The 71,776-nt window shown below is 47.1% G+C and overlaps 2 protein-coding genes across 3 annotated transcripts; both read left to right on the plus strand.

The window, feature by feature from the left end:
- The first annotated feature begins 7,948 nt into the window (after window positions 1-7,948).
- LOC141091752 (RNA-binding protein 45-like) lies at window positions 7,949-37,726 on the plus strand. 2 transcript variants are annotated; one of them, XM_073577446.1, is made up of 10 exons: window positions 7,949-8,319; window positions 9,059-9,181; window positions 9,580-9,706; window positions 11,803-11,946; window positions 14,412-14,591; window positions 22,366-22,495; window positions 25,867-25,963; window positions 28,776-28,942; window positions 31,157-31,364; window positions 37,594-37,726. In XM_073577446.1, exons 1-9 carry the CDS (start codon window positions 8,041-8,043, stop codon window positions 31,347-31,349), a joined length of 1,440 nt encoding a protein of 479 aa, XP_073433547.1. In that variant the 5' UTR covers window positions 7,949-8,040; the 3' UTR covers window positions 31,350-31,364; window positions 37,594-37,726. The 2 variants fall into 2 exon arrangements, with proteins under 2 accessions (XP_073433547.1, XP_073433546.1); XM_073577445.1 differs by lacking the exon at window positions 37,594-37,726 and adding an exon at window positions 37,371-37,505.
- LOC141091754 (microtubule-associated serine/threonine-protein kinase 1-like) lies at window positions 37,600-39,800 on the plus strand. The gene is made up of 7 exons (XM_073577447.1): window positions 37,600-37,726; window positions 37,918-38,083; window positions 38,200-38,298; window positions 38,532-38,654; window positions 38,794-38,903; window positions 38,997-39,153; window positions 39,374-39,800. Exons 1-7 carry the CDS (start codon window positions 37,658-37,660, stop codon window positions 39,469-39,471), a joined length of 822 nt encoding a protein of 273 aa, XP_073433548.1. The 5' UTR covers window positions 37,600-37,657; the 3' UTR covers window positions 39,472-39,800.
- Window positions 39,801-71,776: the final 31,976 nt, after the last annotated feature.

Raw genomic sequence — 71,776 nt, forward strand, 5'->3', positions numbered from 1 at the left:
AAAAAAACATGTTTTCCTTTGCTTTCATTGCGATTTTTGTACGTTTTTTGCTGCGGTTTCGGCATGCTAGATTTGCTCTGTGGCTGCTGTCAACTCAGGTTGAGCTCACTGATTGGCTGCAGCGCAGAGACTCAGCGCTGGACCGGAGGAGGGTGACTAAATAACAGGGTTTTTTTTTAACAAACACTTAAGGAAGAGGTTTTCTGAAATTGGAAAACCCCTTTAAGGTCATTAGTGTACAGAGTTTATTTTTGCAGGCGGATTCTGCCCGTTATCCGCATGATAAAAGAGCATTGTGAAATAGTAATAATAATCTTTATTTTTATATAGCGCTAACATATTCCGCAGCCCTTTACAGTTTGCACACATTGTCATCGCTGTCATCACAATCTAAATTCCCTATCAGTATGTCTTTGGAGTGTGGGAGGAAACCGGAGTATCCGGAGGAAACCCACGCAAACACGGGGAGGACTTACAAACTCCTTGCAGTTGTTGCCCTTGGTGGGATTTGAACCCAGGACTCCAGCGCTGAAATACTATCCACTGAGCCACCATGCTGCCCGTAACAACTTTAACAATAATACAGGGATTAAAGCAAAATAAGACAGTCCTGCTCGTGAGAGCTTACAATCTACAATGAGGTGGGGTGTTATGATGAGTCACCGAAGGAGGAAAAAACAAAATACCAGCTAAGTCCAGAAAAAACAGAGACGTTGGCAGCTATCAGATTGCAGACCCCTGAGCCTATCCACAACAACTAGCAGTAGCCGTGGGGGGTTCCTACGGTGCCCTAGACCCCTCGATCACAGCCGGAGAACTACATAGCCTAAAGACAGAAAGGAGAAAAACTAAACTGCCCCAGAGCAGACCCCAAAGCAATAGGCAGCCCCCAACATATAATGACGGTGAAGCAAGATGAAAACACTAACACAGATAGAAAGATAGGTTGAGCAAATGATGGGGCCCAAGCTAACTACATAGGACAGGATAGGAAAGCTGCTGTCTGCCATCCGCAAAAACCCTATCAAAATGAGCCAACCGACTGAAAGGAAAAACAGGCCCTGAAGTCGCTAGGCTTCAAAAGACTATATCAGCACTCAGGTATATTCTGAAGACAGAGCAAAAGATCAACAGATCAGAGACAAAAATGGAATTCAGCTCACCCCCGGTCGGGGATGGCAGAACTCCCAAAAAACAAGGCAAAACAAAAACAAAACTGAAGAGTACAAAGCAGAGCAGAAAAACTTAGCTTTGAGACGCAGGAATCAGACTGGTCTCCAAGAATCCAGCAGGAAAATCACCAGCCAGGAAGAAGGGCATCGGCAGCCTTATATCCAGTCCTCAATTCCAGCCACCCAGTCATCATCTAGCTGACCAGGTGTTTGGTAATCAGTCTCACTACCTTCCTTCACTAGAGGAGGGAGTTCATCAGACCTCAATGGTGAAGGGAAAAATGAACTCACAACAGTGGGGGAGATACAAAGTACAAGTGTGTATTTACAATGATGTATTTACAGTGATGGTCCAGCCATGTTGAGAGACTGGAGGATAGATCGAGATAGTGAATGGGCTACATACGCACACTTACACATAAAATGACTTTGATTAGGGTACGTGATAGGCCGCTCTGAACAAATGTGTTTTGAGGGAGCGCTGTTATGAATGAGTCACCGGAGGAAAAAACAAAAATGCAAGCTAAGTCCAGAAAACCGGAGAGGTTGGTAGCTAGCGGATTGCAGACCCCTGATCCTATTCACAATAACTAACAGTAGCCGTGGAGCGTGCCTACGGTGGTCCTAGACGCCTCGTCATGGCCGGAGAACTAAATAAGTCAAAAGAAAGAAAGGGGAAATCGAAACTGCCTCAGAGCAGACCCCAAAGCAATATACAGCCCCAACATGTATTGTCGGTGAAAACAGATGAAAACACAAACACAGACAGAAAGACAGGCTAAGCAAACGATGGGGCCCAACTAACTAGATAGGAAAGGACAGAAAAGATGCTGGCTGCACTCCGCAAAAACCCTACCAAAAATGTCCCAACACGTTTGATAGGAAAAACGGCCCTGAAGTCACTAGACATCAAAATCCCTATATCAGCACTCCAATATATTCTGAAGACAGAGCAAAAGAGATTTAACTGATCAGGGACAAAAATGGAAATTCAGCAAAGCCCCAGCCGGGGCTGGCTGAACACAAAACTAAGCAAATCAGACAAAATCTCATGGAACAATAACAGAGCAAAACTTAGCTTTAGAAGACAGGAACTGAACTGGAGGCCAAAGCTCAGAGCAGAGAAATCACCAGCAACCCTACAGGGCGTTGGCTGCCTTATATCCACTCAGAGATTCCGGATGTCCAATTGCAATCCACCTGTTCAAGGTGACAGGTCTCTCCCATCCAAATCAGTTTCACGACCTCCCTTCACCAGCAGAGGGAGTTCATCGGACATCAAAGGTGAACGAGAAAATGAGCTCACAACAGATCGCCTAAAAGTGTGCAAGTTGTGGCTGGTCCTAATTTCTTGAGGTAGAGCATTCCAGAGGATTGGTGCAGCGCGGGAGAAGTTTTGGAGTCGGGAGTGGAGGTACGGATTAGTGCAGAGGTTAGTCGAAAGTCGTTTGCAGAGTGCAGTGGTCAGTTAGGCTGATAGACAGAAATGAGGGAGGAGATGTAGGGAGTGTCGCACTGTGGAGAGCTTTCTGGGTGAGAACAAGTACTTTGAGTTGGATCCTATAATGAATGGGCAGCCAGTGTAACGACTGGCGAAGAGCGGACAAATCCCCCCCCAGCCGCACCCCCTCCGGTCAGCTCCTCCTCTGATCGCATAACACTGCAAGCGATCACCATACCCTATATTTAGCTTTGGGTACGCTGGTCGTGCGCTGGCACACTTTTGCCGGTGCATCCGCCCTTTTGGCGCTGCGCCGAGCGCACAAAAATGCAACACAGTGCGTTTGGCGCACGTCAGCGCAGCGCCACAAAGGCGGATGCGCAGGCAAAAGTGTACCAGCGCACGACCAGCGTACCCAACACTAAATATAGAGTATGCTGATCGCATGCAGCGTTATGCGATCAGAGGAGGAGCTACCCGGAGGGGGCGTGGCCGGGGCGGAGCTTAGCGGCAGTCGTGCGCTGCACCCTGTAACACTAGTGTGAAACTAGCCTTACACAGACAAAACATACACCACTTTTTATCTTTATGTAGATCTGATATCTGCACTGTGACTTAGCGCATTATAAGATCGCATTGTCTCATGGTGACATTGTAAGTAATAGTCAATCTGATCTTTGTGATCCGTATCCCAACAGTCATCAGAAATAAAAAAAAAACTACTTTAGGCTGTGTGCAGACGGACTTTTTGGCCCTGCGGATTTTTCCGCGCAGAATGGAAGAAATCCGCAGGTCAAATGACCTGCATTTTTCCTGCGGATTTCTTCCATTTTTCATGCGGTTTTTGTGCGGTTTTCCATCGCGGTTTTTCCCCTGCGGATTTGGTGACAGGGGAGATGGAAAACTGCACAAAAGAAGTAACATGCTGCGGATTTTGTACCGAGGGAAAACCGCGCGGAAAAATCTGCAGCGTCTGCACAGCGTTTTTTTTTACATTGATTTTAAGGCTACTGTACATCACAATGCGGATATGCAACGTTTCTGCGCGGTAAAATCCGCTGCGGAACCGCTGCAAATCTGCATGGTGTGCACATGGCCTTATTTCTGCATTTTCTATTATTACTTGCAGTTTTTGGACCTTGTGACTATATGTGGCACAACCACAAGTAGCCATGTGATCCTGGGATTAATGTCGGAGATAACCAAAAATATTTGCAGGACACAGGGCCAGCAGCCACCTTGGTAGTCCATGGCTTCCAGACCAGAGACAAGCGAAACTCTTCCTACCTGCAGGTATAAAGAGCGCCTTTCCTGATTAGTAGGCCCTGCACGGCATCATCATCGCAGCGTGATGCACACATGACATCTGCCAAACCTCTCCTTGAATGTTAGGGTTCGCTCACATGATTGTATGTTCTGTCACGCAAGTGAATCGGGCCGATTATGATAATGACACTCGGCTCAAACTGTGATGAGAAATTGAGCCGAGCGTCATCTTACTGTGATCAGATCCTCCCGCATTAGAGAATCAGAGAACCGGTGCAGAGAAGACAGAAAAATTAATTTCTCCATCTCCTCCATTGTCTGAGTCTGCGGATGTCGGACTGCACTTGGATGAAATCCGAGTGCAGTCCGATGTTTCACACGCCCATAGACTTGTATGGGTGAGCGTGATCTGAATTCAGTTTGTATTGCCCTACAGTACAACCCTGGTCTGAGTGCTATCCGATAACACATCAGAGTGCACTTGGCCGTGTTTTATGCTCATGTAAGCAAGTCCTTATAGAAATGATGGATCCCAGCTCCATTCATTGTCTAAGGGACTGCTAAAAATCCTCTAAATGATGTCCCATAGTCAATGAATGGAGCAGAGGCCAAGCATGTGCACTTCTACTCCATTCAAAGCAGTGCTCTGCAGGGTCGCACCGTTAGTGAGATTGCTGGTGTCCCAGTGGTCAAAGCCTCAGTGATTATTGAATTATCCCTTATCCAAATAGATTATTCAATGTCATTAACCCATATGGCATAAATACAAGGAAGACGAATATATATTTTTTTAGTTATAAACATTTAAACCAATGGTACTTATGAGAAAAGCAGTTGGGGAATGTTCATACATAGCAGATTGTCCTTCTGCATTTGCAACTGGATCATCTGCCATGTATTACCGCAGCTACAATGTGAATAAGGCTTTACCAACCCTCAATCACACCCCCAAATATATCAGGGTGGAAATTAAAGTATTTTACATCAGCATTTGATAGCCAGAACCCGGAGTGGGTGAGAAATACAGAAGTGGTGACGTGTCTCTATTAGACTTTTCCTCTGATTGTTCCTCTCCTGGTTTTGGCTTATAAATACTGATGTAAAATACTGAGCGAATACTGAACGTGTGAACGTGGCCTAAGCCTAGTTTCACATTTGCGTACCCTGGAGCTGCGGAGGGTTGCGGACGTCCTCCGTGAAGTTCAACCCACGGCTGCACCTCCTCCGGTCAGCTCCTCCTCCATCGGCATGCGGCTGCCTGCTTACCCCATCTTTAGCATTCGGTGCGCAGGCCTGCCGCAGTATGCGGATGCCGCCGCATGCGTCGTTTTGACGGGGCGGCGTCCGCACCAGAATGCAACACGTTGCGTTCAGCGCAGGTCGGCCTGATAACCAGAGTTCTCCTTGAGACCTCTGTGGTTCATAGAATCATAGAATCATAGAATCATAGAATCGTAGAGTTGGAAGGGACCTCCTGGGCCATCTGGTCCAACCCCCTGCTCAAAGCAGGATTCGCTAAATCATCCCAGTCAGATGTCTGTCCAGCCTCTGTTTGAAGACTTCCATTGAAGGAGAACTCACCACTTCTCGTGGCAGCCTGTTCCACTCATTGATCACTCTAACTGTCAAAAAGTTTTTTCTAATATCTAATCTGTGTCTCCTCCCATTCAGTTTCATCCCATTGCTTCTAGTCTTTCCTTGTGCAAATGAGAATAAAGTTGATCCTTCTACAATGTGACAGCCCTTTAGATATTTGTAGACAGCTATTAAGTCTCCTCTCAGTCTTCTCTTTTGCAAACTAAACATTCCCAAATCCTGCAACCTTTCCTCATAAGACAGGGTTTGCAGACCGGTCACCATTCTGGTCGCTCTTTTCTGAACTTGCTCCAGTTTGTTGATGTCTTTTTTAAAATGTGGTGCCCAAAACTGGACACAATATTCCAGATGAGGTCTGACCAAAGAGGAGTAGAGGGAAATAATGACTTCACGTGATCTAGACTGTATGCTTCTGTTAATACATCCTAGAATTGCATTTGCCTTTTTTGCTGCTGCATCACACTGTTGACTCATATTCAGTCTGTGATCTATTAGTATACCCAAGTCTTTTTCACATGTGCTGTCACTTAGCCCTATTCCTCCCATTCTATATATGCTTTTTCCATTTTTATTGCCCAGATGTAGTACTTTGCATTTCTCCCTGTTAAAAACCATTCTGTTAGTTGCTGCCCACTTCTCCAGTTTATTTAAATCTTTTTGAATCCTCTCTCTCTCTTCTCTAGTATTAGCTATCCCTCCTAGCTTTGTGTCATCAGCAAATTTAATCAGTTTACCCTCAATTCCTTCATCTAAATCGTTGATAAAGATGTTGAACAATACAGGGCCCAGGACAGAGCCCTGTGGTACCCCACTTGAGACATTCTTCCAACTGGATGTGCAGCCATTTACGACCACTCTTTGGGTCCGATCACTAAGCCAGTTATGAATCCACCTAACAGTTGCCTTGTCCATTCCATACTTAATCATTTTTTCAATAAGGATTGTTGTTGATGCCGGATTGCTGTGCATGCCACCCAGTGGTCGGCGCTCATAGCGATGCTGTAAATCTGCTACATAGAGGCGATCTCATCTCTATGTAGCAGAGGCGATTGAGTTGTGGCAGCTTCTAGTCTCCCATAGAGGCTATTGAAGCATGGCAAAAGTAAAAAAAAAGTTTTTAAAAACATGAAAAAAATAAAAAACATAAAAGTTCAAATCACCCCCCCCCCTTCGCCCCATTCTAAATAAAATAAAAATAAAATCCCACATACACATATTAGGTATCGCCGTGTTCAGAATCGCCCCATCTATCAATAAAAAAAGGATTAACCCAATCGCTAAACGGCGTAGCGAGAAAAAAAATCAAAACGCCAGAATTACGTTTCTTTGGTCGCGACATTGCATTATATTGCAATAAAGGGCAATCAAAAGAACTTATCTGCACCAAAATGGTATCTTTAAAACGTCAGCTCGGTGAGCAAAAAATAAGCCTTCACCCTACCCCAGATCACGAAAAATGGGGACGCTACGGGTCTGGGAAAATGGTGCAATTTATTTTTTAACAAAGTTTGGAATTTTTTCTCACCTTTTAGATAAAAAGGAACCTAGACATGTTTGGTGTCTATGAGCTTGTAATGACCTGGAGAATCATAATGGCAGGGCAGTTTTAGCATTTAGTGAACCTAGTAAAAAAAAAAAAAAAAAAAAAAAAAAAAGTGTGGGATTGCATTTTTTTTTTTTGCAATATCAGCGCACTTGGAATTTGTTTCCCGTTTTCTAGTACACGACACGGTTAAACCAATGGTGTCGTTCAAAAAGTACAACTCGCCCCACAAAAAACAAACAAGCCCTCACACGGCCATATTGACGGAAAAATAAAAAAGGTATGGCTCTGGGAAGGAGGGGAGCGACAAACGAAAACGCAAAACCGAAAAAAGCTCCGGGGGTTAAAGGGTAAAGGATTAATCCCATCTTCACAGACGGAAATTATCAGATAGTTCATGAGCACTTTGGAAATTTACTGCTTATTAAAATTTGCAGCCGCGCTTGCGATATTAACCCTTTTTTTCAGCTTGTTGCCTAGGAGACCGACCACCGCTGCCGCGCTCATCAGCAATTCTTTTGTTGGTTCTTCCGTCTGGCAGCGGCGGTCGGTTTCCAAGGCAATGAGATGTAATAAAACAATTGTTAATTAAAATTTTCAGCCGTTCTTGAGATATTAATAAAACAGCACTGACCGTCGATTTCTGCATAGATGTTTTTTTTTCCTGAGTGGGGAAAAGACTTAAAAGGGTTAGTCCACGCATGGTTGCAATTTTCTGTTAATTTCATGTGGCGTTTAACCATTGAGTTTGCCCCGTGTGGGGGCAGCCAGGTCCATCCCTGTGATGAGGGAGACCCTCACTCTGGGTGACACTAAACATCAGGCTGATGGTGCGGATGAGCTCTGAGGGTGCCGTGCAGCCTCCGGCCACTAGATGTCGCTGCTGTAGGAAAGCGAGGCCGGGTTTACCACAGACGTGTCCGTACGTCACCGGAAGGGGCGGGGCTCGCATTGTGTCCCAGTAACTGCCGCGGAGCGCTCCGCTGTTTCTCGTGTCGCCGCGCCGCTCACACACTGAAGACATGGAGGAAAGCGGCGGGTTTCGCCCATCGGCCGGAAATCTGGACGATCCTCCTAACAGCCGAGTGTTCTTGGTGGTCAGCAAGACGCTGACGGAGGACATGATCCGGGAGAGGTTCGCGGAGTTCGGGGACATCCAGGATATCTGGGTGGTGAAGGACCGACACACCAAGGAGTCCAAAGGCATCGCCTTCGTGAAGTACGCCAGGTCCTCTCAGGCGTGCCGGGCGATGGAGGAGATGCACGGCCGCTGCCTCAACGACAACAGCAAGCCCATCAAGGTGCGCCAATCACAGCGCCGCTCTCATCCTTCTGTCTCAGAAAAAAAATATATGCCGCGTTGCGATTGGCTGCCTTTGGTTAAAGTTACTCAGCATCCAATCAGATTCTAGCAAACCTTTCCATTCAGTTTTTTTTTATTGTGGTTTTTTTTTGTTTGTTTTAATCAGCTTTGTGATTGACTGGTAAAATACCAGGAGCCGATCTATAATAACATTTGCTAATACATGAGCATCCAGGACTTTTTTTCTTATAGTCTTTGCTTTTACTACCACTTGCGCTGGGGCGTTCCAAGAGCTGGCTGCTCTAACTGTAAAGAATCCTTCCCTGCATACTTTCTACTGTAATGTCATTGCTTCAGGGTGTGATCCAGGCAGGCTTTGAGGCCAGGTCATCACTTGGAGATCTGAGGTCTGGGTAGAGCTTGTACATTTTTTTACACCATTTTTTAACCCCTTCCTGGCCCTGTAAAGAATCCAGCAGACTGTGGTTACCATTTGTGCCAATCAGATTCTGTCGAGTCCAAATTTTTCAGTAAATTCCAAACTGGAATGATTTATTCCCGATCGGTACAGTCGTCTGTAGCAAGCACCAGTAGCTGTGAGCTCTAGGGGACTGAAAGGCAGCTGTAGAGGTCCGGATATTTTATGCATGTCGGTGCCAGCTCAGACTAACCAATCAATTCCTTTATAACATGGCAGAAGTTTCCCCCTCCCATTTAGTAACTCCCATCTATTTCAGGTCTTTATTGCTCAGTCCCGAGGATCCACAAGCCACAGAGAAGTAGAGGATGAGGAGCTGACGAGGATCTTCGTCATGATCCCGAAAACGTATTCAGAAGATGACATAAAAGCCAGGTTTAAGGTACGAATGCTGGAGATTTCTTGTGTATCGCATCTCATAAATATCTGTGAGGGATGGAGGAAATGACATTAACCATAAATGTGGCTTGGAGCTAAGAACTGGGGGGGTAGGCTTCTCTGCGTAATTATCCTGTGAGCACCACCCCCTTGGCAAAGACCATTAACGAATAGCACTAAATAAACAGTCCCATATTTCTGGAGCCCACTTTGTCAGAGTCAGGTGAAAATGGCGCCATAGGTTGCAAAATGTTAGGGCAGCCTTGTGTTGTGCCTAAATTTTGCAACCACTCAAAGCTCTTTATCCCAGGCCTTAAGGCTTTAGGAACAGAGACTTATCTTGTGCATTTTTTCCAAGTATGTGTAGTGTTTGACACTCAGATATGTTTCTTCTTTCACCAGGAATACGGACCAGTGGAATACTGTTCAATTATCAAGAATAAAACCACGGGCGAGAGTAAAGGATTGGCCTATGTGCGGTTCCTGAAGCCTTCCCATGCGGCTTTGGCAATCGAAAATTGTGACAGAAGTGAGTGCCGTATTCGGAGTTCTACATTTAATGGCCGCAGTCACCTGTAGAGTCTCATGTATCACACAGTGTACCTCGTTGGTTGTCTTTGTGGATATAATTGTACGGAGGGAGTAGCAGTCAACTGCATGTTTCAATGGAGTCAGAAGACTGGTGCCCGTACAGGTGATTCGTCAGATAAATGCAGATGTATGGATGAATAAGTATAAGAAGCGTGCACTGCTGCCTGTCATTGGCCTCCAATCCTTGACTAATGTGGTTAGTGACTGTTGTACATGGCACCGACAAGTGCAGGGCAGCTGCAGGCGAGCGCATGAGAAATCGTCCGTTTCATCCAGAAAACTTGAAAGTGTTTTTTTTTTCTTTTTTTTTTTTTTTTTTTAATGTTCAACCGTGTGTCCTTTTCTGATGTCCGTATGAGATCAGTATTTATCCATCTACACTAAGACATGTACATGGTCGAATCCAGTTTCCTTGGTTTATAATAGAAATGTATCTGTTAAAAATGAAATGCTCTATATGGGACACTCTTAATGTATGTATTGCAATCCGTGACTTTTTTTTCTTTCTCACGGACAGTCGGGTCGAGAGAATCGTTCATCTAAACAACCCTATTGAATGACGTTAGTCCGTGTGTTGTCCATGTGCTATCAAAGAATCGGGCAGCACACGTGCGATTTATACACTCCTCTGCATAAGCCATTTGACAGCGAATTTATTTTCATGTTTTAAGATCAATTAAAAGATGAGTAAAAAGAGCAAGTGGCCAAGCTTAGGATGGCATATGTAGGATTGCACGGAGCTGCACCGTGCATATTGGGCTTACTGCTCCTCCCAGGGGATCACCTGCTTGAGGGGTCTCTGTTCTCACTGTGACACTCTGGCTGAAGGTTTTTGTACTCTAAGGCCGTGTGCACACATTGCGTGTTTACTCCATTTTTGCTGCGTTTTTTCCAGTGCAGATCTATCACAAAACCTGAAGTGTTTCCTGAAACCAGCTAAGTGAATGAGAATCCTGAAGTCTCATGCACACGCTGCTTATTTGCAGAATTAAATCTGCAGCAGGTCAATACTAGCAGCGCTGTTACTGCAGAGTTCACCCGTACTAATGAGTGGGGGATACATCTGCACAAAAAACCGCATGTTCTACCTGCCAAGAGTTGCAGATTTTTGCACCAAATACTTAACGTGTGCACATACCCTAATGCTGATGTCATGAAACCAGGTCTGCTATAGTTAAAGGGGTCGTCCACCTTTGTGTACATTTTTTTTTTTTTCTTAAATATATGCAGTTGGGGCTAAGCTTTCCTCCTATAGCTGCTCAATTACACAGTCTATTGCAGGCTGCAAGATGAGCTTAGGGACATGATTTTGTGGCACTATTATGTAGGTAGGACAGGTTCTCCTCCTGCTCTTGTTAGTGCAGCTCTCCTCACAGACAGCACAGCTCTGCAGTCCGTACAATGGCTGCTGGTTGAGGAGCATTGACCAGATCTGTCTGTGTACCGACCAAGCCAAACCTCCAACTCCGACCCCCACAGCCCTGGTCACTACTGATCATTCACATAAAGTGCAGCACAGATTCATCTCAACTAAAAAGCGAGATCCTTCGATCAGGGGCAGAACAGACTTTTATAGGACACTTAATAACTTTCCCAAATTCTTATGAAAATATTTACAGCATATCCTGCATTGTACTTCTGTACCCAATTTATTGTATATTTTAGGAGTCTGAGTCCATTTTATTCTGACTCCGCAGCCCTGGTGCCTGCCCCGTTAACTTGTTCTGCAGTCAGCAATAGACTGTGTAATACAAAATTTTTTAATGAATCCCAATTGCATAAATTATTTTTAGCCCCAAGTGCATTCATTTAAGTAAGAAAAATAAATTGTCACTGAAGATGTATCTGCAAAGATCCTGTCCCCTGTGGGCCCTGTTAGCGTTGGCTGGACAGTATTATTGAAACTACACGTATAATCAGTGGCGTCACGTCTTCGTTATTCGTGCAGCCACACCAGCTGAAACCTAGTTCTAGTATAACCTTAGTTACCCCAGATTGTTCACTGCAGATTTAAATTAATAATTTCATTCTCAGGTTACAAAGCCATCCTGGCAGAACCCCGAAGCAAGGGGGGCGCAACATCAGAAGCCGCAGATTACCACGGCCCCTCTCGCCAGCAGCAGCAAGAGCCTCTGCCGCACGACTCTGCAGGACCCCTGTATTCTTACGGGCAGTCTGGTAGGTATTGCTGCTATAACGTCTAAAATGATAATTTTCTAAGGGTTATTCTCATCTATTATGGCAGAGGCAGAAGCAATTGTCCTTGCTGCACCGTTTCGATAACATATTTATTTTTCTGGGAATTATGGAAACGACGTACCTCAGCGGCAACTTGATTTATTCCTGTTTGGGGACAATTTTTTTTTTATTTATTTTTTTTTTTAAAGGTAATTTTTCAGCAGGATTTCACCCCACAAACTATATAAGCATGTAGGTCTTTCAAAGACCAGTCGAGCAATACCTTTTATATGGTCAGTCCGTTCCCCTGTTAGGCTGTGTTCCCACAATGCGATTTTTAAGCAGCATGATCATTCTTTTGTGCGGAATCGCAAAGAATTGCCGCGATTCCTCACCCATAGGAATGCATGAGAATCGCTTACTTCCCGCATGTGGCTATGCCCACTATGCGGGAAGTTAAGCGTCTCATGTGCGGTTGGTACCCACGGTGTGGAGGAGAGGAGACTGTGCACCAGGCCCTGGGTACCATACCCCTGTAAAAAAAAGAATAAATATAAAATCGGGGTATATTTACCTTCCGACGTCCCGCGCTGCATTCCCGGGCCTCATCGTTCCCAGTAATGCCTTGCGGCAAGGTCCTGTGATGACGTAGTCTCGCGTGACTCTAGCGGTCTCGCGAGATCGCTATAGTAACGCGAAACCAATGTCATCACAGGTCTCGCAAGGCATCGCTGGGAACGCTGAGGCCCGGGATGGCAGCGCGGGACGTCGGAAGGTAAATATACCCCGATTTTTTTTTTTTTTTATCATTTGTAACATTTTATCTTTTACTATTGATGCCGCATAGGCGGCCTCAATAGTAAAAAGCTGGTCACACTTGTCAAACTATGTTTGACGAGTGTGACCAACCTGTCAATCACTTTCCAAGCGATGCTTCAATTCGCTTGGAAAGTGCTTGAGAAAATCGTGGTAAAATCGCGAACAGAATCGCTGTGAAATCACGCGGAAAAAACCACACGATTTCTGGGAAGGAGTCCGGTTTTCAATGTGCGTTTTAAAATGCTACGTGGGCCCATAGCCTTACTGAGAAATCAGTATTTGAACTGATGTGCAAATGAGGCTGTAGATCTGAAGCTTTGGTCACTCCAGCTCTATTCCTCCCGCTGCTTGATTGACTGCCTCTGTGCTGTGACTTTAGGCAAAGGTGTAGTCAGTCGAGGAGGAGGTGCTGAGCAGGGAATAGAGCTGGAGTGACAGAGGCATCAGATCTACCATAGTGCTTCAGCCTCCTTTGTCAATTAAAACGCAGATTTCTCAGTAATGTAGGAACGGACTGGCCATGTAAAGGTATTGCTGGTCTTTGAAAGAGCTACATGCATGTATAAATAGTTTGGTGGGTGAAATTCTGCTGATACCCTTTAATGCACTCTGTAAGGCTATGTGCACATGTAGATTTTTGGGTGTGGGGATTTTGGAGAGAAAACCGCAGGTAAATCCGCAGGACAAAAGTCCTGCGGTTTATCTGCGGATTTGCCTGCAGTTTTGCCCTGCAGTTTTACACCTCATAATGGATGTAAAACTGCAGCGTTTCTGCACCAAACAATTGACATGCTGCGGATTATACACTGCAGCAAAACCGCGCGGAAAGTGCACTGCGTTTTTTTTTTTTCCATTGAAAATAAAGGTACTGTACAACGCAGCAGAATCTGCTGCGTTTCTGCAGAGCCAAAACCGCTGCGGAAACGCAGCAGATTTCACTACGTGTGCACATACCCTTAAGTTATATATAGTGGTTTGTGCAGTTAAATATGATTGATTATTACAGCCAGTTCTTTAATGTGGATGATTTGATCGATCATGTACCGCTTGTCAGATCTCATATACAGAATTTCTAGAGAACTGTTTTCTCTCCCTGAATGTAGACACCTTCATATCAGCTTAGAAATGAATTAGTAAAATGAAGTTACTTAATTGCCGTATTCCCTAGTCACTTTTCTAGGACGTCTAATAAAAGACCAGCATAAATGGCACAGAATAAGGTTTCCTTCCCACTGCTCTGAGGGTTGAATTGGCAGTTTCGCCACTTATGTTGGATATCACAATGTCTTGCATTTCTTGTTGTAACATAACCCCAATGTCGGGCCCTTCTGGAGCAGTTGTCAGCAAATATGGACCTGATCTGTCAGCTGACGTGTCTGCTCTAGTAAGTCCTTATATTCGGCATGTAGCAATATTTGAGGCATCTCTTCTCTTACCTCTTACGTTTTGTGTTCCTTCTGATCTTTTTTTTTTTTTTATAAATTAACTTCTGGGTGTTAATATTCCCTTCGTAAAATTTGCCCAGTTTTGATGTTTGCATTCAGTCATGTGCTAAATTCTTACAGTTTTAGGACCAAGGAGCAAGAGTATCTATCTTAAATAATGTTTACAGGACACTGACCACTTTCTGTATTTCTCCTTTTCAGATCAATACGACTATTCCCATTATGACAAAGCGGGAGATGGCCGAGGCCAGGAAAGTGTGTCCAAGCGTCTGACGGTTGTGTCCCGAGTGCCCTTGGTCCAGGATCAGATCTACAGTTTATTCGATCTTATTCCAGGACTCGAGTTCTGCGAGGTCCAGCGCGACATGTTCTCATCATTTGGTAAGGTTTCTTCTTTTGGGAAAACTGCACTGGTTTTACCCTTTTGACTTTGCCCCACTTGTTAAAATCCTCCTGAGGACCCAATATTCCATTTAATGGGCAATTCGACAAACCCCCGTGACTTTTCGCTCTGCAATTTTACCTTCATCAGACTGATTGCCGCTGTCAGATGAAGACTCGAGCAGATAGAAGACCAGCGCTGTGAGGAAAGGCAACATTCTTGGTGCCGACCATTGTCGCCTATTCTATTTGCTTGAGTCTTCGTTTGATGGTGAAACAACCCAAAGGCTCACGTGTATTAGTCTAATTGCTTTTTAATAGTTTCCCTCACATTACAGGAGTGCCAGGGTGCTCATTAGAAAGGTGTCTTACCCATTCACGCTATACGTTAAAGTCCTAGCTGTTAAAGCTGTACAGCACAGCTCAGTTCAGTATGTTTCGCCCGCTGTTGGGTACTACAAATCAGATCCTGGTTGAAGGGAACCTGACACATGAAAAAAGACTATTGATCTCCAGATTAATAGTGTTCTGACCCTGTCTGGCACCCGCACTTTGATCCACATTGCCAGTAGGAAATTAACTTTATTTCTCCCCGTAACATTCAGGTTTCAGTCATGGGGGTGGTGCTGGCATGAAGTCAGACACTACCTAAACAAGATAGATCACCGATACTGTGAATGAGACCTCCAGCAAACAAAAATCCCCCCTGAGAAGTAGGGATTTTTGTGTACTCACCGTAAAATCCTTTTCTCTGAGCCATTCATTGGGGGACACAGAGACAGTGGGTGTTATGCTGCTTGCCACTAGGAGGACACTAAGTAAACCAGAAAAAAAAGTTAACTCCTCCCCTGCAGTATACACCCTCTCGCTGGATTGAGATTTCCTCAGTTCTTGCTTAGTGTCTATAGGAGGCACTTGGGCCTAGTTTCAGACCCCACCGTTTTTATTTGATTTTTGGTTTTTCTGTAAATTTTTATTTTTTAATTAACGGAGTGAAGTGGGCGACGGTTCCTTTCTACGGCCCGCTCTCCCCCGAACCAACAACAGGCAAGCACACGGAGTATACCTCCCCGTACACTTTCCTGCGACGATTGGGGCTGATTCCTCTGGCGATGACGGCGATGATCTTTACGGTCCTGGTAATCCACGGATACGAGGGCAAGCGCATGGATTGCAATGGAGAAGACTGGAACAGCGCTTCCAAAGAATGCCCTGAATCAGCCCCATAGCTCTCCATCCCCCTGCCATAGGGAGGATCGATTGAGCATACCCCTTTAAGAACTCCTCCAGCTCTGCTACATCAGCCCAGGAGGATAAGAATACCTGCAGGGATGGCCCCGGACAGTGCGGCCTGCCTGAGCACTGGAATAGAGGTATGGGGTCGGGTCCTGGTCCCCGGGAGAAGCGCTGACTTGGCGTCAGCGGCAGTGCACCGGCGCCCCATCACGGCCCCCCCGCTCTCGGCGCTTACCGCGGGTCGGCCAAAAATTTAGTCCCCCGGCTTTTCCGGCCTACTAGGCCGCAATTTGAATAGCGCAGCTCGCGCTAACCTCGCCGCCCCCTCCTCTTCGCACCTCTCATTCCTTACGAGACGTGCAATTCTAATCTCAGGGGCCATGTCTTTTACCTCAGGCTGCTCTGGACACGAGCTGTGAGGCATGCACTCTGCCAGATACCGGGTGACACCACAGGGCCACCGTTTTCCTCCCGGGGGACCCAGCACAGGACCGGGGTAAGCTACATCTGCCCTCAGATTAAAGCTTAACCCCTTCCTGGAATATTCCCTGCAGCTGCAGACAGACTCTGACATTAACCCTTTCAGGAGCGCTATGTCTCAATCTAAGGAGGCTGATCGGGCTGCTAAGAAGCACACTGCGTTTCTTACCGTGTGTACCACTTGCAAGTCTGCCTTACCCAGTGCACAGACTAATCCATTATGCACGGACTGCGACCTGGCCTGCGCTCAAACACCCCTCGCCGCCACTGCTGACGGCCTTCCTGCGTTTAGTACCCCTGAGTGGGCTGCGTCCCTTTCACGGTCGGTGGAGTGTCTGACCCAGGCTATATTCTCCCTCCGGGAGGACGCATTAAATCAGAAAGCGTCCTTTCCTCCCCAGGAGGGCTATGGCGTCGGCCGGGAACCGTCCACCAGCAGGGGCCGTACTCGTTCAAGGGATGGTCAGGCTAGAAAGCGGACCCATGACGCATCCCCTAGTCCCGTTCGCGCATAGGATCGGCGACTCCCATCTCTCGCTCTCCCTGTCCTGAGGTTCATAGCGAGCACGACCCTGAATTCGAATCTGACATGTCAGCCCCTCAGAATCCCCCAACTGATCAAGAGTCGCTTGATTCTCTTATAGAATCAGTCAACAGGATTCTGAAGTTGGATGAGGAAAATATTCCCGCTCCAGCACACCCTAACTCATTTAAGAAAACCAAGCGTGTGCGCAGGTTATTTACCAGCCATCCAGAGTTTAAGGAAATTGTCCAGAAACATAGGGATCGTCCACATAAGCGGTTCACAGGGCAAAGGTCTACTCAGGCTAAATACCCTTTTGATCCAGACCTAATGAAGGATTGGTTACTGTCCCCTTCGGTGGACCCTCCTGTATCGCGTCTTGCTTCTAAAACGCTCCTATCCGTTTCTAAGGGCTCCTCAGTCAGAAACCCCTCCGATCGTCAAATTGACTACCTTGCCCGCTCAGTTTTTGAACCATCAGGAGCGGCGCTTTTTCCATCTTTCGCGGCAATTTGGGTCACTAAGGCAATGGCCGCTTGGGCAGAAGTCTTGATTACTTCCTTCCAGGGCACCAATCTTCCTCCGGAGGCAACCACTGTCGCCAGGCAGATAATTCACGCAGCGGACTTAGTAGTAGACGCTTCTTTTGATGCCACAAATTTTGCTGCTCAAACTGCCGCTAATGCGATCTCCATTAGAAGAGCCCTATGGCTCCGCGACTGGCAGGTGGATGCCACATCTAAAAGATCGTTGACTTCTCTCCCCTTTCAAACGGGTCGTCTTTTTGGAGAGAAATTGGACCAGCTCATTTCTGATACTACCGGAGGGGGAGGGAAAGTAAACTCCTTCCTCAACAAAAGGCTGTTTGGCCGTTTCGCAACCAACAGCCAACGCGTTTCGATCTTTTCGCAACAATTCCGGTTGGTCCTCCTCTACCTTCTCTTCCGGATCAGGTCGGTTCCCGCGCGGAGACAGAGGCTCCCAGGTCTCATACAGACCTAACCACTCTTGAAAACCCAGGCCTAGGGCTTCTGGATCCAGGGGAGCCAGATCTCATAGATCTACCCAGTGATTTGTTGCGGTATCCGGCGGACACCGACAAAGTAGGCGGTCGCCTACTTTCCTTCAGCCACACCTAGCTCGCGGTCGTCCACGACAAGTAGGTCAGGGAGCTGGTGTCCTCCGAATACAAGATAGAATTTTCTTCTCCCCCACCAACTCGGTTTTTCCTTTCCTCTCTCCCCCAAGAAAAAGACAAGAGCCTTCCTTCGGGCTGTTCAGGCTGTGCTAAGGGAAGGAGTCATCATTCCGGTCCCTCATCACGAAAGGTTCAGGGGATTTTATTCAAACCTTTTTGTGGTTCCAAAAAAGGACGGGACGATGCAACCCATTCTGGATCTCAAACTGTTAAATCAGTTTGTCAAGTTACGGCGATTCCGAATGGAATCTCTCCGATCAGTTGTCGCTTCCATGGAAAAAGAGTTCCTAACATCCATCGACATCAAGGACGCTTACCTTCACATTCCGATCTGCCCGTCCCACCAGCACTTCCTGCGTTTTGCAATTCACAAGGAACACTTCCAGTTCGTTGCCTTGTCCTTCGGACTCGCCACCGCCCCCAGGGTCTTTACCAAGGTCATGGTGGCTGTCATGGCCATTCTCCACTCTCGGGGAGTAGTGGTGTTACCGTATCTGGACGACCTGCTCATCAAGGGTCCGTCCCTTCCAGCCTGTGAGGAATCCGTGGATATAACAGTAAATACACTTTCTCGCCTGGGGTGGAAGATAAACTTCGAAAAGTCTCTCCCAAAACCGGCTCAGCAGATTTCCTTTTTAGGAATGATCTTGGACACTTCCCGCGGGTTGGTCATTCTCCCTCCAGAAAAGACCCAAGCCTTACATCAGGCAGCGTGGACTCTTTCCCTACCAGTTTCTCACTCCATTAGTTTCAGCATGAGAGTTCTTGGAAAGATGGTGGCTGCAATGGAAGCAGTTCCATTTGCACAGTTCCATCTCCGTCCCTTACAACATGCATTGCTGTTAGCTTGGGACAAGAACCCGTTCTCCCTGGACCGTCGGATTCTTCTGTCCCTGCGAGTCAGGCAAGCCCTCAGGTGGTGGACACTGAGGTCCTCCCTGAATCAAGGGAGGTCTTTTCTCCCAGTAAGATGTTTGGTAGTAGCCACTGATGCAAGTCTTCTCTGCTGCGGTGCAGTCTTTCGTCACCACACGGCACAGGGTCTTTGGTCAACACGATAGTCACGTCTCCCCATCAACATTTTGGAGATACGGGCGATCAGATTAGCTCTATGGAGTTTCCACCATCTCCTCGCAGGTCACCCCATCAGGATCCAATCCGACAACGCCACGGCTGTAGCGTATATCAACCGCCAGGGAGGTACCCAGAGTAGGATGGTCATGCACGAAGTGAGTCACATCCTCCATTGGGCTGAGACCAACCATTCGCCCATCTCAGCAATCCACATCCCGGGCGTAGAAAATTGGGCGGCAGATTTTCTCAATCGCCAAGGCATTGCCTCGGGAGAGTGGTCTCTTCATCCGGAAGTCTTTCAGCAGATTTGTCATCGTTGGGGAGACTTCGGATGTGGATCTCATGGCCTCCAGACTAAACAACAAGGTTCCTCGGTTCAATGCGCGATCCATGCGCCATCAGAGCGGACGCCCTAGTTCTGCCATGGCACCCCCTCTTCCCTTGCTTCCGAGGGTCATCAAGAAGATCAGAACGGAGGGAGTACCAGTGATCCTAGTCGCGTCAGCTTGGCTGCGCCGAGCATGATATGCAGAACTAATACAACTAGTCGCCGACGTCCCCTGGCGACTTCCAGATCGCATGGATCTACTCTCACAGGGCCCGATTTGACTCCGGGGCCCTGTCTTTGACGGCGTGGCCGTTGAATCCTGGATTTTAGCACAGGCTGGGTTCTCTCACGACGTGAATTCCACCATGATTAGTGCTAGGAAGCCTGTGTCCATGCGCATCTATCACCGCACCTGGAAAACCTTCTTTTCGTCGTGCAAGGATCATGGTCGATCACCTCTGGTGTTTTCCATTCCGGCCATATTGGAATTCCTTCAATCCGGATTAAAATCAGGCCTCGCGCTTAGCTCGCTCAAGGGCCAAATTTCAGCCTTGTCAGTGCTTTTCCAACCGACCTTAACCTGGTTCTCGGGGCCTTACAGGAGGCTCCTTTCGAACCGCTGCAGGACGTGTCACTGACCGTCCTCTCTTGGAAGGTGGTCTTTTTAGTGGCAATTACATCAGACGAGTTTCGGAATTGGCAGCCCTTTCCTGCCGTTCTCCGTTCCTGAATTTTCATCAGGACAAGGTAGTTCTCAGGACGTCCCCGTCCTTCCTGCCCAAGGTCGTCTCCTCTTTCCATCTCAACGAGGAAATTGTTTTGCCTTCCTTTTGTACGGCGCCAGTCCATCGCATTGAGAAGGCCCTCCACACCCTGGATGTAGTTAGAGCGCTGAGACGTTACATCTCGCGGATGGCTCCCTTCCGCAAGTCAGATGCCCTGTTCATACTTCCAGATGGGCATAGGAAGGGTCTAGCCGCGTCAAAAGCAACGCTAGCCAGGTGGATTCGCTTGGCGATTCAGGAACGTGCCTGTCCCAACGGGGATTAAGGCGCACTCTACCCGGTCAGTGGGTGCCTCTTGGGCCATTCAGCACCAGGCCTTGGCAGAACAGGTCTGCAAGGCTGCGACTTGGTCCAGTCTGCATACTTTTACAAAACATTACCAAATTCATTCTCAGGCCTCTGCGGATGCAGCTCTCGGCAGACACATCCTGCAATCAGCAGTACCTCAGTGTTGACTCAGTGGTACATGGGGTATTAGCAGATGTATGCTCCCCACCCAGGGACTGCTTTAGGACGTCCCACTTTCCCCCAATGAGGCGTAGGAGAAATAGGAATTTTTGTGTACTCGCTGTAAAATCCTTTTCTCCGAGCCATTCATTGGGGGACACAGCGCCCCACCCTGTTTAGCCTACTGGCTCATTGTAACATTCTTACTTTGTGACATAGTTATGGTTTTTGTTGACTGTTAGCTCCTACTGCTTTTTTTTACCGAACTGGAGAAATCTCATCCAGCGAGAGGGTGTATACTGCAGGGGAGGTGTTAACTTTTTTTTTTTTTGGTTTACTTAGTGTCCTCCTAGTGGCAAGTAGCATAACACCCACTGTCTATGTCCCCCAATGAATGGCTTGGAGAAAAGGATTTTACAGTGAGTACACAAAAATCCCTATTTCTCAGGGGGGATTTTTGTTTGCTGGAGGTCTCATTCACAGTAGCGGTGATCTATCTTGTTTAGGAGACAACCCATGTAATTATGGTAGTCTCCAGCGGCATAAAAGTATAGATCAATTTTGGGACCACTCAGTGCTGCTGCCATCATGTGCAGCGTAGAGCCTGACGGTGAGGGATCCCTGTGGAGCCAGTCCATCTGTAACTGGTAGTATCATTTTGTAGGGATGGTAAGTGTCTTGGTAGACTGCAAAACCAACCCTTTCATTGGATTGGGATTCTAAAACGCAAACAACTGGATCACGAGAGATTGCGACCTTCAACTGGACCATCAGATAAAGAGAAGCTGACTGTACCGTTGACTTCTGGAATTGTGTGCCATCTTTACACTGATCGTTCGGTGTCAAACATTGATTGTACCACTGACCAGCCAGGATCAGACGGTGACTGTGTCTTGACCAGGAATCGGATATTGACTGCTGCACTTACTGACTGTACAACTGAAGAAGCCGGTTCTGGATGAGTAATGTACTGCTGACCATACTGCTGACTACTCGAGACCCAGATGTATCCCAGAGATCGCCAGCAATGACTATACTAGTGACCATCAGAAATAGGAAGCTGGCACCGTGTACCCCGAGGAACAGGCAATAATTATTCCACTGTCCAGAAGACAATGCTTTGCTGACTGTACCACTTACCACCAGGGAGCATAAAATCGCTGATCTTCAGGTACCAACGGCTGCTTGAGAGAACCAAAAATGACCACGTCGGACTAGTTATTGATCTTACTACTGACCTCCGGGTAGAGGACATTGACTGTACAGGGCTGGATGCTGACTGTACTGTTTACCACCAGGTACCGGATGCCGACTGTACCACTAATCACCAGGCACCAGATGCTTAATGTTCCGTTTACCACCAGGGACCCTGATGCATAATGTGCCACTAACCACCAGGGAATGAACCCTAGCTGACCTCTAGGGGCCTCTTGCAGATTTGTGCCATTGCCCTGGGGTAAGTACAAAGCAGCGGAGCTGTTTAAGGCATTGACACTTCCGATTTATGTCCTCGTCCCATTGCATATGGCGGTGTGGGCTGTCACAGCTTTGGAAAGGTTCAGTGTGTGAGCATACAAAAGTCCCAGGGTAAGTTTCCATTAGCGTGCACTTCAGTAAGTCTTCCTGCATTGTATAGGTTGATAGTTAGGATAACACCAGTTGATTTCTGCCACCTCCTTGACATTTTCGTTATTCTTTGGTAGCTTACGCCGTGGTGCAGTATCAGAATATCTCATCCGCCATATATGCCAAGTACAAGCTACACGGGTTTGAGTATCCCCCCGGAAATCGTCTGGGAGTCACTTATCTGAGTGATGGAGGTGACGGCACAGAGTGAGTATGATCATGAATCCACTGTCCAAGCGGCGAGGTCCATGTCTCACCCAATATATCTGTACACGAGTTATATTTCAAGATTAGGTAGCGGTGTCCATCACTAATAATATTAATAAGACAGAAGATGGGGTTTTAGATTAGTGACAAAATAACAATTGGGGGTATTGTAAGCTGCTTGCTCTGATTTACCTTCAAAGATTACTGCATGGTAGGAAATTTTCTATTACCTACATGAGCTACTTACGGGTTTGAACCTGTCCCTGATTGCAGTGTCTTGTACTGGGCTGCTCGCTGTAGTTTTGATAAAATCACTCTTATAGGCATGAGATAATCACTAAAGGACTAGTAAACCTGCTGACAGGTAGTCCTTCATATTCATGAGCTGTGTATAACCCTGCCTCCACCACTGATTGGCAGCTTTCTGTGTGCACTGTGCATAGGCAGAAAGCTGCTACTGGTGTGGGGGCGGGGTTACACAGAGTTCAGCATTAGAGAGTTGTTGGATCTGCAGCAGAGAAAACTGATTTTTATCAAAACTGCAGCAAGTGTCTACTGGAATCAGGGTCTCTGTATCTACACCATACTGCTCTCAGATTAGGCGGCAAAAACCTGCTGACAGATTCCTTTTAAACCCAGCAGAGCCCTGTGGTTGTCATTGCCGGGTTGCTATGAGCGCCGCCCAGCGGTCGGTGCTCATAGCAAGTGAGCATTTCTGCTACACACAGGCGATCTGATCATCGCCTGTGTGTAGTGGAGGCGATCGGATTATCGCAGCTTCTAGTCTCTCATAAAGACTATTGAAGCAAGTGAAAAATAAACAAAATATTATATATGTGCGTGTGTAATTTCAAATCACCCCCATTCTTTCCATTCAAAATAAAAGAATTAAAAATACACATTTGGTATCGCTGCATTCAGAATCGCCCGATCTATCAAGATGTAAACGAGTTAATATGATCGTTAAACGGCGTAGCGAGAAAAAAAAGTTAAAACGCCATAATTAAATTTTTTTATTTTTTTTTTGGTCGCTACAATATTGCCTTAAAATGCAATAACTGGCGATCAAAAGATTGTATCTGCACCAAAATGGTATAATTAACCCCTTAACGACCAGAGGTTTTATTTTTGGTTTTGCAATTTCATTTTTTGCTCCCCTTTTTCCCAGAGCCATAACATTTTTTGTTTTTAGGGTCAAAATGGCTGTGAGTTTTTTTTTTTTTTTTTTTTTGGGCAGGAACTTTTGAATTATTCCATTAAACACATCATGTACTGGAAAACGGGCGGGGAGAAATTCCAAATGCAGTAAAATTGCAAAAAAAATGCAATTCCACAGTTGTTGAGGTGTTGTTTTTTTTTGTTTTTTTTTTTTTATTTATACCATGTTCAGTAAATGCTAAATCTGATCTGCCATTATGATTCTCCAGGTCATTACAAGTTCATAGACACCAAGCATGTCGAGGTTCTTTTTTTATTTGAGTGGTGTAAAAAAATTCCAATGTTTGTTAAAAATAAAAATTGCGCCATTTTCCGATACTTGTAACGTCTCCATTTTTCATGATCTCGGGTTGGGTGAGGGTTATTTTTTGCACGCTGAGCTGATGTTTTTAATGATAACATATTGGTGCAGATACGATCTTTTGATCGGCTGTTATTGCATTTTAATGCAATGTTGCGGCGACTAAAAAAGAAACGTAATTCTAGCCTTTTGACTTTTTTTCTCGTTACACAGTTTAGCGATCGGGTTAATTTTTTTATATTGTGATTGGGCGATTCTGAACGCGGCGATACCTAATATGTGTATATTTGATTTTTTTTTTTTTTTATTTTGAATGGGGCGAAAGGGGGGTGATTTGAACTTTTTATATTTTTATTTTTTTAATATTTTTAACAACATTTTTTTCCCTTTTGGCATGCTTCAATAGCCTCCATGGGAGACTAGAAGCTGCCATAATGCGATCGGCTCTGCTACATACAGGCGATGATCAGATTGCCTGTAGGTAGCAGAATTGCCCGGCAGGGACAACCATAGAGGCCTGCTGGAGACCTCTGTTTGTCATGCAGATGGGCGGGATTTCCAATGTGCTTTCCGGAAGCGCAAATTAAATGCCGCTGGGCATCACTAATAGCCTGTAAGCCAGACACTGTGCACTACCTGTGTGTGACCAGCGCCCTACACAAGCCTCATCCGTGCACATGTACGATACTAGGCGACTGCCCCGTTCCTTGAATGGTCGATGTGTGAGGGGTTGTCTCATCACTGTTTTGAACTGTTGTTGTCTCCACATTTATCACGGGGGCTACTGCACCCTGCAGGGCAGTAGTATTGTGACCTGCTGTTGGCTGCCCTTTTTTTTTTTTTTTTTTTTTTTCTGTTTCCCGTATATCTTATGCCACCCGTGAAAACTTTTGCGTTCCCGATGCATCACTTCATCACTTCTAGTCCCGTGTGGAATGATGCCCTATGGTCAAGTGAAGTCCTTGGACCCTCACATCCATGTCTCCATGTCTGAGTGTATGCCTCCATCATTAACCATCCAGTGCACATGCTCAGAATTTCCCCGTCTGGCCTCCACTATTGATGACTGACCCAGGGGGTGAGAAAAGTATTTCGGTTACTATCAGGCTTCACTTCATAAAGGGCTGATCTTTGTGACACAACGCCATACTTCCTTTTACGGTTTCCTGTCCTACCCGCTTTACATCACGGCTCACTATGGCGGGGGTCCGAGCTCGTGGTTGTGCAGAACAATCGCAGGACTTTGTACGAGGAGTATCTCCTATCTCTATAGGACGGAGTCCTCACTCCTCCGTATGTTGGTGCTATATGATTGAACAAAACTGCATGCGTAGTATAAGCCATGCTGACACATTTAGTAGCCAGCATGTTTTTCAGTAGGTAATCATGCGACCTTTCTCCTGCTTTTAATCTGTCTCTGCCCTGTATACATTCACCCTTCAACATCAGAGGTCCAAGCTATACAACTCTTCTTGCCTTCTGCCACCACTAGAGGGGGCTTATTGCATTTTGCTTGTACATTGAACTCCATAATAAACCAGTATACAGCGAGGTCGCCCTAGTGGTGGCTCTAGACATAGTTCATTCCTAGACTAGAGATTGTATCAGTTTGGAAGTTGTATCCTAACCTTAGGATACGGGATAGTATCTTGCTTGGTGGGGGTCCTACCACGGCGACCCTCACCAGTCCCAAGAGCAGGACTGTCTGAATCAATCATATTTCCCTCTGCTCCATTCTATGACGGATGGAGCCCATGGGATAGGACATAACTTCCGCACTCGGTACAATCCCTTTAAAAATAAAAAAAAATAATCTAAATTTAACCTGGTTTTTTTTTTTTTTTTCCCCTAGACTTCTTAAAAAAATGGCATCCACCATGGTGGCTGCTCAGGTAAATTCAATGGTTTGGGGTCCCCAAGTTTCCCAACAATACCCACCGACGGGGCCTGTAAGTATTTTAATCCATATCTATTGAGATAATGTCTTTTCTGTCTCTGTGGCTCAGCAGCACATTCCTACACTCTTGCTGTCGTCTTCAGCCATCATTAGCTTCTAACAGCTGCGAGTGGAGCAGAGCGCAGCAAACTCAGTTAACTCCACTGGCAATCTGTGATGGCAGCATTCACAGCACGTGGGTTGTCGGGGGGGCTGCTGAAGAACCCTGTGCCTGTCATGATGGGACTACTATGAAAGCTAGCCTGTGACTTGTTTTTTTGTTACACACAGCAATACCACCGTGCTGCTGTTTATAATACAAGCGATCAGAAAATCACAGGTTCAAGGGACTACAAAATACAGTAAAAAAAAAAAAAAATGAACACCCCATTTCATGTATAATAATCTTTGGAGGCGGATTCTCAGGGAGATCTATGTCCGGCCCATAGATCTTAACTGCTCATTTACATATTACGAAAATGTGGATTTCTCTGGTATAACCCATCAGATCGCAGATATCAAGGTATCTTTTTATTCAGCTTCCTATGACCTACGTGCCCATATAGATGACTTAGAAAGGGAGATCCAGCTCACATATTCCCTTTTCAAGGAAGTTTTATACAAGAGGATTATTAAAGGAGGCTTCTCATTAGAAACTGTCTTTGAAAATGTGGCCCCTGGCTGATTCTCCTGGTCCTGTTCCCACCACCCTCGGCAAATAACTGATTTTGGCAGGAAAAGCCACATCCCATTAGGAACTTCTTGTGATACAAGTACACCATGACTTCACAATCAGAGTTGATCGAATAGCTTTGGATAAGAGCTCATCTGGATACCTGGAGCGCTCCCGATCAGTTGTTCGGCTCCGCAGCTGCATTTGTCTCGGCTGCATGACAGTAACAACACATGCATGGAGAGGCTGTTTGTTGGGCTCTCCCTGCATGTGTTGTGACAGTGAAAGAGCTGTGACACGTGCAGCTGCGGAGCCAAACAGCTGATCATCGGGAGCGCTCCAGGTATCGGGGTTCCCGATGCAGCTATTCGGTAAGCACTTATCAGAGGCTATAAGATCAACCCTAGTCACAATACAATTAGTTTGCTTCCTTGTGGTCCTGACCTGCGGGGACAAGTCTCATACATCTTCTATCCATGTGAAATCTCTGATAATGTAGTACTATCTTCTCTGTATGTATGAACATACCCCGTGATTATTCTATGGGGCGGGGGATTACCAATTTTTGGTTGGCGTTTTCTTGGTTGAGCTCTGTACACTCGGCTCTCCTCTCTGATCAGCAGCTCTTGTCCTTATACCGTCCTCTTTTCATGTTTGCAAAATGTCCAAGGACGGTGTGACCTTTAAGGGGATTATTCTATTTGGTGAGGTCTGTGCGCTTTACAGAAAACTAAGCCGTGCTTCACCAGGCTGGACGTGACACCCTGCTTGTCATAGGTCTGTTACCAACTCCCCGGGACCCGCTGCAGACACATCAGAAATGCAATCCTATCATTGTGAAACCCCTATATCATAAAGGCGGCCTTGCCGAATATCAAACACGTGAATGCTCAGCCAAGCATTTCTGCTCTCTGGAGGTGGTGTAGTCAGCTGTGCTAGTCCATTCAGCATGAACATATAATATGTCACGAAAAAACAATCTCTGGGATATGCTGAAAACTTCCAGTCATAGTCATACATGTAACTTTGTATGTAACCCCCTTCTCATGTACAGCACCATGGAATTAATGGCGCTATATAAATAAATAATAATACAGTGTGACAAGTCGGATTTGAAAAATTTGGCCTGGTCTCTAAGGGTTTAATATATAACGGACACATACGCACTAATATATACAGTATATCACAACATCACTGAGCTGATGGATGTTAGAGACCTTGTTCTTCTCCATCTTCCGTCTGGAGACATGCTAGTCCAGTTCTGCACCTTTACCCTCAGTTTCTTTTCGAAAGACTGTGATGGTCTTGGAGGAATTTGGGGTCTTTATCACGTTGGAACACTGCAGTGATGTAGTCACTGAGGAGTGAAAGATGATTCCAGCGGCCAACGGTGAAGCTCTAGTGAACGCCATGGCCAAGAGTTCTGGCAGTGCTGGAAAATAATGGTGGCCACACAAAATATTGACACTGTGGGCACAATTTAGCCGTTTTCACTTAGGGGTGTACTCACTTTTGTTGCCCGTGGTTTAGACATTAATGGCTGTGTTGAGTTATTTAGAGGACACCAAATTTACACTGTTATACAAGCTGTACCCTTGACTACTTTACATTGTATCACTGTCAGATGTTCAGTTTTGTCCCATGAAAAGATACAATAAAAAAGTGAGGTGTGTAGATAGCTATATGATGTATCACACATACACACAGCTTCAGGCATGGTCTATTCGCCATTAGAGCTCAGACACACCTGAGCAAATAAAAGACCTTGACTGGAGTGAATGGGAGCGACCATTCCCACTCAGAGCTCTTCTGGTCACTCCTCAATCCTGGACCCAAAATTCGACCCATATGTATTTAAAAGAAAAAATCTCTAACCTACTGTTACTAGAGCCTTCAATTATGGGACTTGCATCACATAATATAATATTACCATGAGGAAATCCCTCTTTTTACCCTTCTGTCTCTCTAAGTGTGTATCACTTTGTGTAATTTTGGCTGTATCAGTGGAGTATAATCCTAACTAGTCCAGGGGCAGGGTTAAATTGTGTGGAGCACACTTTCCGTTTCCTTCCCCCCCCTCCTCGTCTGACATGGTTGCTTGTTGTTTGCAGTATTCAGTAGGGTTTTCACGGTGAATCTTTTTTGTCTGCAGGCCTATGATCGACCATATGCTTCCCCTGTTGCCTCCCAGCTTCAGACAGACGCTACCCTTCCCGCATACAAAAAGAAGGCGCACGTCGATGCACAGTGCAAGGAGAGACTGTTCATTGTGTTCAACCCTCATCCCCTGAGCCTGGACGTGATGGACGACGTTTTCTGGTAGGGCTCGCCGATTACAGTAGCACCCCTTACTGACACTTGGGCATGAATTATAGCATAATAATTTTATTTTTATAGCGCCAACATATTCCGCAGCACTTTACATTATAGAGGGGACTTTTACAGACAAAAGACATTACAGCACAGCATAGCAATAAACACATAGATCAAAACAGATACCAATAGGAATGAGGGCCCTGCTCGCAAGCTCACAATCTATAAGGAAAAAGGGGAGACACGAAAGGTGGGTGGTAACAATTGCTTTTATTGTTTTAATTCTTTGGACCAGCCCTAGTGTAATAATCGGGTGTTCCTGTTGCTGCATGAACCAGTTAACAGTCTAAATATGTAACAGTACAGACACAGAGGGCTATTAAATGCAAAAAGCAGGTGAGAATATGATGCGAGGAACCTGGTTATGGTAAATTTTGAAATGAGCCACACAGGAATATTTAGGTTAGTGTGTTGAGGCGATAGGCCAGTCTGAACAAATGCGTTTTTAAATCACGCTTAAAACTGTGGGGATTGGGGATTAATCGTATTAACCTGGGTAGTGCATTCCAAAGAATTGGCGTGGCACGTGAAAAGTCTTGGAGACGGGAGTGGGAGGTTCTGATTAAAGAGGATGTTAACCTCAGGTCATTAGCAGAACGGAGGGCGCGGGTAGGGTGGTAGACTGAGACGAGGGAGGAGATGTAGGGTGGTGCTGAGCCATGGAGAGCTTTGTGGGTGAGGGTAATAAATTTATACTGAATTCTGGAGTGGATGGGTAGCCAGTGTAAGGACTGGCACAAGGTAGAGGCATTGGTATAACAATTGGTGAGGAATATGATCGTAGCTGCAGCATTCAGGACGGATTGGAGAGGGGAGTGTTTGGTAAGAAGGAGACCATTAGTAGAAAGTTACAGTAGACCAGACGAGAATGTATAAGAGAAACAGTTTGCAGAGTCGAAAGTAAGAAAGGGTCGAATTCTAGAAGTGTTTTTGAGGTTCAGATAACAAGAGCGAGCCAGTGATCGGATGTGGGGGGTGAATGAAAGCTCGGAATCAAGTATGACACCAAGACAGCGGGCATGTTGCTGGGGAGTAATGGTGGAACCACACACAGACATGGCAATGTCGGGTATAGATGCATTAGTAGAGGGAGGAAACACAAGGAGTTCAGTTTTTGACAGGTTCAGTTTCAGATGTAGTGAGGACATGATGTTAGAGACAGCGGTAAGACAATCACTGGTGTTTTCTAAAAAGGCTGGCGTGATATCAGGAGAAGTGTATAATTGAGTGTCATCAGCATAGAGATGGTACTGGAACCCAAATCTACTGATTGCTTGACCAATAGAGGCAGTGTACAAGGAGAAGAGGAGGGGGCCTAGAACTGATCCTTGAGGAACCCCAACAGTAAGGGGAAGGTGAGAGGAGGAGGAGCCAGCAAAAGATACAGTAAAGGAGCGGTCAGAGATAGGAGGAGAACCAAGAGAGAACGGTGTCTTTGATGCCGATGGACTGGAGCATAGTGAGGAGGAGCTGATGATCCACAGTGTCGAATGCTGCAGAGAGATCCAAGAGAATTAGCATGGAGTAATGACCATTAGATTTAGCTGTTAGTAGATCATTAAAGACTTTAGTCAGGGCAGTTTCAGTAGCGCGTAGAGAGCGGAAACCGGATTGTAGAGGGTCGAGGAGAGAGTTGTCTGAGAGATGGCGGATAAGACGGGTGTGGACCAGGAGTTTAGAGATGAAGGGAAGATTAGAGACAGGTCTATAGTTAGCGGCACAGTTTTGGTCAAGGGATGGTTTAAGTAATGGCTGTGTGATGGCATGCTTAAATGAGGTAGGAAAGATACCAGAAGAGAGTGAGAGGTTGAATATTTTTGTTAGGTGAGTGGTGACAGCAGGGGAAAGGAACTGGAGGAGATGTGATGGAATGGGGTCACTGGTGCAAGTGGTAGGGCAAGAAGATGCATGGAGCCTGATTACTTCAGCATTCCCTCGTTACACACCATGTCTGCTTGCTCATTGGTGGCTTTTGTGCTTCTCTACCAGAATTGGATTTCTGAATTCTTGCAGTTTAATATCTGTGGTTTCAATAGGGCGGTACAGGTATGATGTGCTTTCAGGACACATGAGGTCAGACATGATGTAAATTCTGACATTGGACGTTCTCTGTGCTGCTACTACTGAAATATTTAACCTTTTTCTTTTATTTTTTTTTAGTCGTTTTGGGAATCTGATAGAAGTTTACATTGTGCCGGGAAAGAACGTTGGGTACGCTCGATACTCGGAGGTGTACAGCGCAAATGATGCCATAGCCGCTCTGCATGGCAAAATGGTGAACGGCGTAAAGCTGAAGGTGATGCAAGCCGATTCTCCAAAAGATGAGTCCAACAAGAGACAAAGAACATACTGAGTCTCTAAATTTCGGGTAAGTACCAGATGTCTGTTCTGCAGTCTTATCTGTCGCCCCATAGTCACTGATTCCCAGGAAAGGTTCATTTTATAAAGTCTAGGGCAGGGTTCCCCAACTCCAGTCCTCAAGAGCCACCAACGGTTCATGTTTTCAGGATTTCCTTAGTATGACCCAGGTGGTAATTGCAGTACCTGCCCAGGCAATAATTCCATCACCTGGGCAATACTATTGAAATCCTGAAAACATGACCTGTTGGTGGCTCTTGAGGACTGGAGTTGAGGAACACTGGCTAGGGGTACGTAAAAAAATAAAGTATATTGTGGTAAGCGAGGCGATTGTCAGATGACCACTAGAATACATTTGTTGTGCACTGAGGAACAGAAGAAGCAAAGACCGTGACTATAGAGATGCTGCCATGTATCATACCTCCATGCTGTCAGTAATGGCAGGTAGGACACATTTGTATGCAGAGATGCAAAACATTTTAATAGAATTTTAGATTTTTCTAAAGGTTTTACATCAGTAACACTTATCAGTTGGATATGGCATAATCGTCCTGATTGCTTGACGTCCATCCTCCCACCCCCCCCCCCCCCCAAAAAAAAAAAAAAGAGTGCCTCTTGGGGGGGTCTCAGTTTGGCTGGGTTCAGATGAGAGGATCAAAAACTGTGTGGTGTTTCTTAGAGAAAAAAAAACTTAATTCTTTTTTCACCCTTGGCATCCGTTTTATACATCTACAATCTAAAAAAAAAGTAATGAAAGGTTGAATACTGGTTAACGTGGTCATCATGGCAATGGATCCATAAAAAGTCATCTGCCATACTGCTGGAGTATGTATCGCACTTTTTAATTTATTTTCTTAACTCGCCGATAATTTAGTGGGCAAGTCTTTTTTTTTTTTTTTTTTCCCTCCACCCCATTGCATAAAAAATTTCATATAAATTACACCAACTACGGTACTTCATTTGTTTTTGACATGAGTTTTGCACGTGGACAACAAATTCGATCTTCTGAATGAAACCGTAATGTAAATAGTAGGTAAAAAAAAGGTCAGAGGAAACGCATCTTCTATTTGCCTCATGTCTTAAAGGATCTGTCACACCAGATTCTTGACACTTCATCAGAGCAGCATATTGTGATTCCAGGGATGTCACTTACTGGGCTGCTTGCTGTAGTTTTTATAAAATCACTGTTTTATCAGCAGGAGATTATTACTACAGGACTAGTAAACCTGCTGCCATGTAGTCCTGCATATTCATGAGCTCTAATAACCCCGCCCCCAACACCGATTGGCAGCTTTTTGCCTATGCAAAGTGTACAAAGAAATCAGCCAATCAGTGGTGTGGGTGGGGCTATACAGAGCTCTGTATTCAGAGAACTGGTAGATCTGAGGCAGATAAAATGGAGATTTTATCAAGACTGCAGCAAGCAGCCCAATAAGGGATACATCACTGGAATCAGGGTTTCTGCCCCTACAACGTGCTAGTCTCACATGGGGTAGCATAAACTTGCTGACAAATTACCTTTAAATGGGACCTAATTATGGGGCTTTCCAACTAATGAGACATATTAAATCAGTAGAAGGGAAGTAATGGGCATTACCATTTCTTTTATGGGAATGACACTTGTCCGCAGCGGTGCTGTATACACTTTACTGTACTCTAAGAGCACCATAGGAATCTCTTCTATATGGAAATGACCATAGTTCCCTCCTGAGAGCAGCGGTGTATAAAAAAGGAACGGAAAGCTCCATATATGATTGTAGAAACCTGTAAAATTGGCATTAAATGCTGAATATAATGTGCAAAGTACAGAATGAGCCCGTGATGGAGTAATACAGTGATTGTGGGAGGGAAAATCCTCTTTACTTCAGTCTTATTTGAAGGTAAAAAATTCCAATTGATTGTAGGTATCTTGTTGTTAGAGCCTGAAGCTCCCGAGTCGCCCTGGCATTCACTCCGCATTTAGTTCTCCTGCTTCCAGCTTGGCAGATTTATTTTACGTTGCTGTCATTTTCTCCTGGGCACTTAGCAATTACCAGCCAGCAATTTGTCGGGAAGCGTTTGATTACATGATGAAAGTGTTCGGTCACGTCCTGATTATCCCCATTGTATCCTAATTAGTAGAATAACCATGTGGGAGGCCCCCGCCCGCGTTCATCAGTGTCAGATGTTACAGGTTGCTACTTTCTGGAATACCCCATGCTGAATGTTAGCTTCTTCTGTAGCCAAACGATCTGTGGTGATATCTGTAGCGGCACGATCAGTAGTGATATGATCTGTAGCGGCACCATCAGTAGTGATATGATCTGTAGCGGCACCATCAGTAGTGATATGATCTGTAGCGGCACGATCAGTAGTGATATGATCTGTAGCGGCACGATCAGTAGTGATATGATCTGTAGCGGCACGATCAGTAGTGATATGATCTGTAGCGGCACGATCAGTAGTGATATGATCTGTAGCGGCACGATCAGTAGTGATATGATCTGTAGCGGCACGATCAGTAGTGATATGATCTGTAGCGGCACGATCAGTAGTGATATGATCTGTAGCGGCACGATCAGTAGTGATATGATCTGTAGCGGCACCATCAGTAGTGATATGATCTGTAGCGGCACCATCAGTAGTGATATGATCTGTAGCGGCACCATCAGTAGTGATATGATCTGTAGCGGCACCATCAGTAGTGATATGATCTGTAGCGGCACCATCAGTAGTGATATGATCTGTAGCGGCACGATCAGTAGTGATATGATCTGTAGCGGCACGATCAGTAGTGATATGATCTGTAGCGGCACGATCAGTAGTGATATGATCTGTAGCGGCACCATCAGTAGTGATATGATCTGTAGCGGCACCATCAGTAGTGATATGATCTGTAGCGGCACCATCAGTAGTGATATGATCTGTAGCGGCACCATCAGTAGTGATATGATCTGTAGCGGCACCATCAGTAGTGATATGATCTGTAGCGGCACCATCAGTAGTGATATGATCTGTAGCGGCACCATCAGTAGTGATATGATCTGTAGCGGCACCATCAGTAGTGATATGATCTGTAGCGGCACCATCAGTAGTGATATGATCTGTAGCGGCACCATCAGTAGTGATATGATCTGTAGCGGCACGATCAGTAGTGATATGATCTGTAGCGGCACTATTGATTTAAAGTGACATGATCTGTAGTGGCAGGATCTATGGCGGCACGATCTGAAGTGATATGATTTATAGCGACATGATCCGTAGAAATATGATCTGTAGCGCCACGATCTGTAGCGATATGATGGCTCTGTGTTTGGAAACAGAACCTGTTTTCACTGTTGGATACAGTACGAGGTCATCGTCACTTGGGATCGCAGTAATTTGCAGAGCTGGCATAGTATAATATTACTAGTGTGCTTAACCCTCTAATATTACACGGATATTATGCTTTATTGATCCCGCTTAATTTCAGAATATTTAAAACACTATTTTAAATCCATTTCCAAAATGTAGAGAGAAGGGCTGGGCTCTGTAGATGTAAAGAAAAAAACAAAAAACATTGGATAGGGTCAGCTATGTATCGATCGGTAATAGACATTCACTCAACAGCTTGTTCATGCTGCGTCTTTGCCTCGTTTTTTCCCACTCAACAAAATGCAGTATTTTACAGCACGGGCAAAGAGATTGAGATTTCTGACATCGCCACACACTGCGTATTTTTTCCTTGCAGATTTGAACCATAAGGTTTTTGCAGTGTTTCTCTCCATTTAAATGAATGGGGGGGAGAACTCACGTATTTTAAAGGGAACCTGTCACCAGAAAACGCTAGTACCCTGCAGATATGGGGTTAATAGACAGGTTAATAGCGTTACTTAGGCCTCTTTCACACTTCAGTTTTTTGCATCAGTTATAATCCGCCAAAAAGGCGGACAAGCGGATCCGTTGTAAACTGATGTGAACGGATGGCACAGGATCCGTTTTCAGACGGATCCTGAAAAAGAAGAAATTTAAAGGAATCGCTGGCGAGAGAGAGAGAGAGAGAATTTTTTTTTTTGTCCGGCACCCAGAAAGAAATTCGTGTTAAATCAGTGTTTGCAGGATCCGCCAGAGAAAAAAACGTTACAAGCTCCGTTTTGAAATTTTTGAGGATGGTGACGGACAGCAACTTTTGGCGGATCCTCACAAAAAACGGATGCAACGGACAGCAATCCGTCACAATCCGCCATTAATGCAAGTCAATGGGAAAAAAACGGATCCTCAAAAAAAAATTGAGGATCCGTTTTTTTTAAAAACCTGGCGGATTGTGACTGATTGTAAAAAACGGAAGTGTGAAAGAGGCCTAATCTGCTTGAATCCTGCACTTAGCAGAACGCCGCAGGGGGGAAAATGAACTTTATTCCTCCCAGCAACTTTCCGGTTTCAGCCACAGGGGTGGCATCGTCACTGGTTCAGTCACCGCTCAGTATATAGAGAGCAGCAGCTGTATCCCCACTACCCCTTGCCGGCACTGACTGACGTCCAGATCTAATGATGAGCTGCTGTCAGTCGGTGCTAGGGGCGTGGTTACAGACGCGGCTCTATAAACTCAGAGCGGTGACTTAACCGGCGCCATCCCATGACTGAAACCGGAAAGCTGCAGAAGGGACTAAAGTTTATTTTCTCCCTGCAGTTTTGAGCTAAGGGCAGGTTAGGAACGCTATAATAACCTGCTGATTAACCCCATATCTGCTGGTTAATAGCGTTTTGTTCGTTGACAGGTTCCCATTAAAGGGAATCTGTCACCCATATTAAGTGATATCATGTAAAGATATCACTAATTTGTGCATCCCATAAGGATTCTATTCAGGCTTTTGACTGCCCCCGACCCCGCACCTTTGAGGCATAAATACCTTTTTTAGCTTGTTGGTGTTGCATGCAAATCGCCGCTGTCCGGTCCGATGGGCGTGGCTTAGTGGTTCCCCCCCCCCCCACCTCCTCAGCTTGCTTCACGTAATGTTCGTCTGTGAATTCCACAGACACCGTTGGTTTTCGCGCTTGCGCAATGTAAAGGCCCCGGCGCCTGCGCAGTATGCTTTGCCCAACTGTGGGCGAAGCATAAAATCGCTACTGCGCAAACGCCAGTATTTTCCAGCGCGGTCTATGCCCCGGAAATCTTCATATGCAGGACACACTTCCGGGGCATAGACCGCACTAGAAAACACTGGCGCTTGCGCAGTAGCGATTTTATGCTTCGCCCACAGTTGGGCAAAGCATACTGCGCAGGCGCCGGGGGCCTTTACATTGCGCAAGCGTGGAAACCAACGGCATCTGTGGTATCCACAGGCGAAGATTACGTGAAGCAAACCGAGGAGGTGGGGAGGGAGAAGACCACTAAGCCACGCCCATCGGACCGGACCGCGTCGATTTGCATGCATCACCAACAAGCTAAAAAATGTATTTATGCCTCAATGGTGCGGGGTCGGGGGGAGTCAAAAGCCCGAATAGAATCCTTATGGGACGCACAATTTAGTGATATCTTTACATGATATCACTAAATATTGGTGACAGATTCCCTTTAGGCTGTGTGCACACGTAGCGATTTTTAAGCGTTTTTGCCGCGATTTTCGGCGCGAAAACGCTTAAAAATCGTGTACAGAACGCCCCCCATGCATTCCTATGGCATTCCGCACATGCTGTGCTAATGCTGCGCTTTTTTCCGCGGCGGAATCGCATATGACTCATATTGTTAGGACTTGTCCATGTGGATGGTTGCATCCCCACCCAGCATTTATTGTAGATATTAAGGAAAGTCATTGATGTGTGATGTCCCTGTATGTCCGCACTGAGCTCGTCTGTATCTCCAGCTGTAGACCAGTTGTGGCATCACTGTATATGGACGACATTTCACCGTGACCTCAGACCAATATTCTGTGCACTATATATGCATTATATCTGTATATATTCTCTCCTGCTCCGATGTCTCAGCTCACTTCTCATGATACATCTTGGTGATCTGCTCTATAAACCCCTCACCGCTCATATTTCCTTTCTTCTATAGGTGGAGACTGTGCGTCCCTTCTAAGAACCAGGGGTCATTTATCTATCCCCTTGGCCCGCTTGTACTTTGCAGAAACAGTTCTTGCAGTGGAATACCTGCACAGCTATGGTGTGGTGCACCGAAACCTGAAACCGCAGAAGTGCCCCCTATAGTGTAATAAAGAGGGGAGTTATTATTTATGATCACACGATCTGTGAGCCTAAAACCTTCTTCTCTTTCACAGCCTCCTGATTACAACTGCTGGGCACATTAAAGTCACTGATTTTGGGCTTTCAAAAATTGGTATCATGATACCAAAAACCAACACCTATAAGCAATCAGCGAAGGACATCTCCAGAGAGTTCAAGGACCGTGAGGTTAGCATCACTTACTGGAACTTAGCTTGTTCTTTACAAATCTCATCACTATTGTCTCTTCTCTACGTTCTTCATTTCTGGAGAACTTCTCCACTTCTATTTGATATTCTGTCACTGTGTATTTAATGGTGAGAACTTGTCTTAATAATGAGTTTCATCACCTCTCATCTGGATATTCTGTTGGTTTCTAGAATTGTGGTACCCTGCATTACATGGCCCCAGAGGTCATCATGAAGAAAGACTACGGAAGACCTGTTGACTGGTGGTCAATGGGGATCATCCTCCATGAATTTCTGATGGGATCTTTACCATTTGATGTGGATTTCATAACTGAGCTTAAAAGATTGATTGTCATGGGTAAGTAGAATGATCCGATTTTTGCTTTGACTGGTTACATTGGTTTAGTTATTTCCTTTGCTGCACCTTACAGTCCAATACAAACGTTTTATTTTCTGTAACTTTCTATATAACAGCAAAAATACCTTGGAATCACAAACGCCATCCACCCCGTAAGGCTAAGAACCTCATCACTGAGCTGCTCCAAAAAAATCCTGAGCAAAGACTTGGGACAGGTAACAGATATAATAGTATTAATATTTACTTATTACACTGAGGACAAATCGTTCATGTCCATGAGGGTCAGCACTTCTCTTTCTGCTCGCCTATTTCTAGTTCTCCATACTGTGACTTTCTTTCTATTTCCTTCATGTTGGCTCAGTTACGTCATTAGTTCAGATTAGGATAAACTGTTCAGATATTCAGCAGTTTCTGACAATGTCCTCATCAAATTTTTTTTTTTTTCCAGGTGGAGCATTTGAGATTAAGGATCATCCATTCGTGAAAAAATTAGATTTTGACAATCTTCTAAATCAGAAGCCAATGTATATTCCTCATCTTTTGTCAGATGTGGACACCAGACTCTTTATCAGTAAGTAGAAGGAGACATCATCTAGACTAAGTTGTTGTTTGTCTCATCTTCCTTAATATGTGACATCCGGTTCGGGGATGAATTGTGACTGTGCTATATCCAAAACCTCTCGTAACATTTCATTACCTATGTCTTGTAGATCACGCTACTAGAGACATGCCTATGGTCTCAGAGAATGAAGAGGACACAAGTGAGGACAAGGACCTTGACTTCCAAAATTTTACGTCATCCTCTGGAAGGCTTTCTAAAGTGAATATATGACCAATAAATCCAGAATATGTAAAAAAAAGACATCTCAAAGTAAAAAAAAGTTTTTCATATCTTATTTTTTCCCTTATTTAGCTTTGCACCATCGCTACCATCACGATGAACAATGAGAATTCAAAGTCCCATCCAGAGTGTACCCAAGCATCAAATATTGAGATAACAAATTCTGCAATAAATCCGAATGCAGAGCAAGAAAGCCAAGAAAATGTAAAAAAGGGGAAAAGAAGAAGAGGTGAGATTGAGAATCATGTCCATGTTGTGTGATGTCGGTCAGTGAGAAGAATTCATGTGTCATCTGTCAGTGATGGGATTATCACATGTATGATGGTTGGTGATGATCCCTGACCTCTGTGTGATGAGATTCCTCAGCTGTCTGGCCACTGTGACCCCACAGAAGTATCATGTTGTATGGAGTCCCATCACTTACATTGCATTTACTTCTATTCTCATAGGTTCCATCTTCCGCCGGATCTTATCATCCTGCCGGCGTGGATTATCCAGGGCTGCCAGCGTGCTTACATGTTGTTGCCGCTCCCCTACAGACATCTAAAAGACGGGAAACCTCCACATCCAGCGCCCTGAGGTCCAGCAGTTACACCATCACTGCTGGAGAAGTATAGAAGGACCTTCATCATCTAGCTGTGTCCTTTTGTCACATCTCTACCTGGACATGCATAGCCTCTGTCACCAGGCTCCGCGGTATCCATACTGGACATCTATGGCCTCTAACCAGGCTCCGCGGTATCCATACTGATCACCTGGTATCTGACCCCGGCTGTCTATCAGACTATGATTTCGTCTATTGATTCAGTTCCTGGTTTTCTCCCTCCATTATCATTTTATCCTATTATTAATAAAGAAAATATTCATTAAACTTTACTCTGCATTTTGTCAATTGATAAAAATAATATATTAACACTTCTGTTATAAAAAGCAAATATACGCAGACAATATGTATCCATATTTATATATATTGTATGTATATACTGTACTTATGCTGTGACGACACAGCATTTAATCTTAGTTATGCCAGACTTGTCTTTCTTCAGTCGGTCAAGAGACATAGACTATTGTTCGTACGAGTCAGAATGTTGACTCTTGAGTTGCATTTTGCTGCAGGTTATTATTTGCTATTAGTGATGAGCGAGCGTACTCTGATAGTTGTTTGATAGACAATCCCTCCCTCCATGTGTTATGACTGCCTAACAGCCATGAGACATGCAGCCACGGCCACTGGAACATCGTATTAGAGCACAAATTACTAAAATATGAGGGGCCTGGAAGCCTTTCTTGAAAAGTATAATGTTACAGGATATATGTACTAGATTCCTTGATAGGGCGATGATCCAGGGAACTAGTCTGATTGCTGAATATGGAGTCGGGAAGGGATTTTTTTTCCCCAATGGGGAGCTTACTGTTTGCCACATGGGTTTTTTTTACTTCCTCTTGATCAACATGTTAGGGCAGGTTAGGTTAGGATATAGGTTGAACTAGATGGACTTAAAGTCACAGCTGCTCTAATCCCGAAGTCACAGCTGCTCTAATCCCGGCGAGCCAGCGGAAAAGTGAGACTCTATAATTTGCACCACCTTGGGTATTTGCTGGGACTGTTCTATATGTTATTGTCTGTTGTTGAATCAGTAAGGTATTGCAACACTGTTTACCTTCACCCTGTGTTGTCTGAGTAGTACTCTGACCACCGGAAAAGGAGAGTGGGCGTTCAATGGGATGAGCCCATGCGATCTCGGACCAGTGGACAAGAGCACCCACTAACCCACATGTCTTCACATTTGATGGCAGCAGTGGGATATTACTGAGCCAGGTGGATCCAGGGGAGCTGCAAGGGACTGATGTTCATAGACACCGTCCAAGGGCTCCACAACCAGGGAGGCATATATAAAAACCCTGCAGACCATAGGTGAGGCCTACACAATAGGTTTCAGACGGCACCATGTCCAACCCAATCACCTCTGCCTTTTGAAGAGGACCAGAGTGGATGGTTAACCGCAACCAGAAACTGCAACTACAGGAGCTATGCCAGCCTTGATGGATTGAATACAAGGCCACATACACTCGGTCAGATTTTATTTAGGAATTAGTCCGTTGGGTTGCCCAGAACATCTTGGATGATGACAAAAACTCTGCCGTATGTCACCTATGATAAGGTGCGAGTGCTTAGGATCGGTGTAATGGCGGACCCTCACAGTATTTAATATATAGAGTAAAAAGGTTGAACCGCACCTCACAAATGTCAAAATCTTATAGACAAAATTTCAGAAGCGCACGTCAAAAACCAGGGACTCCAACCTGGGAAAGTTCCATGTCAATAAAAAAGAAGACAGCGCCTCAAACCATGGTGAAAAAATAAGCCTTACATTTTATTCTACCTCCTCACAGTTTTTAGTCACTGCCGTATGTCACATGTAATAAGGTGCGAGTGCTTAGGATCGGTGTAAAGGTGGACCCTCACAGTATTTAGTCACCGTCGTATGTCACATATGATAAGGTGCGAGTGCTTAGGATCGGTGTAATGGTGGACCCTCACAGTATTAAGTCACTGCCGTATGTCACATATGATAAGGTGCGGGTGCTTAGGATCGGTGTAATGGTGGACCCTCACAGTGCTTAGGATCGGGGTAATGGCAGACCCTCACAGTGCTTAGGATCGGTGTAATAGTGGACCCTCACCGTGCTTAGGATCGGGGTAATGGCGGACCCTCACCGTGCTTAGGATCGGGGTAATGGCGGACCCTCAACGTACTTAGGATCGGGGGAATGGCGGACCCTCGCAGTGCTTAGGATCGGTGTAATGGCGGACCCTCACCGTTCTTAGGATCAGTGTAATGGCGGACCCTCACCGTGGTTAGGATCGGTGTAATGGCGGACCCTCACAGTGCTTATGATTGGTGTAATTGGGTCGCCCTCGCACACCCAGGGCAGCGGGGTACTCGGTACCGGGCCGGTGTCAGGCGGGAATGTGTCACAGCAGCGGTGACCCGGTCCGTGGCCCTGGGCACCCAATATCAATGGCGGTGATGTTAATGGTGTTAAAGTTTATTAGAATAGTTTGTGACGCCACCCGTGGTGTTTGGCCAGTAAGATGTTACGCCAACGCTGCATGCAGATCCGCTGGGACTGATGTAGTGCAGCAAAGATGGTATAGCTCCCCACAGGTGGAGCTGTAGTCCCAGGGCAGTGTAGGTGCAATGGATGAGGAGAGGCGCAGAATGGTATGGAGGCTGGTACCCAGGTGTAGTGGTGCGGGAATAACTGGAGGACACCAGAGTATGCGGTTCCAAAGCTTTACTCACTGTTTGCAGTTCACTCAACTGCCTGCCTCCGTACTGTGTTCTCCAGGTCAGGGCTCCAGCCAACCTCCAGACAGGATAGGGTTCTCCCTTCCACACTCCGCCAACATGTACCTTACTGAACGACTCCTCCAATGCGCCTTTAGGTGCGAAGCACTCCAGTACTTAGTTACCCTGGAATGCCTCTCTCTAGGTGTTCCTAGTCTTTACTTGTATGACAGACAGCTGTAACCTGCTTCGGGGACTCCTCACTGCGTCCCGGCTCTCTATTCAGTTGCTGTTGTGTCCCAAGTCTATGATGGGAGCAAGGCGCTAGCCGCTCACTACTTCTCCGGTGTCTGTTGCCGGACATAAAGATCCAATCAACCTCGGGGACCGGGCCCCGGCCTTTGCGCTCTCTGGACTGGAAGGGTTCCCTCTCTTTCTCAACCTGCATCCCACCGTCCTTCTATTCTCCTTCATTCCGATCTGTTCTATCTCTCTTATGGAATCTGTAGTCTCCGGTCTACGTCTCTTTCTCCTTCTCTTACTTCCTTAGGGAGCTCGTTCCACTAAGACCAGTCCTCAGCCTCTCCTGACTGACTGCCTTCCTCCGCCTTGAGCTCCTCTCAGGCTGACCTGCTATCAGCCTGCTCTCTCTCAGACCCTCGTCTGACTGACCTCCTTCTCTGGGACTCACCCCAGACTGAGCTTCTGTCAGACTGACTTGAAATCCTACACCTTCCCTCTCTTTTATATCTAACTCCACTCGCCTCTCCAGCACCTCTCGTGTTACGAAGCCAGGGACCACAAAAGGCACCCTATGACCTTTCCAGCATAAAGCTTGGATGGGTCCCTGCTGAACTATCCTGTGTGTGGGGTGCAGGTGTTGGAATGTGGAAGGAGTTCCCACCTTACCTGGATGGTGGGGCACTACACCTTAGGAGAAGGTGCAGTACCTCTGTGGCGACTGAAGCCTCAGGGGAGCCACATAATGGCGGCCCCTTGCAGTGCTTAGGATCGGTGTAATTGGGTTGCCCTCCCAGGGCTGTGGGGGGTACTCGGTACCGGGCCGGTGTCACAGCAGCGGTGACCCGGTCCGTGGCCCTGGGCGCCCAATTAATAGGGGAAGTTTGAATGGTAGAATGTAATTAATGGAATAGTTTATGACGCCACCTGTGGTGTTCGTCAAGTGAAATGTTGAGCCGACGCTGCGTGCAGATCCTCTGGTGCTGGTGGGGTGTTGCAGCCAAGATGGTGAAGCTCCCCACAGGTGGAGCTGTAATCCCAGGGCAGTGTAGATGTCGGGGTAGAGGAGAGGCACAAGCGGTGTAGAAGCTGGTACCCATATGTAGCGGTACCAGGTGTGTTGGCGCAAGAATCAATGGAGGACACCAGGCTTGTAGTTCCAAAGCTTTACTCACAGTCTGTAGTACACACAGGTGCCCGCCTACGTGCTGTGTCCTCCGGGTCAGGGACTCAATCAACCTCCACTCCAGATGGAATGCTCCCTTCCAACGCTCCGCCAACATGTGCCTTTCTGAACGTCTCCTCTTATAGTGCCAGTACTGAGTTACACTGGAGTGCCTCCTGACAGATGTTCCCAGGAACTCTACTTGTACGGCACACAGTAAACCAAAGAAAAAATGGAATCAAGAGCAATGAATAAAATATAAGATTTTTTATTTATACTCAGTAGAAACATACAATATGTACATAAAAATATCAAAAAAATATATAAATAAGGGAATCAGTGACATCCAATTAGCACATATGAAAAAGGGTCAAGGCACTAATGTGCCCCCCCCCGATGAAGCAAGAAGGGAAACGCACGTAGGGGTCCCGCTGTCCACATATTATAGAGGTTGGTACTTCCCAAATTGAATATGAGGCATTCGTTCATGAAATTGGCTATTTCTCTCCTTTATTTATGCTTATACCAGTCAACAGTCTCGCTCACTGGTGGTTATTATAACCCTATAACCCTATCTGCGCTATGCACTTTAATGGGAGACGCTGTTTATCATTATATTTAAAAGATAATTAAGAGAAAGCATATGCACTATGCACTTTATAGGAGATGTTATTTACCAATACATTTAAAAAGATAATCTAGAGAGCCGATTCTGTTATTGTTATCCGCCTGTACGTATGGATTAACATTAGTGCCTTGACCCTTTTTGATATGTGGTAATTGGATGTCGCTGATTCCCTTATTTAGTTTTTTTTTGATATTTTTATCTACATATTGTATGTTTCTACTGAGTATAAATAAAAAATCTTATATTTTATTCATTGCTCTTGATTCCATTTTTTCTTTGTTTTGCTTATAGCTTTAGTGGATGAGCTCAAGTATTGATAGCCGTTTTTGTGGTATTTGTACGGCAGACAGCTGTAGCCTGCTTCGGGAACTCCTTACTCCTGAGTCCCGGCTCACTATCAAGGTTGCTGTTGTGCCCCCAAGTCTTAGATGGGAGTAGTGCATTTACAGCTCACTACTCCACTCCTACTCCTACTCCTACTCTGCTGTAGGACCATTACTATCCATACAACCTCGGGGACCGGGCCCTGGCCTTGTGCTTAGAACTTCTAGGCAGGGTTCTTCCTCTAACCCACGTCCTCTGTTCCCTTTTACTCCTACGTTCCATACTAGTGTTTCCTTCTTATGGAAGATCAGGTTTCGTTTCAATGTCTTTCTCCTTCTTTCCTTTCCCATGCCAGCAGACCCAGGTCACTGAGATCTGCTGCAGCACCTCCTTCCTCCATCCCTCTCTCTCAGGGATCTTCTTTCCTCACTCCTCTCTGAGTGACTCCCTCTCACTGACTGACCTCAAATCCTAACCCTTCCTGCTCTTTTATGTATTCTAACTCCACCCGCCTCCCAGCACGTTTCGTGTTCCAAGCAGGGAGCCACCAAAGGTGCTCCGCTACACTCCAAGCAGGGGGCCGCAATGTGGCTTTGCTGAACTACTGTGTTGTGTGGGAAGCAGGTGTTGGAGCGTGGTCAGGAGCCTCCAACTTACCTGGATGGTGGGACACCACACCTCAGGAGGAGGTGCAGTACCTCTGTGGCGACTGAGCCTCAGGGGCGCCACATAGTGACGGACCCTTGCAGTGCTTTGGATCGGTGTAATGGCAGACCCTCACCGTGCTTAGGATCGGTGTAATGGTGGACCCTCACCGTGCTTAGGATCGGGGTAATGGCGGACCCTCGCAGTGCTTAGGATCGGTGTAATAGCAGACACCCACCGTTCTTAGGATCAGTGTAATGGCGGACCCTCACCGTGCTTAGGATCCGTGTAATGGCGGTCCCTCGCAGTGCTTAGGATTGGTGTAATGGCGGACCCTTGCAGTGCTTAGGTTCGGTGTAATGGCGTACCCTCACCGTGCTTAGGATCAGTGTAATGGTGGACCCTCACCGTGCTTAGAATCGGGGTAATGGCGGACCCTCGCATTGCTTTGGATCGGTGTAATGGTGGACCCTCACTGTGCTTAGGTTCGGTGTAATGGCGGACCCTCGCAGTGCTTTGGATCGGTGTAATGGCGGACCCTCACCATGCTTAGGATCAGTGTAATGGTGGACCCTCACCGTGCTTAGAATCGGGGTAATGGCTTACCCTCGCAATGATTATGATCGGTGTAATGGCGGACCCTCACAGTGCTTAGGATCGGTGTAATGGCGGACCCTCGCAGTGCTTAGGATCTGTGTAATGGCAGACCCTCACCGTGCCTAGAATCGGGGTAATGGCTTACCCTCGCAATGATTATGATCGGTGTAATGGCGGACCCTCACAGTGCTTAGGATCGGTGTAATGGCGGACCCTCACAGTGCTTAGGATCGGTGTAATGTCAGACCCTTGCAGTGCTTAGGATCTGTGTAATGGCAGACCCTCACAGTGGTTAGGATCGGTGTAATGGCGGACCCTCACAGTGGTTAGGATCGGTGTAATGGCAGACCCTCCCTGTGACTCGGCCATAGCTCTGTGCCATGATGGACCCTGCAGTGATCAGGGGGCAGAATGCACATAAGACACCATGTAATAGAAGCTCGGGCGCTCCGGTAAGAGTATGCGGCCTCGTCACTGGTCACAGGGAATTCATGGAGAAACACTCTGGGTAGCAGCACAGATTCCTTATGTGGTATAATAGTTCCCAGTATTGTGTCCCTCGTCCCTACGTGTTTCCCCCTTTGTCCCTCATCATAGGCTCCAGATAGGAGTGCGCAATGGTGGGAGACGTACAGCTGTGCCCCGGGAGTCTCCACTTATAATGAGGCTACCGTAGTCACTACTTCCGGTTCCCGGGGGGGTCACGGTGGTTATTTTAGGTAAAAGTGACTGTTATTTCAGGCGCCGTCGGTGCTTGGCTTGTATCCAGTAGTATCTGGCGCCGGGTGTGCTTATGGTTGTTGGAGCGCACATGCGTTCCAACCCGTCTCTCCGGCAGGGCGCACTTCCGGTAAGTGGAGCTCAGTGCGTTCCACTCTGTTTCCGGCCGGGCCGGATCTTCTTTCCAGAGGATGGAGTGCACCGCGTATCAGGGGCATGACCTGCGTATAGCGGTGCTCTCTGCAATACTTTGTGCAGGCAGCAGAGTACGATGTCTTATGCAGGCAGTTGGGTGTCACCAGTGCAGAAGTGTGCAGTGTTTTGGGAGAGTTACAGGTGTAGAACTACTAGGCTCAGCACGCCCGGCATATATAATAAGACATGTAATATTTGCATTTTTGCAGTTTTTTTTTTCTGCAGGCAAATCCTGCTCTGTTTGCAGTAAAGAACCTGCTTACAAAATTGAGGGTTTGCTGCATTTTTGATGTCTCATGTGCAGGCTACTAAAGTTTAGTGCCCCTAAAAATCATGCTTAGAACTTCCTTAAGATTTTTGCACCAAAAATGCAGCAAAACCTGATACCCACTTTTTTTTTTGCTGAATATTTGCACTTACACATTGTTTCCTATGGGTGAAAAAATGCTGCAAATGTGCAGAAAAAAACGCTAAGGCTACTTTCACACATCAGGTTTTCGGCGTCAGGCACGATCCGGCGTCGTGCCGGAATGCCGGATCCGGCAAATGTTTTGTAAAACCTGAAGTGCCGGATCCGGTTTTCTGCCGGATCCGTCTTGTTCTTGACAGACAAAACCGGATCCGTCTCATCCGGTTCATCCGTTTTTCTATCCGTTTTTCGACGGATTACGCCGGATCCGGTTTTTAAAATTGACCCTTGTGGCCTTCCGAACGGGATTGGCTACTGGAAAACTAGATATAGCGTGTTCCTACAGCCCTTCTTTGACAGGTTGTAGAGAAGAAAGTGCAGGTTGGAGAGAAGAGCAAGTTACTGGCGAAGATGGATGTTGTCATTGGAAAACTAGAAGTTCTGTGACGGTTTCAGGGACAATTTTCCACTATACTTTGTCACCTCAAGGCAGAGTACACTGGGATGACAGAGTGTGAAAGATTTGTGCCCTAAACTTGTGTACCTTCTGGACCAACAGTATATACCTTTGCCAACCAAAGTTGGCTATCTTGTCATGGTCTTACTATTTTTACCTTTAGGCCACAGGTGTGTACCTGGTTGTGTTTTATGCAAAGTATTTCACCTTTTAACAAAAGTTGTGTACATTGGTAGGAAATCACCAACAATAAACACAACTTTTTAGGTGAAATACTTTGCTTCAAACACAACCAGGAACACAACTGTGGCAAAAAGCTAAAATTTACCCACAGTTATACCTGGTTTTGAATACCTTTTTACCTTTGAAATACCCTGTATTTAACCTTTTTTTAAAACATAGTTCGCCGCAGAAAGAAATGACAGACAACCATTGTGAAACGATAATTTAACTTTTATTTAAATTTTTTTTTTTTTTTGTAAAATGTTTTTAAAGTGCAAAAAACTTTTTTAATAAAGGTTTTAAACCCAATGGGCATTTTTATTACAAAAAACACACATTACAAATCTGTGTACTGTGGGGTGGAAATACTGCTGGAGGGGCTGCGGGACACTTCGACACTGGGTGTGTGGAGAGAGGACTGGGATCGTGGTGGGGAAGGAACAGTTAGAGGTGAAGGTGTGGAAAAAGCTACAGAATGGGTGGACATGTGGGAGGCAGAAGAGGTGGTGGGCAGTGGAGTGGAGGGTTGGGCAGGGACTGTAGGAGCAGATGATGTTGATGGAAAGTTGTATGGGGAAGGAGTTTGGTACGGGGAAGGAGTTTGGTACGGGGAAGGAGTTTGGTACGGGGCAGGTTGCTGGAAGTGGGGAGATGTCTGGTACTGGGGAGGTTGCTGGTACTGGTGAGGTTGCTGGTATGTAATAGGAGGGGGAGGATGGAAAGTGGCTGGAGGGGGTGCAGGTGGAGGAACTACAGTGGTGGGAGGTGGAGGTTGGGAGGTAACCTGCTGTAGAGCACCGTGGCACGAATGCATTACATGCATCTGCTGGGTAGGAGATAGCGTTTCCATGCGCTCCACAACAGACCTGAAAAAGGTGTGGTTTGGCGAAGATCTTGCTTCTGAATGCATGGTTTGCAGAAGTGTCTTCACCTCCAGAATGCTGGAATTGATCTGCTGAAAGCCTGCGGAGATTTGCTCTGACAAGACTTTTAGACAGTTCTGGAAAGATGCATTCAGATGCAAGAACTCTTGCGCATAACTCTTTTCCTGACCCCTCTGCCGCTGCCGCCCAGTACCCGCAGGTGTACTAGAGGTGGCAGGGGCAGAAGGGTGGGGTAAAGGGAAAGCGATCTCCTCACCAGCAGCTTCATGTAAAGTAGGCGGCCACGATGCTCCTGCGCTGGTGGATGGGACAGATGGGTCGAATGTGTGGGAAGGCTGGGAAGGTGCAGATGTACCGGGGCGGTCGAAGTGTCCCTCGGTGCCGGTCTCCTCAGGGATCGCCTCAGAAGGGTCCAATCGTGCAGGCTCCCGAGTGCTGCTCACCGTGCTGTGTAATAAAGAGAAAAAAAAACAATTAAAATACTGACATGGTATGGCCCTGGCTGAAAAAAAAAAGTTACATCTAACATTTTTTTCACATGTGGTGTGTAATATTTACCTTCTGGTGAGCATTGTTTCCCGGAGGAACGACAGGGCTCGTGCGTACTTGTACTTGCTCCTGCGTCCTCCAGATCCACTCGGGGCCCGCATCTCTTTATTGAACTCCTTCTTGAAACGATCCCTCACAGACCGCCACCGATTCACAATTCTGTTCCCTGAAACGAGAAAGGAGTGGTTAGTATACAACATCAGTGTTTCACAAACTCCAGTCCTCATGGTCCCCAGGGGTCATGTTTTCAGGATTTCCATAGTAAATAGAAATCCTGAACACATGATCCGTGGGGACCACGAGGACTGGAGTTCGGGAAACACTGGTTTACATCAAGCAACCGGTACTGTATATACTTACGCTCTGTAATCTGGGCCCGAACATCGAGGTCCTCCCAGCGGCCCACAAGGAGCGAACAGATTTCCTCCCAGAGTCGTCGGGTAACGATCAGGTCAGCGTGGCGGCGGTCAGCCATATTCCAGAGCGGCTCCCTTTCTCTGACGAGATCGATGAGGCGGTCCACATCAATCCCTCCATCCTCACCGTCAGAGTCGGGAGCACGCTGTGAAGGCTGTTAAAGAAAAAGACAAAAATAACATAATTAGCCTCCACAAAAGAAATGAAATAAAAAGTGCAAAAAAACAAAGCAAAAATATTTATACTTACACGCTGGTGACCGTCGCGTTGCTGTCGCCGACGACCCTGGGAGGCACTGCGAGGACCTCTTGGCCGAGCACCAGATTGGGAAGACTAGAGAAGAAAACAAAAAATGTTATGTCTTTGGATGTAGGCATTTGTTTGCTGTGTGTGGTCTGCAGAACATTGTTTTCTATGTGTTGTGTGTAGTGTGATGTTGTGTTTCTGCGTTTGATGCAAAAAACTTACCAATTGTGAGCCCACTCCAGGTGTCTGTCCACCCCTTCCTTCTTCTTCTGGGAGCTCCTCTTCATCTTGTGATTCCTGTTTTGAAATAAAAGTCAATGAATAGACATATATTACAGAGATGATGGATTTTGGAAATAAAAACTTACCGTCAAACGCTGACGATGCGAGGGAGGGCTCCCAGAAGAAGATGTGCTGTCCTGTTGATGGCCAGACTCCATGGCTGTGGGTATTGCTGCTGCTGCTGTTGCTGCTGCCAGTGATGCCATTTCTGCTGCTGCTGCTGCTGCATCTCTTTGGCGGCTGTTGAATAAAGAAAAACAAAGGGCCAATGAATATCTTGATATTCCATGGCCCTAGTTTGGAGGAATGGGGGATTTGATAATTACCGTCTCTCATCTGCTTCTGGACTCCCCTCCTCAGCATGTTCCATTTGCTGCTCCATTTGGGGTGGTGGTGGTGCTGATGGTGCTGCAGATGTCTGCTGCCGTCTCCTGGTTCTTGGCTTGGGTGGCATGTTGGGTGTGGCTGTGGGTCCCACTGTCTTGCTTTTATATATGTCTTGTGGGCAGAGCTACTGAGCATGCTCAGACCAAAAAAACCGGATCCGGCCACCGTATCCGGCTTTCGCCGGATCCGGCGCATTGCGGCGCTCATAGGCTTTCATTGTGTGAAAAAGACGGACGCGCCGGATCCGGCGTGTCCGGCTTTTTCGCCGGAGACAAAAAACGTTACAGTAGACGTTTTTTCCAGACGCCGGATCCGGCGAAAACCGGATGAAACGCATGGCCATCCGGCGCGATCCGGCGCAAATGCAAGTCAATGGGGGGGAAACCGGATCCGGCATTGCATTTCGCCGGATCCGGTTTCTGTCAAAAGCGCCGGATCGCGCCTGACGGCGAAAACCTGATGTGTGAAAGAGGCCTAAAAGAAGTGGCATGTTGCAGCTTGCAAAAAGGTAGCCGTTCTCCAAATCAGTCAGAAAAAAAAACCAAGCTGTGTGCATGAGATTTCTGAAACCTCATAGGCTTTGCTGGTACTGTAAAACCAACAGCTTAAAATCTGCATTAAAAAAACGCAACGTGTGATCAAAGCCTAGGGGTAAGTTCACACTAGCTTTTTTTTCAGCTTTTTTTTCTGTAGCAAAACCTGATCTCTTGGCAGGAAAGAAGCTGCGGAAAAAAAGCATGTTTTCCTTTGTTATTTTTGTGCGTTTTTGCTGCGGTTTCGGCATGCTAGATTTGCTCTGTGGCTTCTGCTGTCAACTCAGGTTGAGCTCACTGATTGGCTGCAGCGCAGAGACTCAGCGCTGGACCGGAGGAGGGTGACTAAATCGCAGGGTTTTTTTTTTTAACAAACACTTAAGGAAAGAGGTTTTCTGAAATTGGAAAACCCCTTTAAGGTCATTAGTGTACAGAGTTTATTTTTTCAGGCGGATTCTGCCCGTTATCCGCATGATAAAAGAGCATTGTGAAAGAGTAATAATAATCTTTATTTTTACATAGCGCTAACATATTCCGCAGCCCTTTACAGTTTGCACACATTGTCATCACTGTCATCACAATCTAATTTCCCTATCAGTATGTCTTTGGAGTGTGGGAGGAAACCGGAGTATCCGGAGGAAACCCACGCAAACACGGGGAGAACATAGAAACTCCTTGCAGATGTTGCCCTTGGTGGGATTTGAACCCAGGACTCCAGCGCTGAAATGCTATCCACTGAGCCACCATGCTGCCCGTAACAACTTTAACAATAATACAGTGATTAAAGCAAAATAAGACAGTCCTGCTCGTGAGAGCTTACAATCTACAATGAGGTGGGGGAGAAACAAAGTACAGGTGTGTATTTACAATGATGTATTTACAGTGATGGTCCAGCCATGTTGAGAGACTGGGGGATAGATCGAGATAGTGAATGGGCTACATACGCACACTTACACATAAAATGACTTTGATTAGGGTACGTGATAGGCCGCTCTGAACAAATGTGTTTTGAGGGAGCGCCTAAAACTGTGCAAGTTGTGGCTGGTCCTAATTTCTTGAGGTAGAGCATTCCAGAGGATTGGTGCAGCGCGGGAGAAGTTTTGGAGTCGGGAGTGGAGGTACGGATTAGTGCAGATGTTAGTCGAAAGTCGTTTGCAGAGTGCAGTGGTCAGTTAGGCTGATAGACAGAAATGAGGGAGGAGATGTAGGGGGTGTCGCACTGTGGAGAGCTTTGTGGGTGAGAACAAGTACGTTGAGTTGGATCCTATAATGAATGGGCAGCCAGTGTAACGACTGGCGAAGAGCGGACAAATCTGCCCCCAGCCACGCCCCCTCCGGTCAGCTCCTCCTCTGATCGCATAACACTGCATGCGATCACCATACCCTATATTTAGCGTTGGGTACGCTGGTCGTGCGCTTCCACACTTTTGACGGTGCATCCGCCCTTTTAGCGCTGCGCCGAGCGCACAAAAATGCAACACAGTGCGTTTGGCGCACGTCAGCGCAGCGCCAAAAGGGCGGATGCGTAGGCAAAAGTGTACCAGCGCACGACCAGCGTACCCAACACTAAATATATAGGGTACGCTGATCGCATGCAGCGTTATGCGATCAGAGGAGGAGCTGACCGGAGGGGGTGTGGCCGGGGCGGAGCTTAGCGACGGCCGTGCGCTGCGCCCTGTAACGCTAGTGTGAAACTAGCCCTACACAGACAAAACATACACCACTTCTTATCTTTATGTAGATCTGATAGCTGCACTGTGACTTAGCGCATTATAAGATCGCATTGTCTCATGGTGACATTGTAAGTAATAGTCAATCTGATCTTTGTGATCCGTATCCCAACAGTCATCAGAAATAAATAAATAAAAAACTACTTTATTTCTGTATTTTCTATTATTACTTGCAGTTTTTGGACCTTGTGACTATATGTGGCACAACCACAAGTAGCCATGTGATCCTGGGATTAATGTCAGAGATGACCAAAAATATTTGCAGGACACAGGGCCAGTAGCCACCTTGGTAGTCCATGGCTGCCAGACCAGAGACAAGCGAAACTCTTCCTACCTGCAGGTATAAAGAGCGCCTTTCCTGATTAGTAGGCCCTGCACAGCGTCATCATCGCAGCGTGATGCACACATGACATCTGCCAAACCTCTCCTTGAATGTTAGGGTTCGCTCACATGATTGTATGTTCTGTCACGCAAGTGAATCGGGCCGATTATGATAATGACACTCGGCTCAAACTGTGATGAGAAATTGAGCCGAGCGTCATCTTACTGTGATCTGATCCTCCTGCATTAGAGAATCAGAGAACTAATTTCTCCATCTCCTCCATTGCCGGGGTCTGCAGATGTCGGACTGCACTTGGATGAAATCCGAGTGCAGTCCGATGTTTCACACGCCCATAGACTTGTATGGGTGAGCGTGATCTGAATTCAGTCTGTATTGCCCTACAGTACAACCCCGGTCCGAGTGCTATCCGATAACACATCAGAGTGCACTCGGCCGTGTTATATGCTCATGTAAGCAAGTCCTTATAGAAATGATGGATCCCAGCTCCATTCATTGTCTAAGGGACTGCTAAAAATCCTCTAAATGATGTCCCATAGTCAATGAATGGAGCAGAGGCCAAGCATGTGCACTTCTACTCCATTCAAAGCAGTGCTCTGCAGGGTCGCACCGTAAGGCCGGGGTCACACTGGCGAGGAATACGGGAGAGTTAGAGGCGCTAAAAGCACGCATTACACACGGACCAATGATTCTCTATGGGGTCACTCGCACCAGGCGTATATTTCTCATCTGTATTCTACGCTCCGTGCCAATCGCAGCATGCTGCGATTGTCAGCGTACTACGCCCGTAGTACGCCAATGCAAGTCTATGGGTGCGCAAAAAATACGGATTACACACGGAACACACGTGTGACCTGCGAGAAATACGCTGGTCTTTTGGCTGGTGACAGGAAATGGGCCAATCCATCATCAGGAAGCGTAGACATGCAAATGAGCTCAAAAAGCGCTCCAGACATCCAGGAAGTACGCCTCCACGGAGTACAGCAGCAGCATGGCGTCCACGTACATAAATGTGGAGATGCTCATTGTGCTGGTGCAGGAGCGTCCAGAAATATGGGACCCACGCGATGCAAATTATGCTAACCGGACAAGAAAGGAGGCGTCATGGAGGCGCATCTGTCGCCAGATGTACCATGACTTTGGTGACCGACCACGTGATGAGCAGCATAAAATTCGTAAGTGCAACCATAAAAATATAATTAACGTTAGCGCGCGCTATAAAATGACTCTACAATCAGCACCCCCCCTTCCTGGGCATGTAATTTTAGCCTCATGAGGCCGTTACATTTGGATGCGATACGTGGCTTCACACAGCCATAATTTGGGGTTAGGCCACAAGCTCCTCATCCTCCTAGCCAAACAAATTAGTTTAAGTGTAGCTAAAGAGACCCTGTGTATCGGCCCAATTACATGTGCCACCATGGGTAGAACGCACACCCCAGAAGGCCCCATGCCTAGACTACTGTTAGAAAATGTGACCTCTCAAATATGTGAATTTTACAATCTTTCCTGTCACATTGCAGTGGAAGATGTGATGAAACGGTGGCGAAGCATCCGGGACCAGTACCGCCGGGAACGCCAGCAGCGGTCCAGGAGTGGGGATGCTGGATATGTAAAAAGGAAGTACATATACTATGACCGGCTGAACTTCCTCTCCCCAATTCTGGATCTGAGACCGTAAGTACATACCTCACACCACATTACACAAATACATTACACAAATACTTTACAGGGACAAAAATATTGATGTATTTTTGCCTCTGTTCTATTTCATAACAGAACTCAATCCAACCTTACGGATCGAGGAACGGCCTCAGAGGCAGAGCCCATTATTGATCCTGTAGGGGATGAGGTGGCTGGCCCATCTTCTCCCCCTACAAGAAGGATGGCTGAAGAGGAGGCATCACCAGAACACACAATGGCTGCCCTACACAACACACCACCAGGACGGTCTGCTGCTGCCACATCACCCATCCTGGAAGAGCCGGGCAACTTGAGCAGCAGCCCAACTGCCCTGATCAGGTCCTCCCCACAGGCTCCTTTTACATCACGGCGAATAAGAAGGCGCCAGGTCACTGTTCAAGAGAGCAGGACCAATGTGGACACTGGGGTGCTCAATTATTTATCTAGAGTAACTACAGATGATGGTGAGGAGGCCTATGCACGTAGCCTCACCCTTTATCTCCGTGCCCTTACCCGTGAGGTCAGGCTCCGTATTAGGGGACGTATTCAGATCCTGCTTGATGCAAGCACCCCCCCCCAATACCCCATATGAGGTTTTTGAATTTCTGTAGAGGTGGCAGCTCTCCCCCCAAAATCTAATGCGCATGAGACCATCCACACAGATGCTTGCTCAAGCAGGGTCCGAACATCCTCTAATACGTGGGCCTACACCTCAACCCCTTCCTCCCACTACCCAACCTTCTATTCCGCAGCCCCAAATGTCAGCCTCAAGCCAACCCCACCAATATGGCCACTTGTACCCACCCAGTGTTGGAGGCTGGTCCCAACCTGGTTGGGGACGATCTGGCTATCTTGGTGGGTATGAGCCACGTGCCTACCACAGCCAACAAGAAGCCCCTCACCATCATCATTACTCTGGCCAGTATCCCCAACAGTCCCAGGAGGCTGGACAATTCCAGCATCATGGGCAACAGTATGGCCCCACACAGGGCGATGTTGGCCACAGTGTCCAGCAGCACCCACAGGCTGTTCTTCCACGTTCCCCTTCCCCAACCTATGAGGATTTATGATTCTGATGGCGGGAGATGTCCAGTGCGTTTTAACTGGTGCTCCAAATAGAAAGGAAAAAACAGGTGTTCTCCATCACCAACATTTTGTACATAATTTAACATTCTAATTTTTAAACAATGTTTTCCAAACATATGAAACAATCCATCATGACAGGCAAGGCTTCCTCACGCCTTTCAGACAGATATTACATGTGTGTACAAAAGAGAATATTTCAACGCGCTATAATGTAAAATGAAAGGATGAAAATACACTACTCACTTGCTAAGGCCTAGGAAAGGCGTGCTGGCCTTAGTTAAGTAGTCACCTTTTTTGGTAGCAATCTCTAGTAAAACAATTCAAGGCGACCAGCATTCAGAATATCACGCTCTCTCTATGTCTTAACAAGTGAGTTTTGTATTTTCATCCTTTCCAGTATAGCATGCTTAAATATTCTCTGTTCTACAGACAGGTAATATCTGTGTGAAAGCTGTGAGGTAGCCTTGCCTGTCATGGTGGAAGCTTTCTATGATTGGAAAACATTATGAGGAAATGTGAGTGTTATCTTGTAGCCTTTATTTTGGTGATGGAGCTCACCTATTTTTTTCCTTTCTAGTTAACTATTGTCATGCAGCAATGTTGTTATTGCCTAATCTTTGTTGGTGTTTTGTTATGTAATGTTACTTTTCAAAAAAGTTAAAGAAGGCACAAAGGGTCATTTTGCCCATTGCAAAATTTTTCTTATGGCAATATTATGTTTGCCTTTAAGCAAACAAAAAAAAAAAGGCAAAACTAAAAATTTGTCTACTCTAGTTAACGTCTCTGTGTGATTTTTCAAAAACCCTGTCAACATACTAACAGACACCAACCAATGCAATGAAACACTCATAGAATCATAAGGGGTTGAGTAACATATATTTAGACACACTTAAAGAGGCAAATTATAACATAGACACAGCATGCTCTTGCCAAGAAGTTGCCCCCTCAGGTGAGATAAAGTAATTAGTGAAAATATCACGCACTTTGAGGCCAGAGAGCGGTCTACGTTGAGGGTTCATAGGTGGTCTCACCCTGCGCACATTGTCCGGCCTACGCACAACAACATCAGAGGAGGAACAATCATGTATCCTGGTGAAGTTAGGCAGAACAACACAGGCTTTCACAACTTCATTTACATTTTGTTCACTCAACTGAATGGCAGACTGGAGTACTCGCCATTTGGCACAAAGAATCCCAAAGGAACACTCCACCAGTCGCCTAGCACGCGATAGGCGCAAGTTACAAATTCAGTGCCTGTGGTCAAGGTTGCGCCGAGGATATGTCCTCATGACATTGCGTGATAACTGAAAGGCCTCATCTGCCACAAGGACATAAGGGACTGATTGTTCGGGGGAGCCTGGTAGCTGGCGTGGTGGTGGTAGAGCCAACTGGTTGGTGCGTAGCCGCCGAGCCATTATGGAAGTATTGAAGACTCTAGAGTCTCCCGTCCTTCCATAGGCCCCAATGTCTCCAATTATAAACTTGTATTGAGGGTCGGCCAGAGGCAACAATACAACAGAAAAGTAATGTTTATAATTGAAGAATTGGGAGCCTGAGTTCGGCGGCTTACGCACCCGGATATGTTTGCCATCCAGGGCCCCAATACAATTTGGAAACTTGCAGTCCTCCTCAAAGTCCCTTGATATCCTCAACCAGTCTTCCATCCTGGGCTCGGGCATGACCACTAGATGGAGTCTTGTCCAGATTTCTGTACATGTAGACCTCACTATGCCTGAAATGGTTGATCTTCCAATGAGAAACTCATGGTGGAGGGCGGCATAAGACAGGCCAGTGGACAGGAAGCTGTAGAACAACAGAAATGGATAATTTTAGAATGCATAAAGTCCAAAAACATCAGTTACATGCCGACCAAACTTGGGAGGAATTGAGAGAGAACAACACACACATATTTGGTGGCACAATGACTAAGTGATATGCAGGACATATTAGATGTAACATTCTGCTGTGTCAGGTGAAACATATTTGGAGTAAGATGAGGGCATAAAACTTTGTCCAAGAAGGCAAAAAAACATACTTTAGCACACACATTATGAACATAGAGAATGTGGTTGTGTAGTACATACCGTATTGTGAGTAGAAGTCGCTCCTCTGCAGATATCGCTTTGCGCATCCTTGTGTCCTGAAAGGTGATCCCAGGGCGCACTGTCTCCAAGAGGCGATCAAATGTGGAAATGCTCATGCGACAGTACTGGTAACATTTCTCAGGATGCTCCCGCAGAGAAGAATAGAGGCGGTGAAAATGACCTCTTGTGAGTCGTTGCCTCAAAAGTGGATGTACCCACATGCGTCTCCTCCTCCTCGGATCCACTATCACAGGATATGGTTGCCCAAAGCGCCGTGACAAAAGCCAGGTAAAGAGAACCTGCTCGGTTGTATTGAATCTCAGACCCTCTGCCATGTTGCACAAAGAACACCAACACACCTCGTGAATGCAAGGTGACAAATGGACAGAATGGAGGCAGCCACCTGTTCCTGAGTGTAGAAATAGGGTGCAGGCTAATGATTTAAATTGTTAGCAGGCCTCAAAACCGTTAAATGTCCATTTTGCAAGGCTGCGAGAAAATCTCGCCATACGGATTGCATACGGCAGGGGTCCCCAACCGCCGGTCCGCGGCCCAGCACCGGGCCGCTGCAGTGCCCTTGCCGGTCCGCGGACACAAGGGGAGCCAGGGGCGGTCAGTGGCGTAGCGGGGGCTGGGGCTGGGGCGGCCAGGGAGCGATCAAGCAGCTCCGCTGCCTGCAAGAGGGAATAGCAGGAGCGGAGATGCAAGGACCCGTCCACTGCGTCCAGCTTCCTGCCCGCCGCCCGCGCTTCCTGTCTCTGACTGACACAGAGAGGAGCGCGGCCGCTGCTGTGTCAGAGCGAGGAAGCGTGGGCGGCGGGCAGGTGAGAGGAGAGAGGTGGTGTGTGTGTGTATGTATAATGTGTGTGTGTATGTATGTCTGTGTGTGTGTGTGTTGGTCTGTGTTTGTGTAGCCTGGCCCTGGAGGAGATGGGGAGTGATGGAGAGACGGCAGTGATGGGGTGAAGGCAATGATGGAGAGATGGCAGTGATGGGGTGAAGGCAATGATGGGGAGAAGGGAGTGATGGGGTGAAGGCAATGATGGGGAGAGGGGAGTGATGGGGTGAAGGCAATGATGGGGAGAAGGGAGTGATGGGGTGAAGGCAATGATGGGGAGAGGGGAGTGATGGGGTGAAGGCAATGATGGGGAGAAGGGGGTGATGGGGTGAAGGCAATGATGGGGAGAGGGGAGTGATGGGGTGAAGGCAATGATGGGGAGAAGGGAGTGATGGGGTGAAGGCAATGATGGGGAGAGGGGAGTGATGGGGTGAAGGCAATGATGGAGAGATGGCAGTGATGGGGTGAAGGCAATGATGGGGAGACAGCAGTGATGGGGTGAAGGCAATGATGGGGAGAAGGGAATGATGGGGTGAAGGCAATGATGGGGAGAAGGGGGTGATGGGGTGAAGGCAATGATGGGGAGAAGGGAGCACTCGGGTGATGGAGCACTTATTCAAAACCTATGGTGAGTTGAGTCACATTATAAATGTTATTTAATTATAAGTATGCACTGCTACACTACAACCGTGTCCATAGCCCCGCCCCCTTATGACCAAAGCCCCGCCCCTGCCACACCTCCATCCCCGCCCTGCCGGGCCATGGAAGAATGGTCTTGCTTGAAACCGGTCCCTGGTGCAAAAAAGGTTGGGGACCACTGGCATACGGATACCATACGGATTACATACGGATGCAGACATGCGCAAAATACGCGACCGCACCTTGCTTACGGATGACCTACGGAGCACTATTTAGGGGTCTGTCATCCGTATTACGCATGTAAACTACGGAGCGTATTTTGAGCTGGTTAGTGTGACTCCAGCCATAGACAGCTATAGAGATAGACAGATATAGAGATAGATAGATAGATACATATAGACAGATAGATAGATATAGAGACAGATAGATATAGAGATAGATAGATAGATAGATAGATAGATAGATAGATAGATAGATATAGAGAGATAGATAGAGATATAAAAAAAACAAAACACAATACTCACCTCTCCTCCGCGCTCCCACGCTGATTCCGGCAGCCGGCTTCAGTGTTGGGAGCTGCCCCCTCTGCCAGACACACAGCGGGTGCGCGATGTAGTGACGTCATCGCGCACCGGCTGTGAGTCAACAGAGGGGACTGATGGGAGAGAGAACATCATCTGACACTCTCTCTCCCATTACAATTGAGGGCGGCGCCGGCCCTCACTTTACTGCTGCATAGCGGCTGCCCAGGCTGGGAGGCTGGGCCCCTGGGGGAGTGGAGACCATGAAATGATATTCACTGCTTTCCACATCCATGTGGGCGTGGGAAGCAATGAATATTCATTTCCTTTTAGCAGCGGGGACCGGGGCTGCTGGCCCAGGGCCCCCATTAGCAGCTGCATGGTGTGCCGCTATTAGCGACACACCACTGGCTGGGGGCCCCTGGAGCAGCGGAGGCCCTAGGCAACTGCTGGCCCTGTATGCCAGCAGGTGCCAGGGCCCACCAGATGCCAGGGCCCACCGGAGAATCCTCCGGTTCTCCGGTGGGCCAGTCCGACGCTGGTTGAACCCCTTGGATGCAGTCATTCATGCTCATGGAAGTCCCACAAAATATTAAATATGACTCTAATAGTACCACAACTTCATTCACCAATGTTTTGCAACATATATTTGTATTTTAAGTTAATTATTTGTTTGAATATCACATTACTTTCTGTGGCCGACAAAACTTTTGTCTTGACAAAATCTGACCATTCTGTGTCCATTAAATGATCAATATTTCTGCATTGATGCCAATTTATTTTCTTAACCTAAACCACATTTTGGAGGGTTTCAGCTTTCAAAAGAATAATTTATACAACCAATGGATGAATTTAACGTCAGGTCATAAGCTTTTATTTACATAACATGGATAAGAGACATAACTTCTGTCAGGGAGTGTAGAACAGGAGACTTCTGGAGCCTCAGTCACATGTTGGTTTTTGTTGCATTTTTTGTTTCTGCTTTATCTCATCTCTTTCAGGGATTTTGCAGCGTTTTTCACTCATTCAAATGAATGGAAAATAAAACACAAGTAAAAATGCTGCAAAAGCGCAAGGTGTGAACATGCCCTGATCCTAGTTGTGTTTTTAATGGACCGAGAAGAGAACAGCCATGAAAACATGGAGGCGTCTGTAATCCCCGGGTTCCCCTGTAAGTATTGCAGACGATCCTGAGGATTCCATCACCACATTCCATGATGACATCACAGATGGTCGGCCATTATGACATCACAGATGGTCCTCCATTCTGACATCACAGATGGTCCTCCATTATGACATCACAGATGGTAGGCCATTATGACATCACAGATGGTCCTCCATTGTGACATCACCGCTCGCAGTTACTTATGCTGTGCACACAGGGTTCCGGCTGCCATTTTGGCTCCCTAGTGACTGAGTGCATTTGCAATTTTTCGCTATGGCTGAATTTCTTCTAGACAAGCTTCAGGTAGAAGCATTATCGGAGATTCTTTACACCCATTGCTCTGACATTAAGCTTCTACCACCCGATGGCATCCTCGGCTTCACTCACCGGCTGGTGGTGGAGCTAGTGCAGGACTGCCTGACCAAATACCAACAAGACCGTCTTACCTCAGAGTATCTGACGGATTTAACCCGAAACATCAGGACATTACTACAGCAGGTAAGTGGTGGACGCTCTGCACATACCTTCTCCACAATGATGGGTCATAATGGTGGACAGAAGCTTCTGGTGTCCCCCAATATTACACAGGATGAGGCCCAGACCCACGATCATTACACTATGGCCGCCTCCATTCTCACCGCTCCGCAGTCATTACACAATGGCCGCCTCCATTCTCATCGCTCCGCAGTCATTACACAATGGCCGCCTCCATTCTCACCGCTCCGTAGTCATTACACTATGGCCGCCTCCATTCTCACCGCTCCGCAGTCATTACACAATGGCCGCCTCCATTCTCATCGCTCTGCAGTCATTACACAATGGCCGCCTCCTTTCTCACCACTCCGCAGTCATTATACTATGGCCGCCTCCATTCTCACCGCTCCGCAGTCATTACACTATGGCCTCCTCCATTCTCACCACTCCGCAGTCATTACACTATGGCTGCCTCCATTCTCACCGCTCTGCAGTCATTACACAATGGCCGCCTTCATTCTCATCGCTCCGCAGTCATTACACTATGGCCGCCTCCTTTCTCACCACTCCGCAGTCATTATACTATGGCCGCCTCCATTCTCACCACTCCGCAGTCATTACACTATGGCCGCCTCCATTCTCAACGCTGCGCAGTCATTACACTATGGCCGCCTCCATTCTCAACGCTGCGCAGTCATTACACTATGGCCTCCTCCATTCTCACCACTCCGCAGTCATTACACTATGGCCGCCTCCATTCTCAACGCTGCGCAGTCATTACACTATGGCCGCCTCCATTCTCACCGCTCTAAGGTCATTACACAATGGCCGCCTCCATTCTCACCGCTCCATGGTCATTACACTATGGCCGCCTCCATTCTCATCGCTGCACAGTCATTACACTATGGCCGCCTCCATTCTCACCGCTCTGCGGTCATTACACTATGGCCACCTCCATTCTCAACGCTGCGCAGTCATTACACTATGGCCTCCTCCATTCTCACCACTCCGCAGTCATTACACTATGGCCGCCTCCATTCTCAACGCTGCGCAGTCATTACACTATGGCCGCCTCCATTCTCACCGCTCCGCAGTCATTACACAATGGCCGCCTCCATTCTCACCGCTCCATGGTCATTACACAATGGCCGCCTCCATTCTCACCGCTGCACAGTCATTACACTATGGCCGCCTCCATTCTCACCGCTCTGCGGTCATTACACTATGGCCACCTCCATTCTCACCGCTCCGCAGTCATTACACTATGGCCGCCTCCATTGTCACCGCTCTGCAGTCATTACACTATGGCCACCTCCATTCTCACCGCTCCTGTTATTACACTATGGCCGCCTCCATTCTCACTGCTCTGCAGTTATTACACTATGGCCGCCTCCATTCTCACCGCTCCGCAGTCATTACACTATGGCCGCCTCCATTCTCACCGCTCCAAGGTCATTACACAAAGGCCGCCTCCATTCTCACCGGTCCATGGTCATTACACTATGGCCGCCTCCATTCTCACCACTCCATGGTCATTACACTATGGCCGCCTCCATTCTCACCGCTCCATGGTCATTACACTATGGCCGCCTCCATTCTCACCGCTCCGCAGTCATCACACTATGGACGGCTCTATTCTCACCGGCCCGTGGTCTATTACACTATGGCCGCCTCCATTCTCACCGCTGTGCAGTCATTACACTATGGCCGCCTCCATTCTCACCGCTGCGCAGTCATTACACTATGGCCGCCTCCATTCCCACCGCTCCACGGTCATTACACTATGGCCGCCTCCATACTTACCGCTCCGCAGTCATTACACTATGGCCGTCTCCATACTTACCGCTCCGCAGTCATTACACTATGGCCACCTCCAATCTCACCGCTCTCATCTCACGATTTCCCTTTTGTTTCTTTCCTTCTTTATAGGCCGAAGAAAGATCTCAAGACGGAGATTTGGCTTTTGTTAAAGAACCGGCCGAAAAAGTCCTGTATGTGCTGGAAGGTCCGGCCCGCTCCCCGGAACACCCGGTAAGGATCAATACTGAACCCGTCTCTTACTCCACTGGGGATGAGAACGTTCCCATGATGACGCCTGGTTGTCCAGTGACACTCGGGCGTCTGTAGGTGCAGGGTCAGTCCTTCTGATTTATGGATTCAGGAATCAGTGGAAGGTTCCACATCTTATTCTATATCTTCTATCTATCAGGAGACACCACAAGGCGATGACAAAGACGGGGAAAATGTCCCCCCGGAATCCCCGGACACTAATATGATTCAGCCGGGGCCGAGCAGCGATCTGACCACAGGTGAGCCAATCACACGACCGTCTACCGGAAATATCTGGATATTCTACAGGATAAGGAGAACGAAACATTTACTCTTTCCCCTCTGTGTGATGGGAACTGGGAGGCCATGTCACGTGTGGAGCAGTGGGAGGACTGGAATGGGCGGTTTATGGCCTCCAATGTGTTGGTCAGGAGAAATGGGAGGTAGAATTCATATGCAAAGTAGGATGAAAGTGCCCTAGGGGCGTGGGACAGAGGAGTCCGAGTGCAGGGACACGCCCCAGTGCACTTCCAGGCTAATTTGCATTTTCCAGCTCTGCTTCATCTCCCTTCCCATCACTCACATGTGCAGCGAGGGTGGGGGGCTCCTCATGTAGTGATCGGGGTCCTCCATCACAGACAGCACATTTCTCTATGGCTGCGCGGCCCGTCCCCTTACTCAGAGCCCCCCATATAACCAGGATGAATCCCACCTACAGACGTCTCGTCATTCCTCCCTGATGGCGCTGGATTATGTCTGTGGATTAATGGCGTCTGATACATTTTATCTCTGTTGTAGAAACCCCTGAGCTGCCGGATCCTGAGAGTGTGATCTGTGAGATCCCGGAGATCCACGAGCCTGCCACTGTAAGTATAATAGAGGGAGATGTCTGTACGTCACTGATCCTGGGGGTGAATGACCCATCCAGGATTATCCCCATGTAACCAAGGGCCGTCTCTATTCTGGGGGAGACAATAGCAGTTATATTATAGGGAATCTGTCAGCAGGTATTTACTCCACATCAGAGAGCAGCACGATGTAGAGGCAGAGACCCTGATTCAAGCGATGTGTCCATTACCTTACAATATATTCTTTGCTGCAAATCTGGCAGTGCTCTGAACACTGAGCCCTGTATAATCCCGCCCACACCAGTGATTGGCTGCGTCTTGTGTATAACCCCGCCCACACCAGTGATTGGCAGTAACCTATATATAACCCCGCCCACAACAGTGATTGGCAGCTTCCTATGTACACTGTTTATAGGCAGAAAGCTGCCAATAATTGGTGGGGACGGGGTTACTCAGAGCAGCAGGACTACAGGGCACGAGAGAGAAAGTCCTGTACTGATAATCTCCTGCTGATAACACAATGATTGTAGTGATCACAAGCAGACTTTGTTCCCATGATGGCGCCTGATTGTCCGGTGACACTCGGGAGTCTGTAGGTGCAGGGTCAGTCCTTCTGATTTATGGATTCAGGGATCAGTGGAAAGTTCCACATCTTATTCTATATGTTCTATCTATCAGGAGACACCAGAAGGCGGCGACAAAGATGGGGAAAATGTCCCCCCGGAATCCCCGGACACTAATACGAGTCAACCGGGGCCGAGCAGCGATCTGACCACAGGTGAGCCGATCACACGACCATCTACCGGAAATATCCGGATATTATACAGGATATGCAGAACGTCACATTTACTCTTTCCCCTCTGTGTGATGGGAACCGGGCGGCCATGTTACATGTGGAGCAGTGGGAGGACTGGAGCGGACTGCTTAGGGCCTCCAATGTGCCGCTCAGGAGAAATGGGAGTTAGAAGTCATGAAAAGCAGTGTGGAAGTGCACTGGGGGCGTGTCACAGAGGAGTCCGAGTGCAGGGACACGCCCCAGTGCACTTCCAGGCTAAGTTGCATTTTACTGCTCTGCTCCAGCTCTCTTCCCATCACTCACATGTGCAGCGAGGGTGGGGGGCTCCTCATGTAGTGATCGGGGTCCTCCATCACTGACAGCACATTTCGCGGCCCGTCCCCCTACTCAGAGCCCCCATATAACCAGGATTAATCCCACCTACAGACGTCTCGTCATTCCTCCCTGATGGCGCTGGATTATGTCTGTGGGATTAATGGCGTCTGAACATTTTATCTCTATTGTAGAAAACCCTGAGCTGCCGGATCCTGAGAATGTGAACTGTGAGATCCCGAAGATCCACGAGCCTGCCACTGTAAGTATAATAGAGGGAGATGTCTGTGCCTCACTGATCCTGGGGGTGAATGACCCGTCCAGGATTATCCCCATGTAACCAGGGGATGTCTCTATTCTGGGCAAGATAATATCAGTTATTTTAAAGGGAATCTGTCAGCAGGTATTTACTCTACATCTGAGAGCAGCACGATGTAAAGGCAGAGATCCTGATTCCAGCCATGTGTCCATTTCCTTACACTATATTGTCTGCTGCAGATCTGGCAGTACTCTGAACGCTGAGCTCTGTATAGTCCCGCCCACACCACTGATTGGCTGCTTCTTGTGTATAACCCTGCCCACGCCAATAATTGGCAGCTTTCTGTGAATAACCCCGCCCACAACAGTGATTGGCAGTATCCTACATATAACCCCGACCTCAACAGACACTGGCAGCTTCCTATGTACACTGTTTATATGCAGAAACCTGCCAATCATTGGAGGGGGCGGGGTTACTCAGAGAAGCAGGACTACAGGGCACGAGAGAGAAAGTCCTGTACTGATAATCTCAGGCTAATAAAACACTGATTGTAGTGATCACAAGCAGACTTTGTTCCCATGATGGCGCCTGATTGTCCGGTGACACTCGGGCGTCTGTAGGTGCAGGGTCAGTCCTTCTGATTTATGGATTCAGGGATCAGTGGAAGGTTCCACATCTTATTCTATATCTTCTATCTATCAGGAGACACCAGAAGGCGACGACAAAGATGGGGAAAATGTCCCCCCGGAATCCCCGGACACTAATACGAGTCAGCCGGGGCCGAGCAGCGATCTGACCACAGGTGAGCCGATCACACGACCGTCTACCGGAAATATCCGGATATTATACAGGATAGGCAGAACGTCACATTTACTCTTTCCCCTCTGTGTGATGGGAACCGGGCGGCCATGTTACATGTGGAGCAGTGGGAGGACTCGAGCGGACGGTTTATGGCCTCCAATGTGCCGCTCAGGAGAAATGGGAGTTAGAAGTCATATGTAAAGTAAGATGGAAGTGCCCTGGGGGAGTGTGATAGAGGAGTCCGAGTGCAGGGACACGCCCCAGTGCACTTCCAGGCTAATTTGCATTTTTCTGCTCTGCTCCAGCTCTCTTCCCATCACTCACATGTGCAGCGAGGGTGGGGGGCTCCTCATGTAGTGATCGCTGTCCTCCATCACAGACAGCACATTTCTCTATGGCTGCACGGCCCGTCCCCATACTCAGAGCCCCCATATTACCAGGATTAATCCCACTTACAGACGTCTCGTCATTCCTCCCTGATGGCGCTGGATTATGTCTGTGAGATTAATGGCGTCTGAACATTTTATCTCTATTGTAGAAACCCCTGAGCTGCCGGATCCTGAGAGTGTGATCTGTGAGATCCCGAAGATCCACGAGCCTGCCACTGTAAGTATCATAGAGGGAGATGTCTGTGCGTCACTGATCATGAGGGTGAATGACCCGTCCAGGATTATCCCCATGTAACCAGGGGACGTCTCTATTCTGGGCAAGATAATAGCAGTTATTTTAAAGGGAATCTGTCAGCAGGTCCACATCAGAGAGCAGCACGATGTAGAGGCAGTGACCCTGATTCCAGCCATGTGTCCATTACCTTACACTATATTGTCTGCTGCAGATCTGGCAGTGCTCTGAACGCTGAGCCCTTTATAGTCCCGCCCACACCACTGATTGGCTGCTTCTTGTGTATAACCTTGCCCACGCCAATGATTGGCAGCTTTCTGTGAATAACCCCACCCACACCAGTGATTGGCAGTATCCTACATATAATCCTGACCACAGCAGAGACTGGCAGCTTCCTATGTACACTGTTTATATGCAGAAACCTGCCAATCATTGGAGGGGGCGGGGTTACTCAGAGAAGCAGGACTATAGGGCACGAGAGAGAAAGTCCTGTACTGATAATCTCCTGCTGATAACACAATGATTGTAGTGATCACAAGCAGACTTTGTTCCCATGATGGCGCCTGATTGTCCGGTGACACTCGGGCGTCTGTAGGTGCAGGGTCAGTCTTTCTGATTTATGGATTCAAGGATCAGTAGAAGTTTCCACATCTTATTCTATATGTTCTATCTATCAGGAGACACCAGAAGGCGGCGACAAAGATGGGGAAAATGTCCCCCCGGAATCCCCGGACCCAAATACGAGTCAGCCGGGGCCGAGCAGCAATCTGACCACAGGTGAGCCGATCACACGACCGTCTACTGGAAATATCCGGATATTATACAGGACAGGGAGAACGTCACATTTACTCTTTCCCCTCTGTGTGATGGGAACCGGGTGGCCATGTTACATGTGGAGCAGTGGGGGGACTGGAGCGGATGGTTTATGGCCTCCAATGTGCCGCTCAGGAGTGCCCTGGGGGTGTGTGATAGAGGAGTCCGAGTGCAGGGACACGCCCCAGTGCACTTCCAGGCTAATTTGCATTTTCCGGCTCTGCTCCAGCTCTCTTCCCATCACTCACATGTGCAGCGAGAGTGGGGGGCTCCTCATGTAGTGATCGCTGTCGTCCATCACAGACAGCACATTTCTCTATGGCTGCGCGGCCCGTCCCCATACTCAGAGCCCCCATATATCCAGGATTAATCCCACCTACAGACGTCTCGTCATTCCTCCCTGATGGCGCTGGATTATGTCTGTGAGATTAATGGCGTCTGAACATTTTATCTCTATTGTAGAAACCCCTGAGCTGCCGGATCCTGAGAGTGTGATCTGTGAGATCCCGAAGATCCACGAGCCTGCCACTGTAAGTATAATAGAGGGAGATGTCTGTACGTCACTGATCCTGGGGGTGAATGACCCGTCCAGGATTATCCCCATGTAACCAGGGGACGTCTCTATTCTGGGCGAGATAATAGCTGTTATATTATAGGGAATCTGTCAGCAGGTATTTACTCCACCTCTGAGAGCAGCACGATGTAGAGGCAGAGACCCTGAGTCCAGCCATGTGTCCATTACCTTACACTATATTCTCTGCTGCAAATCTGGCAGTGCTCTGAACGCTGAGTCCTGTATAACCCCACCCACACCAGTGTGTATAACCCCGCCCACACCACTGATTGGCTGCGTCCTGTGTATAATCCCGCCCACACCAGTGATTGGGTGCTTCCTGTGTATAATCCGCCCACACCAATGATTGGCTGCCTCCTGTGTGTTGCCCTCCCCACACCAGTGATTGGCAGTTTTCTGTGTATAACCCCGCCCACACCAGTGATTGGCAGTATCCTATATATAACCCCGCCCACACCAGTGATTGACAGCTTCTTATGTACACCGTTTATAGGCAGAAAGCTGCCAATCATTGGTGGCGGTGGGGTTACTCAGAGAAACAGAACTACAGGGCAAGAGAGAGATAACCCTGTACTGATAATCTCCTACTGATAAAACACTGATTGTAGTGATCACAAGCAGCCGTTGTTCCCATGATGGCACCTGATTGTCCGGTGACACTCGGGCATCTGTAGGTGCAAGGTCAGTCCTTCTGATTTATGGATTCAGGGATCAGTGGACGGTACCATATCTTATTCTATATCTTCTATCTATCAGGAGACACCAGAAGGCGACAAAAAAGATGGGGAAAATGTCCCCCCGGAATCCCCGGACACTAATACGAGTCAGACGGGGCCGAGCAGCAAACTGACCACAGGTGAGCCGATCACACGACCGTCTACCGGAAATATCCGGATATTATACATGATAGGGAGAACGTCACATTTACTCTTTCCCCTCTGTGTGAAGGGAACCGGGCGGCCAGCTCACACGTGGAGCAGTGGGAGGACTGGAGTGATCGGGAGAAATGGGAGGTAGAAGTCATATGCAAAGCAGGATGAAACTGTCCTGGGGGTCGTGGCAGGAGTACGAGTGCAGGGACACGCCCCAGTGCACTTCCAGGCTAATTTGCATTTTCCTGCTCTGCTCCAGCTCTCCTCCCATCACTTACATGTGCAGCGAGGGTGGGGGGCTCCTCATGTAGTGATCGGTGTCCTACATCACTGACAGCAAATTTCTCTATGGCTGCGCGGCCCGTCCCCATACTCAGAGCCCCCATATAACCAGAATTAATCCCACATACAGACGTCTCGTCATTCCTCCCTGATGTCGCTGTATTATGTCTGTGGGATTAATGGTGTCTGATACATTTTATGTCTATTGCAGAAACCACTGAGCTGCCGGATCCTGAGAGTGTGATCTGTGAGATCCCGGAGATCCACGAGCCTGCCACTGTAAGTATCATAGAGGGAGATATACACTCACTGGCCACTTTATTAGGTACACCATGCTAGTAAGGGGTTGGACCCCCTTTTGCCTTCAGAACTGCCTCAATTCTTCGTGGCAGAGATTCAACAAGGTGCTGGAAGCATTCCTCAGAGATTTTGGACCATATTGACATGATGGCATCACACAGTTGGCGCAGATTTGTCGGCTGCACATCCCTGATGCGAATCTCCCGTTCCACCACATCCCAAAGATGCTCTATTGGATTGAGATCTGGTGACTGAGGAGGCCATTTGAGTACAGTAAACTCATTGTCATGTTCAAGAAACCAATCTGAGATGATTCGAGCTTTATGACATGGCGCATTATCCTGCTGAAAGTAGCCATCAGATGTTGGGTACATTGTGGTCATAAAGGGATGGACATGGTCAGCAACAATACTCAGGTAGGCTGTGGCGTTGCAACGATGCTCAATTGGTACCAAGGGGCCCAAAGAGTGCCCAGAAAAAATTCCCCACACCATGACACCACCACCACCAGCCTGAACCGTTGATACAAGGCAGGATGGATCCATGCTTTCATGTTGTTTACGCCAAATTCTGACCCTACCATCCGAATGTCGCAGCAGAAATCGAGACTCATCAGACCAGGCAACGTTTTTCCAATCTTCTACTGTCCAATTTCGATGAGCTTGTGCAAATTGTAGCCTCAGTTTCCTGTTCTTAGCTGAGAGGAGTGGTACCCAGTGTGGTCTTCTGCTGCTGTAACCCATCTGCCTCAAAGTTCGACGCACTGTGCGTTCAGAGATGCTCTTCTGCCTACCTTGGTTGTAACGGGTGGCAATTTGAGTCACTGTTGCCTTTCTATCAGCTCGAACCAGTCTGCCCATTCTCCTCTGACCTCTGGCATCAACATGGCATTTCCGGCCACAGAACTGCCGCTCACTGGATTTTTTTTCTTTTTCGGACCATTCTCTGTAAACCCTAGAGATGGTTGTGCGTGAAAATCCCAGTAGATCAGCAGTTTCTGAAATTCTCAGACCAGCCCTTCTGGCACCAACAATCATGCCACGTTCAAAGGCACTCAAATCACCTTTCTTCCCCATACTGATGCTCGGTTTGAACTGCAGGAGATTGTCTTGACCATGTCTACATGCCTAAATGCACTGAGTTGCCGCCATGTGATTGGCTGATTAGAAATTAAGTCTTAACACACAGTTGGACAGGTGTACCTAATAAAGTGGCCAGTGAGTGTATGTGCATCACTGATCCTGGGGTTGAATGACCCGTTCAGGATTATGCCCATGTAACCAGGGGCCAACTCTATTCTGGGGGAGATAATAGCAGTTATATTATAGGGAATCTGTCAGCAGGTATTTACTCCACATCTGAGAGCAGCATGATGTAGAGGCAGAGACCCTGATTCCAGCAATGTGTCCATTACCTTACACTATATTCTCTGCTGCAGGTCTGGCAGTGTTCTGAATGCTGAGCCCTGTATAATCCCGCCCACACCAGTGTGTATAACCCCACCCACACCAGTGATTGGCTGCTTCCTGTGTCTGACCCTACCCACACCAGTGATTGGCAGCTTCCTATGTA

Source organism: Dendrobates tinctorius, unplaced genomic scaffold (assembly GCF_039654945.1).
Source record: "Dendrobates tinctorius isolate UK_male_01 unplaced genomic scaffold, ASM3965494v1 ptg000056l, whole genome shotgun sequence".
Lineage (NCBI taxonomy): Eukaryota > Metazoa > Chordata > Amphibia > Anura > Dendrobatidae > Dendrobates > Dendrobates tinctorius.

Coding starts and splice junctions, on each gene's coding strand:
- LOC141091752 (XM_073577446.1), top strand. CDS start 8,041: ATGGAGGAAAGCGGCGGGTTTCGCCCATCGGCCGGAAATCTGGACGAT. Junction 22,496..25,866: donor GATGGAGGTGACGGCACAGA/GTGAGTATGATC, acceptor TTTTTCCCCTAG/ACTTCTTAAAAAAATGGCAT. Junction 28,943..31,156: donor GTGATGGACGACGTTTTCTG/GTAGGGCTCGCC, acceptor ATTTTTTTTTAG/TCGTTTTGGGAATCTGATAG.
- LOC141091754 (XM_073577447.1), top strand. CDS start 37,658: ATGATACCAAAAACCAACACCTATAAGCAATCAGCGAAGGACATCTCC. Junction 37,727..37,917: donor GAGAGTTCAAGGACCGTGAG/GTTAGCATCACT, acceptor GTTGGTTTCTAG/AATTGTGGTACCCTGCATTA. Junction 38,655..38,793: donor GGACACCAGACTCTTTATCA/GTAAGTAGAAGG, acceptor TATGTCTTGTAG/ATCACGCTACTAGAGACATG.